We start from the raw sequence: 72,089 nt of genomic DNA on the forward strand, positions 1-72,089 counted from the left end.
ATTAACAATATTACTGGGTGGGTTGAGGGAACCATTGCTGTGGCCCCTTGTGGCATGTACTAGTTTAGATAGTTTAGTGTCCTTTTTCTTTTGTAGAGAAGCAAAGTGTGTTGTAAATGGCTTGTCTAGTTTTAGTAAAGTCCAGCCACGAGGAAGTTTGTGTGGAAGGTTGGTTTTTTTGAGAATATCCATTTTTGAGAGCTCTTTCTTAATCTTTCCCTGTTTGCTGTAGAGGATGTTGATCAGGTGATTCCGCAGTTTCTTTGAGAGCGTGTGGCACAAGCTGTCAGCATAGTCGGTGTGGTATGTAGATTGTAATGGATTTTTTACCTTCAGTCCTTTTGGTACGATGTCCATCTGTTTGCATTTGGAAAGGAAGATGATGTCTGTCTGTATCTGTACAAGTTTTTTCATGCAGTTGATAGATTTCCACTCCATACGGAAAACTTCAAATCCAGACTCCAGCGAGAAACTGTTGAATTGGAATTCATTTGCAAATTGGATACAATTAACTTAGGCTTGAATAGAGACTGGGAGTGGCTAAGTCATTATGCAAGGTAACCTATTTCCCCTTGTTTTTTCCTACCCCCCCCCCCCCGACGTTCTTGTTAAACCCTGGATTTGTGCTGGATATGGCCCACCTTGATTATCATACACATTGTAAGGAGAAAGAAAAGGATTACTTGTGGCACCTTAGAGACTAACCAATTTATTTGAGCATAAGCTTTCGTGAGCTACAACTCAAGGAGAGTGGTCACTTTAGATAAGCTATTACCAGCAGGAGAATGGGTTTGGGGGGGGGGGTGAGAAAACCTGGATTTGTGCTGGAAATGGCCCACCTTGATTATCATACACATTGTAAGGACAGTGATCACTTTAGATAAGCTATTACCAGCAGGAGAGTGGGGTGGGGGGAGGTATTTTTTCATGCTTTGTGTGTATAAAAAGATCTTCTACACTTTCCACAGTATGCATCCGATGAAGTGAGCTGTAGCTCACGAAAGCTTATGCTCAAATAAATTGGTTGGTCTCTAAGGTGCCCCAACTACTCCTTTTCTTTTTTCAATCTTCCTGGACATTCTATAATAGATTTAAAAGTAGCTATACTTGAACAAAAAAACTTCAGAAACACACTTCAAAGAGAAACAGCAGAACTAAAATTCATTTGCAAATTTAACACCATTAATTTGGGCTTGAGTAGGGACTGGTTGGCTCACTACAAAAGCAGCTTTGCCTCTCCTGGAATTGACACCTCCTAATCAATTATTGGGAGTGAACTACATCCACCCTGATCGAATTGGCCGTCAACACCGGTTCTCCACTTGTGAGGTAACGCCCTTCTCTTCATGTGTCATCATATAATGTCAGCATCTGTAATTTTCACTCCATGCATCTGAAGTGGTTTTTACCCATGAAAGCTGAAGCCCAAATAATTCTGTTAGCCTTTACGGTGCCACCGGACTCCTTGTTGTTTTTATAGAGCAACAGTGACACTGTGTGGCCAGTCATGATAATGTACAGAACATTTCCCTCATTGAGCAACAGTGACACTATGTGGCCACCTGGGGTAATCACAGAGTATTTCCTTAAGGAGGGACCATGACACCAGGCAGCCACTGGGGGGGAAATGGACAGAGCGTTTCCCACATGGAGCAACAGTGACACTATGTGGCCACCCGGGGTAATCACAGAGTATTTCCTTAAGGAGGGACCATGACACCAGGCAGCCACTGGGGGGGAAATGGACAGAGCGTTTCTCTCATGGAGCAACAGTGACACTATGTGGCCACCCGGGGTAATCACAGAGTATTTCCTTAAGGAGGGACCATGACACCAGAAATGGACAGAGCGTTTCTCTCATGGAGCAACAGTGACACTATGTGGCCACCCGGGGTAATCACAGAGTATTTCCTTAAGGAGGGACCATGACACCAGGCAGCCACTGGGGGGGAAATGGACAGAGCGTTTCCCACATGGAGCAACAGTGTCCCGGGGTGACCAGTTGGGGGGGAAATGGACAGAGCATTTCTCTCATGGAATAACAGTGATACTGGGGGGCCAGCCAGAGGAATGCACAAACCATTTCCCACATGGAGTAGCAGTGATGCCTGGTGGCCGAATTCACAAACCATTTCCCTCAAGGAACAACAGTGACACCAGGTGGCCAGTCAGGGGAATGCACAAAGCATTTCTCTCATGCAGCAACTGCACAGAACATTCACCTGATGAAGCAGCAGTGATGTCTGGGGGCAACTCGAGGTAATGCACAGATCATTTCCTCCATGGACCAGCAGTGACATCCGGTGGCCACTCAGGGGAGTGGCACAGAGCATTCTCCTCATGGAGTAAAAGTGACACCGGGTGGCCAGCCAGGGGAATGCACTAAGCAATTATTTCCCTCCTGGAGCAAGAGTGACACTGGGTGCCCCAACCAGGGAATACACAGACCATTTCCTTAAGGAGCCATGGTGACACCCGGCAGCCAATCAGGTAATGCACAGAGCATTTCTCTTGTGGAGCAACGGTGACACTGGGTGGCCACTCAGGGTAATGCACAAACCATTTCCCTCCATGGATCAACAGTGACACTGTGTTGCCAGTCGGGGTAATATACAGACTCTGTTTCCCCTGGAGCAGCAGTGACTCCTGATCACCAGTTAGGGTAATGAGTAGTCGGTGCATATGCCCTGGAGGAGCAGTGACAGCCTGTGGCAGCCCCAGCCTGCTCCCCGGGGGGGGGGGGGGGGGGGGGAGAAAGGGGGGGAGAGGGGCTGAGGTGGGGTAGACAGAAACTTGTGGCAGCTACATTCCCCCCACTCTCCATGAGGCCTTGGCCCTCTCTGTGGCTCTCCCTCACTCAGGGAAAAGTCTTGCCTCCTCCCCTCATAGGCTCCGGCCCTTCATCAGGTCAGAGGCCAGAAGCTTAAAGTCAGAGCCAGGCAGGATGGGGCAGCTGCTGCTCTAGGTGGTGCAATGACGCAGGCTGGCAAAATGTTCCCCCATCTTGTCCTTGTACTGGTTGGGGGTTCCGGGGCTGTGGCTGCTCCTTCGACAACTCACAGACCTTAAGAGCTGCTCAGGTGTGGATCCTGCTCCAGCTAGATTCAGAGGCCCTTCCTCAGGGGCCGACCCCATACTGACAAATTCTCTCCACCGACAAGAGTATTTGCAGCCCTCCCTCAATACTTAACTTAAGCAAATTTCCATTTGCTCTTACTCTGCAGATCACTGTCTGGCTTCGATCCCTAGGGATGGGCTCAGGGTGGCTGCTCCTTCTTAGGTCTCTGCCACAGGTTGGCCATTCTCTCATCTACCCAATCTCATCAGAAACTGAAAAGAGAAAGAGAGAACACTTGTAAGCTAGGCCACTGTTAGCCGACGGCCAAGGATGTTTGTTGAGGTGCTAGCTATGCCCGTTTATACCATCCGTGACTTTAACCGCTAGGACGCACTGTCCCTTTGCGGCGGGCAGCCCGGGCTAGGCTGACGGATGCCCCAAGGTCCTAACCACCCGTGACTTTAACTGCTAGAGCTCAGAGCTCCTTCGCAGTGGGCAGTCAATACTGACTGACAGGTGCCCCAATGGCAGCACTAAGAGCCTCTCCACACCCGTGACTTTAACTGCTAGAGCTCAGAGCTCCTTCGCAGCAGGCAGCCAGGATTGACTGACAGGTGCCCCAAGAGTTTGCCCCGTGGAGGCGGCACAAGTACTTAGTACTCTCACCTAATAGCCAGGCTTTAGAGCCAAAACGGCTGAGGTTCTTTAATTGTGTTGGCTGCTTTACAGTAAACCAGAGAAAACAAGTCAGGCTTATGCACAAATGGTTACCAAAATTTATTAAGCTAGATTCTAATCATGTGGTTACAAAATTGCTAGTGCCTACTTATTTAAATGTAGAGATGTTACACACACAAACAAGTTACAAAACTGAAGCCACAATCCCAAAGAAAGAAAACAAAGTACAGAGCTCTATTTCAAAATATGTGTACACTAAAGATAGGAGATCAGGTGTGGGTGCTTCTTACCGTCCTTGCATCTCTCAATTCCAGCAGTGCCAAGCCAGGATCGGTCACTCAATTCCGCGGAAAGACGAATAAGGGACAAGGCGTAGGGACCTTCTTAGCTGCAGAAGCCTTGGGAGGCTGTCACTTATCTGACCAGCAGATAGATAGTGAAAAGCACTCAAAAATCATGGTGCTGTAGGTCCCCTACTTATACCTCTGTACTCCTTTATTCTCTTTCTCCTTTCTTATGCCAAATTGAGGCTGGTCTGTCTGGGTGACGCCAGCTTTCGCAAGAGTAGTTTACACTTGCAAAGGAGAGAAACAATAAGTTTCGACTACTGGACATTTCTTTTATCAGGGTAAATATTTTCCCACCTAGGATGTTGGTGTGTGTGCATCACGCTATTTAGTAGGGGCTAAGAGCCATGTCTGTCACAGGGCCTCTGCCTGCTGTGAGCTTAATCGTTGTATCTGCTCCCAGAGGCACATTGTAGCAGCACACCTGTGCTTTCACAGCTTCAAAGGCTGTGCTGGAATATATGTTAAGTGCCCTGTTCCGGCTTCCTCCTGTGTTTCCAGCAATGCTGGTCTGAGGGGGGGGGGGGGGCTGGCTGTCTGGCTACAGCCACCACTGGTGCATGTGGCTTCTGCTCATTGGAGCCCCATTCTTTATTCCTCTCCAGCCCACCCAGGGCCTAAAACGCTCATCACTCCCAAGGAACTACAGACCTCCAGGAAAGGGACAATCCCAGACAATTACCAGCCACAGGCAGAGCTGTACCTTCCCCAGGACACATCCCATGGAAATGAGAAGCATCTCTCTGTTCTGAAGGAGGCACCTCACTATGCAGATACTGGAGAGAGATATTTCACAAACACACTCCTGCTCCTCCAACATCACAAGAGACCTCCTCAGCTCCATTGCCAAGTGAAATGTCTAGATTGTGCAGGTCCACTTCCTCCAGATGCTCCTCCTCTGTCTGGGGCTGCTGCACTGGCCTGGAGCAGGCCTCTGCAAGAACAGCAAACCACCTATGGAAGAGCCATTGCTGCCAGAAACGCTATAGGTGCATGAGTTCTTCCAATACCTGCCTCCCTCTCCAATCCGTACTACATCATCTCCATTGCAGTAAAAGACACGGACTAAACACTGATGGGTCAAATGGCCATTTACGCCCCCCTTCTGCCAGCTCTAACACCCTTTCCCGCCCCCATCCTGCTGGCTCTTGACTCCAAGACTGTGAGGACACAGAAACAGCACCCATGCCCAATTTCTGTGAAGGGAGACAGAACCAGAAGAGGCAAGAAGAGGGAGCATGCACGTCTGTGTTGGCCACAGAAGACAGAGAGAGAGAGAGAGAAACACGGGAGGAAGAAAAGCATCTCACTGTCTGGACTGACCTCCTGAATCCAACCTTCTGCTGGGGAGAACACTCCACTCCTGGTCAGAGAAAAAAGCAGCCCCTGAAAATAAGAGCCTTCTCTCCCTCGTAACCAGAGCTAGTCATGAACCTTTTCCTACACACCAAGCGCCAGCTAACGAAAAGTCCCAGCCTGGAGCCAGGTGGACCGTGAGCAGAGCCCTCACAGCTTGCCTTTGCTTTCCCTCGCATGAGGGGAGTGGACTCTGACCCGCCACTTTTCCCTCGGTACTAAACCCAGCACAAGGGGGGCAGGGGCGGGACAGTAAAATTAGCATCTCAGTCGGCAACACTGCTCTTCTTGCATCTCCCACACTCCAGGGTTGTGCCCTCAACCCCCCTTGCACTATGCCTTTATAACTACAAATAGAAAACACCTGTTGCAACGGCACCTGAAATAGTGACTCTGCAGAGGAGACTTGCCTCTTCCTCAGCCTTAATCCCACAGAGCCCCAAGCCCAATGAGGAAGCTCACGGCGTGTGAAGAAAACTAGAGTGAGTACAGAACGAGGAATTCAAAGCACTGACCGCTTACTCACAGTCAGTTATGCGGAAGGCAGAAAGTGAAGGACTGTTAATCTTCACTTACAAGAACGTCCAGGCTGCTCAGGTCCACCTCTGCCAGCTTCTCCTGCAGCTGCTGCTCGACAATTCCTCTGCAAGCACCACAATTAAGCCAAGCAGGAGCCATCACTCCACAAAACTCAATTGGTGCGCAAAACCTTGTCCTCATCCCTGCCTCCCTCTTCCATTCCATCTATATCGGCCCCACTTGATGAACAGAGACTCAGTCAATGCTGACAGTGACGCTCCACTCTCCAGCGCACTCCCCCACATGATTTTTGTCCCCTCCTACTTCTTCATGGCTCCCAAGACCTAGCCATCCCAAGACCTGCACACCGAGCACGCCTGCCCGTGTTCTATGAAGGGAGACCAAACAAGGAGAGACAAGCACAGACAAAGTGCGTCAGCCAACACAGTAGAGTAGAGAAGAGAGAGAGAAACGTGGAAGGAAGGCAAGAAACTCACCAGCTACAGTCATCCTCCTGGATCCAACCTTTTGCTGCAGTGGACACACCTCTCCTGGCCAGACAGATGAGCAGCCCCTGATAATGGGGGCCTTGTCTCCCCCGTAGCCACAGTTAGTCAGGAACCTTTTCTTACAAACACAGACCTAGCGAATGGCGCGTCCCTGCCTGGAGCCAGGTGCGCCATGACCAGACTCCTCACCAAACCAGACACTTATCTTACTGACAGTGATGGCTGCTCTGCTTCTAGCTAGATGGCATCACCATAGCCTGGCATCAACACAGCTCACTGTCTCATGGCTCTTGTACGCTTTCCATCTCACAACGGGGGTTGGCTCTTACCCTTGACACTAAGCACAACACAAGAGGGAAAAACAAAAGTTATCATCGGAATCTGCAATGTTGTGTCAGGTTTCAGAGGAACAGCCGTGTTAGTCTGTATTCGCAAAAAGAAAAGGAGTACTTGTGGCACCTTAGAGACTAACCAATTTATTTGAGCATGAGCTTTCGTGAGCTACAGCTCACTTCATCAGATGTTTACCGTGGAAACTGCAGCAGACTTTATATACACACAGAGAATATGAAACAATACCTCCTCCCACCCCACTGTCCTGCTGGTAATAGCTTATCTAAAGTGATCAACAGGTGGGCCATTTCCAGCACAAATCCAGGTTCTCTCACCCTCCACCCCCCCACACAAATTCACTCTCCTGCTGGTGCTAGCCCATCCAAAGTGACAACTCTTTACATAATCAAGTCGGGCTATTTCCTGCATAGATCCAGGTTTTCTCACATCCTCCCCACCCCCATACACACACAAACTCACTCTCCTGCTGGTAATAGCTCATCTAAACTGACCACTCTCCAAGTTTAAATCCAAGTTAAACCAGAACATTGGGGGGGGGGGGGAGGAAAAAACAAGAGGAAACAGGCTACCTTGCATAATGACTTAGCCACTCCCAGTCTCTATTTAAGCCTAAATTAATAGTATCCAATTTGCAAATGAATTCCAATTCAGCAGTTTCTCGCTGGAGTCTGGATTTGAAGTTTTTTTGCTTTAAGATAGCGACCTTCATGTCTGTGATTGCGTGACCAGAGAGATTGAAGTGTTCTCTGACTGGTTTATGAATGTTATAATTCTTGACATCTGATTTGTGTCCATTTATTCTTTTACGTAGAGACTGTCCAGTTTGACCAATGTACATGGCAGAGGGGCATTGCTGGCACATGATGGCATATATCACATTGGTGGATGTGCAGATGAATGAGCCTCTGATAGTGTGGCTGATGTTATTCGGCCCTGTGATGGTGTCCCCTGAATAGATATGTGGGCACAATTGGCAACGGGCTTTGTTGCAAGGGTAAGTTCCTGGGTTAGTGGTTCTGTTGTGTGGTATGTGGTTGTTGGTGAGTATTTGCTTCAGGTTGCGGGGCTGTCTGTAGGCAAGGACTGGCCTGTCTCCCAAGACTTGTGAGAGTGTTGGGTCATCCTTTAGGATAGGTTGTAGATCCTTAATAATGCGTTGGAGGGGTTTTAGTTGGGGGCTGAAGGTGACCGCTAGTGGCGTTCTGTTATTTTCTTTGTTAGGCCTGTCCTGTAGTAGGTAACTTCTGGGAACTCTTCTGGCTCTATCAATCTGTTTCTTTACTTCTGCAGGTGGGTATTGTAATTGTAAGAAAGCTTGACAGAGATCTTGTAGGTGTTTGTCTCTGTCTGAGGGGTTGGAGCAAATGCGGTTGTATCGCAGAGCTTGGCTGTAGACGATGGATCGTGTGGTGTGGTCAGGGTGAAAGCTGGAGGCATGCAGGTAGGAATAGCAGTCAGTAGGTTTCCGGTATAGGGTGGTGTTTATGTGGCCATTGTTTATTAGCACTGTAGTGTCCAGGAAGTGGATCTCTTGTGTGGACTGGACCAGGCTGAGGTTGGTGGTGGGATGGAAATTGTTGAAATCATGGTGGAATTCCTCAAGGGCTTCTTTTCCATGGGTCCAGATGATGAAGATGTCATCAATATAGCGCAAGTAGAGTAGGGGCGTTAGGGGACGAGAGCTGAGGAAGCGTTGTTCTAAATCAGCCATAAAAATGTTGGCATACTGTGGGGCCATGCGGGTACCCATAGCAGTGCCGCTGATCTGAAGGTATACATTGTCCCCAAATGTGAAATAGTTATGGGTAAGGACAAAGTCACAAAGTTCAGCCACCAGGTTGTGTCAGTTGTTGTGTCAGTTCTTCTTCTCCCTGTCCCATTATACCTTCACAGATACAATTAAAAAGCACACAACACACACTCAAACTGTGGAATTGCTGGCCAGAGAATGCTGTGAAAGCCAAGACTATAATAGGGTTCAAAAAAGAACTAGGTAAATTCATGGAGGATAGGTCCATCAATGGCTATTAGTCAGGATGGGCAGTGATGGTGTTCCTAGCCTCTGTTTGCCAGAAGCTGGGAATGGTGACACAGGATGGATCACTTCTCGATTACCTGTTCTATTCATTCCCTCTGAAGCACCTGGTATTAGCCAGTCGGAAGACAAGATAGTGGGCTAGATGGACCTTTGGTCTGACCCCGTATTGCCATTCTTACGTAAACCCCCACCTACTCACAAAATAGGAAAATTCTCCTCCCACACCCAGAACAAGGAGGAAAACTTTTATGAGAAACCAAGCCTCACCTAAAGGGAAGCAGCTGTCTGTACTCAGGCTCTACCATGCATTTATCTAAGCCCTGGTCTACATTGGGGCGTGGGGGGGGAGATCGACCTAAGATATGCAACTTCAGCTACAAGAATAGCGTAGCTGAAGTCGACGTATCTTAGGTCAACTTACCTCAGCGTCTTCACGACATGGGGTTGACTGCCACCGCTCCTCCGTCGACTCTGCTTGCACCTCTCGCCATCGATTTATCGCATCTAGACTAAAATTGACCCCGATAGATTGATCACTACCCGCTGATCTGGCAGGTAGTGTAGACATACCCTTAGGCTTCAGCCATGCTGCTAAAAGTCGTGAAGTGTAGCCGCTGTTTGTTGTCTCTCCTGCCAACAAAAAACTCCCACTCCCAACGAGCGGCATTTGCATTGTGAGCAGGAGAGCACTCCTGCCAACAATGTGTGGTTCACACTGGTACTTGTAGTGGCAAAACTTTTGTCTTTCGGGGGGGGGGGGGGGGGCGCTAACACCTCTGAAAGACAAAAGTTTTGTCCTTCAATGCCAGCATAGACATACCCTTACAGGCAACTCAGCCTGCAGCTGCCCTGGAACAACAGTAACACCAGGTGGAAGGGCGGGGTTATGCACAGAGGATTTTCCCCATAGAGCAACAGTGACACTGGGTGACCATGGAATAATCCACAAAACATTTCCCTCATGGAGAAACAGAGACACAGGATGGCCACATGGGTTAATGCACACAGCATTTATCTCATGGAGCAACAGTGACACTAGGTGGCTAATCCAGATAATGCACAAAGCATTTCCTTCATGGAAAAAGAAAAGGAGTACCTGTGGCACCTTAGAGACTAACCAATTTATTTGAGCATAAGCTTTCGTGAGCCACAGCTCATTTCATCGGATGGAGCAACTGTGGATTACCCTGAGTGACCACCCACTGTCACTGTTGCTCTATGAGGGAAATGCTGTGTGCATTACCTAGAGTGGCCACCTGGCGTCACTAAAATATTTCCCGCATGGAACAAGAGTGAAACCAGGTGGCCAATCCAGGTAATGCACAAACCATTTCCCTCATCAAGGTAGAGAGGCAACGAGGGGCCACTTGGGTTAATGCACAACGCACTTCCCCCATGGAGCAACAGTGACACTGGGTGGCCAGTTGCACAAATGCACAAAGCATTTCCCTTATGGAACAACAGTGACAATCATAGAATATCAGGGTTGGAAGGGACCTCAGGAGGTCATCTAGTCCAACCCCCTGCTCAAAGCAGGACCAATCCCCAACTAAATCATCCCAGCCAGGGCTTTGTCAAGCCCGACCTTAAAAACCTTTAAGGAAGGAGATTCCACCACCTCCCTAGGTAACGCATTCAAGTGTTTCACCACCCTCCTAGTGAAAAAGTTTTTCCTAATATCCAACCTAAACCTCTCCCACTGCAACTTGAGACCATTACTCCTCGTTCTGTCATCCGCTACCACTGAGAACAGTCTAGATCCATCCTCTTTGGAACCCCTTTTCAGGTAGTTGAAAGCAGCTTTCAAATCCCCCCTCATTCTTCTCTTCCACAGACTAAACAATCCCAGTTCCCTCAGCCTCTCCTCAAAACTCATGCGTTCCAGTCCCCTAATCATTTTTGTTGCCCTCCGCTGGACTCTTTCCAATTTTTCCACATCCTTCTTGTAGTGTGGGGCCCAAAACTGGACACAGTACTCCAGATGAGGCCTCACCCATGTTGAATAGAGGGGAACGATCACGTCCCTCGATCTGCTGGCAATGCCCCCACCTATACATGCCAAAATGCCATTGGCCTTCTTGGCAACAACGGCACACTGTTGACTCATATCCAGCTTCTCGTCCACTGTAAACCTTAGGTCCTTTTCTGCAGAACTGCTGCCTAGCCATTCGGTCCCTAGTCTGTAGCGGGTGCATGGGATTCTTCCTTCCTAAGTGCAGGACTCTGCACTTGTCCTTGTTGAACCTCATCAGATTTCTTTTGGCCCAGTCCTCTAATTTGTTTAGGGCCCTCTGTATCCTATCCCTACCCTTCAGTGTATCTACCTCTCCTCCCAGTTTAGTGTCATCTGCAAACTTGCTGAGGGTGCAATCCACACCATCCTCCAGATCATTTATGAAGATATTGAACAAAACCGGCCCGAGGACCGACCCTTGGGGCACTCCGCTTGATACCGGCTGCCAACTAGACATGGAGCCGTTGATCGCTACCCGTTGAGCCCGACGATCTAGTCAGCTTTCTATCGACCTTCTAATCCATTCATCCAGCCCATACTTCTTCAACTTGCTGGCAAGAATACTGTGGGAGACCGTAACAAAAGCTTTGCTAAAGTCAGGGAACAACACGTCCACTGCTTTCCCCGCATCCACAGAGCCAGTTACCTCGTCATAGAAGGCAATTAGATTAGTCAGGCATGACTTGCCCTTGGTGAATCCATGCTGACTGTTCCTGATCACTTTCCTATCCTTTAAGTGCTTCAGAACTGATTCCTTGAGGATCTGCTCCATGATTTTTCCAGAGACTGAGGTGAGGCTAACTGGCCTGTAGTTCCCAGGATCCTCCTTCTTTCCTTTTTTAAAGATGGGCACTACATTAGCCTTTTTCCAATCGTCCAGGATCTCCCCAGATCACCGTGAGTTTTCAAAGATAATGGCCAATGGCTCTGGAATCACATCCGCCAACTCCTTTAGCACTCTCGGATGCAGCGCATCTGGCCCCATGGACTTGTGCTCGTCCAGCTTTTCTAAATAGTCCCAAACCACTTCTTTCTCCACAGAGGGCTGGTCACCTCGTCCCCATGCTATGCTGCCCAGTGCAGCAGTCTGGGAGCTGACCTTGTTCGTGAAGACAGAGGCAAAAAAAGCATTGAGTACATTAGCTTTTTCCACATCCTCTGTCACTAGGTTGCCTCCCTCATTCAGTAAGGGGCCCACACTTTCCTTGACTTTCTTCTTGTTGCCAACATACCTGAAGAAACCCTTCTTGTTGCTCTTAACATCTCTTGCTAACTGCAACTCCAGGTGTGATTTGACCTTCCGGATTTCACTCCTGCATGCCCGAGCAATATCTTTATACTCTTCCCTGGTCATTTGTCCAATCTTCCACTTCTTGTAAGCTTCTTTTTTGTGTTTAAGATCAGCAAGGATTTCACTGTTAAGCCAAGCTGGTCGCCTGCCATATTTACTATTCTTTCTACGCATCGGGATGGTTTGTCCCTGTAACCTCAATAAGGATTCTTTAAAATACAGCCAGCTCTCCTGGACTCCTTTCCCCCTCATGTTATTCTCCCAGGGGATCCTGCCCATCAGTTCCCTGAGGGAGTCAAAGTCTGCTTTTCTGAAGTCCAGGGTCCGTATTCTGCTGCTCTCCTTTCTTCCTTGTGTCAGGATCCTGAACTTGACCATCTGATGGTCACTGCCTCCCAAGTTCCCATCCACTTTTGCTTCCCCTACTAATTCTTCCTGGTTTTTGAGCAGCAGGTCAAGAAGAGCTCTGCCCCTAGTTGGTTCCTCCAGCACTTGCACCAGGAAATTGTCCCGTACACTTCCTGGATTTTCTGTGCACTGCTGTATTGCTCTCCCAGCAGATATCAGGGTGATTGAAATCTCCCATGAGAACCAGGGCCTGCGATCTAGTAGCTTCTGCGAGCTGCCAGAAGAAAGCCTCGTCCACCTCATCCCCCTGGTCCGGTGGTCTATAGCAGACTCCCACCACGACATCACCCTTGTTGCTCACGCTTCTAAACTTAATTAGAGACTCTCAGGTTTTTCTGCCGTTTCATACTGGAGCTCTGAGCAGTCATACTGCTCTCTTACATACAATGCAAGTCCCCCACGTTTTCTGCCCTGCCTGTCCTTCCTGAACAGTTTATATCCTTCCATGACAGTACTCTAGTCATGTGAGTTATCCCACCAAGGGGCAGCCTCTTGGGAGAATGCACAAAGCATTTCCCTAATGGAACAACAGTGACACTGGGTGGCCACTTGGGGGAATGCTCAAAGCATTTCCCACATTGAGCAAGACTGACACTGGGTGGTCACTCGGGGTAATGCACAGAGGATTTCCTTCATGGAACAACTGTACATTACTTGAACAAAAAAATTTCAGAAACAGACTTCAAAGAGAAACAGCAGAACTAAAATTCATTTGCAAATTTAACACCATTAATTTGGGCTTGAGTAGGGACTGGCTGGCTCACTACAAAACCAGCTTTGCCTCTCCTGGAATTGACACCTCCTAATCAATTATTGGGAGTGGACTACATCCACCCTGATCGAATTGGCCATCAACACCGGTTCTCCACTTGTGAGGTAACTCCCTTCTCTTCATGTGTCAGTATATAATGCCTGCATCTGTAATTTTCACTCCATGCATCTGAAGAAGTGGTTTTTTACCCACGAAAGCTTATGCCCAAATAAATCTGTTCATCTTTAAGATACAACTGGACTCTGTTGTTTTTGTGGATACAGACTAACACGGCTACCCCCTGATACTTGATACCCAGTATCACTGTTCCTCCATGAGGGAAATGCTGTGTGCATTACCCCGAGTGGCCATTTGGTATCACGAAGAATTTTCCTCATGGAGCAAGATTGACACTGGGGTGGCCACTTGGGTTAATGCAGGAAGTATTTCCCTCATGGAAGAACAGTGACACCAGGTGGCCAGTTGGGGTAATGCACAAACCATTTTCCTTATGAAGGGACAGTGAAAATGTGTGGCCACTCTGAGTCATGCACAAAGCATTTCCCTCAGAGCAACGGTGACCTGTCAGAGTAATGCACAAAGCGTTTCTCCCACAGCATTACAATGACATCTGCTGGCCAGTTGGGGTAACGTACAGAGAGAGCCCTTGAGTAGCAGCGAGCACAGGGGTTAGGACTCAGGAGCCTGAGCTGGAGCAAGTCAGTCCAGAGTGCTGCGCATAGCCCTGGACCCTCCACATGCCCTGGGTGATGCAATCTGGTGAGTGGAGACACAGGCCGAGGGCTACTCTCAGACCCCTGCTCACATCCTCTACTGAATATGGCCTGCTTCAGAAAGGAGGACTAGACTGGCATGACCAGTGATGTAGAAGGAAGACACCTGAGGACTAAGCATCTCTTGTTACAGTCAAGTTGCTCTCCACGAAGTTACCGGACTTCAGGAAGATTCCATAGCACCTGACAACTCCTTGGGAGGCCACAAAGGATTCCCCCATGCTTATCGTGCCCCAGTTAGATGCAGAAGTCTTTTCTCAGGAGCCCACCCTGTGACGGGTTTGACCCCCATTCTGGGATTCCACCTGATGTACTGGGATTTCACTGAGCCTGCCTGCTGCACTAGCCTGGCCTCCCTCTCCCTGTTTTGTTAACTTAGGCTCTCCAGCCTCTGACAGCGCACACACACACACACACACACGCTGTAGAATCACAGAGTCTGTCAACAGCTCTCTACGAGAAGACTCAGCTAGGAAATCACCCTCTGGAAAGTACACCCAAAATAATATTGTCTTGGGCCGTAGAGAAATCTATACAACATAAGCTCATAAATTCACCCCCTCCCTCAATGTGGAGGAAGACATGCAGAACTTTCCCCCCCCCCCCCCAGTTAGAAGTTGCACAAACTGGGTTTAATAAACTTGTTTTTGTTTATTATTAACTATAAGAGACAATTTTAAGTGATTATAAGGGATAGCAAACAGAAGAAGACAGATTACTAAGCAAATAAAACAAACATACATACTAAGCCTAAAATCTTAAAGAGACTGGATTCAAGAAGTAATTTCTCACCCTAAATGTTGTTTTTAGGCAAGTTGCAGGGTTTCTGTAGCTGAGATTTCCAGTTATTTCTCTTTACAGACCAGACTCCTGTCTTAGTCTGGACTCAGCCCTGGACTTTCCCCCTGCTCAGTTCCTTTGTCCCTTCAGGTACTTTTAGCAGTCTTTCTACTTGGACAGGAAGGCAATGGAGAAGAGACCTGTTTGCATTACTCCCCAGCCTTAAGTAAGATTTACATAAGGCGGGAATCTTTTGTTTCCCATTCTTGACCTCCCCCTCCTTTTAGTGGAAAATTACTAGAAGTCCAAGATAGTGTTTAGTACCAGGTGACAGGACCACCTGACCTAGTAGCATCACAGCTACATCCCAGGACGCATCTCAGGAAGGAGAGAGATTAGTGTCTTCAAAGTCTTATTGTTTCTTCCTAATGGCCTAGCAAGGCTGATGGCGTGTTGTCTGGTGGGAGTTTCCCAAGTATACACCCGGTTTTAATTGTTACATAGTCAATATTTCCAACTTTAGATACAGAAATGATACATGCATCCAAATTGGATAATCACGTGCAGTAAATTATAACCTTTCCAATGATACCTTAAAAGACTATCTTGCATAAAATATATCACTTATCTCACTGACAGTGGCGGCTGCTCCACTCCCAAATGTATGGCTCCTGCCTCATTTCAACAAGGCTCACAGTCTCCCTGCTCTCGCTCGCTTTCCATCGTATGAGTGGAGTAAACTCTGTCATTTGACTTCTTTCCCCTTGGTACCAAACCCAGTACAAGGGAGAAAAACAAAGAAGTTAGCATCTCAGTCGACAATGTGGCATAAGCTCTTCTTCTTGCATCTAACACACCCCAGGGCTCTGCCCTCAACCCCCCTCCCATTACACTACAAGTAGAAAGCACCCCGGCAATGACACCCGAAATAGTCACTCTGCACAGCAGATTCTGGTCAAACACACCAAACCTGTGGGGAAAATGCAGACATTGGGCTTGTTTTTTGCTTAATTGGCTTGAGAATTGCTTCTTGGCGAGTTTTGGGCTGCTGGCTTGTTGCTTGTTTACCTTGCAGCTTGTTACTTCTTTTTTTTAATCGGCTCCTGGCAAGCAGGGACAAGCAAGGGCACGGGGCAAGGAGAGGCAAAGTGGGGGAGAGAGTCAGGGGTGCACAGTGGGCCCACCACACTCCCAGACTGCACGTGGGGGGGATCTAGTCACAGAGTGTTCGGGTTCTTACGGATTACCTTGTTTTGAAATGGGATTAGCTTGATTTTTGGTTTATTGTGAAAGTCGGGGTGCTTATTTACCCCGTGAAAGATGGCAACTGTGAGTGCGATACCTTCCCCAGCCTTAAATACCAGAGAGCCCCGTATCCAATAAGCAAGCACACTGCCTGTGACGAAAACAACTACAGAGGATGAATTCCAATCGCTGACAGCTTACATACAGCCAGTTATGCGGGAGGCAGAAAGGGGAGGACTGTTCATGTCTCCTTAGAAGGATGCCCAAGCTGCTCAGCTACACCTCTGCACCTTCTCCTCTGGCTGGGCTCCTGGACAATTCCTCTGCAAGAGCAGCTGCAAAAGCCAAGCATTAGCCATCAGTACACAAAGCTCTACCGGTGCTTGAAATCTTGCCCTCATCCCTGCCTCCCTCTCCAAACCCATCTACACTGGCCCCACTCGATGACCGAGTCAACACCGACTGCCACGCATGATTTTCATCTGCTCCAACTTCTCCAGGGCTCCCGAGACCTCACCTGTAAGGATGCAAACCTTGTACCCCTGCCTGCGTCCTAAGAAGGGAGACAGCACAAGGAGAGGAGAGAGAGAGTTGGCCAACACACGAGAGTAGAGAGAAAGAAAGACAAAAACATGGGAGGAAGGCAAGCAACTCAACACCTGAAGTCATCCTCCTAGATGCAACATTCTGCTGCGGAGGACACACTGCTCCTGGCCAGAGAAATGAGCAGCCCCTGAAAATGGGGACCTTGTCTCCCTCATAACCACAGCTAGTCAGGAACATTTTCTTACAAACCCAGCCTTAGCTAAAGGAGCGTCCATACCTGGAACCATGTGGGCCATGAGTAGAGCAATCACCAAAACAGACACTTATCTCACAGAGTGGCAGCGGTTCTGCTCTCAGTTGGACGGCTTTTGGGTGGCATCAACAATACTCGCGGTCTTGTCACTGTCGCTCGCTTTCCATCGCATGAGGGCAGTAGACTCCGGCACGTGACTTCTTTTCCCTTGGGACTAAACCCAGCACAAGGGAGAAAAACAAATCAGTTACCATCTCAGTCGGCCACGTCTCGTTGGCCCTTCTTTTCCCCTCTCCTGCATGGGGGGGCTCCGCCTTCAACCCTCTTCCCATTACACCTTTAGCATTACAACCAAAAAGCACCCCTTGCAAAGGCACCCCACATAGTCACTCTGCACAGCAGACGTGGCCCCTCCTCAGCCTTAATACCACAGAGCCCTGTACTCAACAAGGAAGCACACGGCCTGTGAAGAGTACCACAGCGAGTACAGATGAGGAATTCCAAGCACTGACCACTCACTCACAGCCAGTTAAGCGGGAGGCAGAAAGCGGAGGACTGTTCACTTCTGCTTAGAACAATGTCCAAACTGCTCAGGTCCATCTCCGCCACTTTCTCCTCCAGCTAGGGCTCCTCAGCAATTCCTCTGCAAGAGCAGCAGCAGAAGCCATCGCTACACAAAGGTCTATTGGTGCCTGAAATCTTCCCCTCATTCCTGCCTCCCTCTTCCATTCCATCTACATTGGCCCCACCTGATGAACAGAGACCAAGTTAATACCGACAGTCACCGCTCCATTCTCGCACCCACTGCCCTGCATGATTTTCGTCCCCTCCCACTTCTTCATGGCTCCCAAGACACAGCCTGTGGGGATGCACACCTAACACGCCTCCCAGTATCCTATGAAGGGAGAAGGCACAAGGAAAGGTAAGGACAGAAAGGTAAGGGGGAGGGTGTGTGTTGGCCAACATATTAGAGAAGAGAGAGAGACAGAGAGAAAAAACATGGAAGGAAGGCAAGTGACTCACCACCTGGAGTCATCCTCCTGGATCGAACCTTCTGCTGCAGAGGACACACCACTCCTGGCCAGAGAAATGACCAGCCTCTGAAAATGGGGACCTTGTCTCCCTCGTAACCACAGCTAGTCAAGAACATTTTCTTACAAACCCAGCCCCAGCTAAAGGGGCGTCCCTACCAGGAGCGAGGTGGGCCGTGAGCAAAGCAATCACCAAAACAGACACTTTACTTCACCGAGGGTGGCGGCTGTTCCGCTCCCACTTGGATGACTTTTCCATGGCATCAACAACGCTCACAGTCTCGTCGCTCTCTTTCCATCGCATAAGGGCAGTAGACTCCGACGCTTGACTTCTTTTCCCTTGGGACTAAACCCAGCAGAAGAGGGAACAACAACAAAAATTAGCATCTCTGTCTGCAATGTCGCGTTGTCTCTTCATTCCATGTCTCCCGTATTCCAGGGCTCCGCCTTAACTCATCTCCCATTACTACTTTACAATTGCAACTGGAAGATACCCATTGTAAAGGCACCTAAAATAGTCACTTTGCTCAGGAGACTCTTGTCCCTTACCCAGCCTTAATCCCAGAGCCTCGTACCCAACAAAGAAGCACACGGCCTGTGAAGAAAACTACAGCGAGTACAGATGAGGAATTCAAAGCACTGACCTCTTACTCACAGCCAGTTATGCAGAAGGCAGAAACATGAGGACTGTTCATGTCTCCTTAGAAGGATGTCCAGGCTGCTCAGGTCCACTTCTGCCACCTTCTTTTCCGGCTAGGGCTTCTGGACTATTCCTCTGCAAACTAATAAAGCCAAGCAAGAACCATCACTACACAGAGCTCTAACGGTGAGTTTAATCTTGCCCTCATCCCTGCCTCCCTCTCCCATCCCATCTACATTGGCCCCACTCAATGTACATAGACCGAGTCAACATAGACAGTCACCGCTCCATTCTCACACCCACTGCCCTGCATGATTTTCATCCTCTCCTACTTCTTCATGGCTCCCAAGACCTAGCCTGTGGGGATGCACACCTAGCACGCCTGCCCATGTCCTATGAAGGGAAACGACACAAGGAGAGGAAAGGAGAGAGTCAGTTCATGGGGCTGATCGATGAACAAGTTCAGAAGGCAATTTGAGGTACGCGCATCAGTGGCTTAGTCATATGAATAACTGTCTATCATAGAATATCAGGGTTGAAAGGGACCTCAGGAGGTCATCCAGTCCAACCCCCTGCTCAAAGCAGGACCAATCCCCAACTAAATCATCCCAGCCAGGGCTTTGTCAAGCCTGACCTTAAAAACTTCTAAGGAAGGAGATTCCACCACCTCCCTAGGTAACACATTCCAGTGTTTCGCCACCCTTCTAGTGAAATAGTATTTCGTAATATCCAACCTAAACCTCCCCCACTGCAACTTCAGACCATTACTCCTCGTTCTGTCATCAGCTACCACTGAGAACAGTCTAGATCCATCCTCTTTGGAACCCCCTTTCAGGTAGTTGAAAGCAGCTATCAAATCCCCCCTCATTCTTCTCTTCTGCAGACTAAACATAGAATCATAGAATCATAGAATATCAGGGTTGGAAGGGACCCCTGAAGGTCATCTAGTCCAACCCCCTGCTCGAAGCAGGACCAATTCCCAGTTAAATCATCCCAGCCAGGGCTTTGTCAAGCCTGACCTTAAAAACCTCTAAGGAAGGAGATTCTACCACCTCCCTAGGTAACGCATTCCAGTGTTTCACCACCCTCTTAGTGAAAAAGTTTTTCCTAATATCCAATCTAAACCTCCCCCACTGCAACTTGAGACCATTGCTCCTCGTTCTGTCATCTGCTACCATTGAGAACAGTCTAGAGCCATCCTCTTTGGAACCCCCTTTCAGGTAGTTGAAAGCAGCTATCAAATCCCCCCTCATTCTTCTCTTCTGCAGGCTAAACAATCCCAGCTCCCTCAGCCTCTCCTCATAACTCATGCGTTCCAGTCCCCTAATCATTTTTGTTGCCCTTCGCTGGACTCTTTCCAATTTTTCCACATCCTTCTTGTAGTGTGGAGCCCAAAACTGGACACAGTACTCTAGATGAGGCCTCACCGATGTCCAATAGAGGGGAACCATCACGTCCCTCGATCTGCTCGCTATGCCCCTACATATACATCCCAAAATGCCATTGGCCTTCTTGGCAACAAGGGCACACTGCTGACTCATATCCAGCTTCTCGTCCACTGTCACCCCTAGGTCCTTTTCCGCAGAACTGCTGCCTAGCCATTCGGTCCCTAGTCTGTAGCGGTGCATGGGGTTCTTCCGTCCTAAGTGCAGAACTCTGCACTTGTCCTTGTTGAACCTCATCACATTTCTTTTGGCCCAATCCTCTAATTTGTCGAGGGCCCTCTGTATCCTATCCCTGCCCTCCAGCGTATCTACCTCTCCTCCCAGTTTAGTGTCATCTGCAAACTTGCTGAGAGTGCAATCCACACCATCCTCCAGATCATTTATGAAGATATTGAACAAAACCAGCCTGAGGACCGACCCTTGGGGCACTCCACTTGATACCGGCTGCCAACTAGACATGGAGCCATTGATCACTACCCGTTGAGGAAAAATGGGGGTGAGGGCTGCACTGTGGGGTAGAGGAGTGTAGGGTTCCCAAGGTGTACTGAAGCAATGTGGGATTCAGAAGCCCCAGAGAGGAAGGCAGGGGAGGGCAAACTTTTTGGCCTGAGGGCCACATTGGGTTTCCAAAATTGTATGGAGGGCTGGTTAGGGGAGGCTGTGTCTCCCCAAACAGCCAGGCGTGGCCCGGTCCCTGCCTCCTGTCCGACCCCCCACCTTCTTGCCCCCTGACGCCCGCCTCCCAGGACTCCTGCCCCATCCAACCCCCCCATCCCGTGACCACCCCTGAACCCCATCCAACCCTCCCGTCCCCTGAACCGCACACCCCTGACTGCCGCCTGCCGCCCTATCCAACACCCCTCCCATTCCTGACTTGCCCCCCAGGACCCCGATCCCCGACCCGACTGCCCCCTGCCGCCCCATCCAACCCCCCCCTCCTTCCTGACTGGCCCTCCAGGACCCCTGCCCCCATTCACCCCCCCCATTCCCCACCCCTGCCCCTGACCACCACCCCCAAATCCCCTGCCCTCTGTCGAGGCCCCCCCGCTCCCTGCCCCCTTACCGCACTGCCTGGAGCACCGGTGGCTGGTGGCACTACAGCTGCGTGGCCCAGAGCACCGGGTCAGGCCGCGGCTCTGCAACTGCTCTGCCTCTCCGCACAGTGTCACGCCGGCGGCGCGGCACACTGAGGCTGCAGGGAAGGGGCCGGGGACTAGCCTCCCAGGCCAGGAGCCAGGCAGGAGGGTCCCTTGGGCCCGATGTGGCTCACAGGCCGTAATTTGTCCACCTCTGGAGTAAGGGCAGGGTGGCCGGGGGTTGGAGGTCCCCAGGGTGGCTGGGAAGGGGAACCCGGCAGATTCGAGAGGGAACAGGAATTGGAGAGGGAAACCTGGCAGGCTGTGGATGGCGTGGTGGAGTGCGGAGCTGGGAAAGTGGGGCCCAGCAATGGAGAACTAGGTTGGAGGGGTTTGGGGTGTAGGGATGGGGTGTCATGGAGGATGTTGGGGTGCCCTGAGATGGGGAAGCAGATGGGGTGGATCAGGAGGGCCAAGGGAAAGTCCAGGTAAAGGGGGCAGCTTGAGGTGGGGTGAGCGGAGTGTTGGCAAGCCTGGGGATGCGGGAGCAGGTTGGAGGATGTGGAATGGGTCCTTGTGGGGAGCACTGAAGGAGATGCTGTGTGTATTACCTCGAGTGGCCACCTGGGGTCACTAAGCATTTCCCACATGGAGCAAGAGTGAAACCACGTGGCCAATCCAGGTAATGCACAAACCATTTCCCTCATCAAGGGACAGTGAAACCAGGTGGCCACTTGCTGTAGTGCACAAAGCATTTCCCGTATGGAGCAACAGTGACACTGGGTGGCCACTCCGGGGAATGCACAAAGCGTTTCCCTCATGTTGCAAGAGCGACACTGGGAGAGGCGAGTGAGGGAGTTGGCCAACACATTACAGGAGAGAGAGGGAGGGAGGCAGTAAAACATTGGAGGAAGGTAAGTCGTCCTACTAGATCCAACCTTCTGCTGCGGAGGACACACGACTCCTGGCCAGAGAAATGAGCAACCCCTGAAGTTGGGGACCTCGTCTCCCTCGTAACCACAGCTCGTCAGGATCCTTTTCTTACAAACCCAGCCCCAGTCAATGGGGCTTCCCTACCTGGAGCCAGACTGGTTTGGTGATTGCTCTGCTCACAGCCTGACACTTATCTCACAGAGTGGCGGCTGTTCCGCTCCCAGATGGACAGCTTTTGCCCGGCATCAACAATTCTTGCGCTCTTGTCGCTCTGGCTCCCTTCCCATCGCATGAGGGCAGTAGACTCTGATGCGTGACTTCTTCTCCCTAAACCCAGCACATGGGAAAAAACATCTAAGTTACCATCTTGGCAACTGGGGTTGGGGTGTAGGGATGGAGTGGCACCCTGTCACGGAGTCCCTGGGCGATGCTCTGGAACTGCTCCCCATGAAGCCAGGCAGGACTCTGGGGCAGTCGCCTTTCTGTGAGCAGCCTGTCTTCAGGACACACAGCTCACACAGCTTCCACCTTCCTGGGTCTGACCTCAGAGCATTGAGCATCCTCTGCCCCTCCGTGCGCTTCCCCCAGCGAGTCCGCTCAGGCGGGGTCCTGGGGAAGCCAGAGGGTCCTGCCCCCCAACTCCGCAGTCAGACGGGACTCTCAGCCAGCCAGTAAAACAGAAGGTTTATTAGATGACAGGAACATGGTCTAAAACAGAGCTTGCAGGTGCAGAGAACGGGACCCCTCAGCTGGGTCCATTTTGGGGGGCAGTGAGCCAGACAACCACGTCTGCACTTCACTCCATGTCCCAGCCAGCCCCAAACTGAAAACCCCCTCCAGCCCCTCCTCCCCTGGGCTTTGTTCCTTTCCCGGGCCAGGAGGTCACTGGATCCCTTTGTTCTCCAACCCTTCAGCTCTCACCTTGCAGGGGGGGAAGGGCCCAGGCCATCAGTTGCCAGGAAACAGGGTGTTGGCCATTCTCTGTGTCCAGACTCCTGCACACACCTGCCCTCTAAGGCTCTGCAATGATCATACACCCTTACTCCACCCCCTAGATACTTAAGAACTGCCTAGGGGAAACTGAGGCACCCTCCCACTATTCAGAGGAAACATTAAGAACAGTCCCACTTCGTCACACACCCCCAGCGGCCTCAGCTGGGCACAAGGCAATGGGTGTGCTGTGGCTTGGGGGGGAAGGGGACCGGGGGACGAGCAGAGGGATTGGGGCTCCCTGCACTGCTGGGAGGGGGAGTTGGGGTGAGGCCCAGCTGGGGTGAAGTGGGGGCAGGTCGGTTTAGGACCCGCTGAGGAGATCTGGGCAGGAGGGTTGCAGGGGCAAGGGTAGATGAGGGGATTTTGGATGAGGAGGATGGAGGGTGCAAGATGGAGGGTCCAGGTGTCCCGGGGGGAGGGAATGAGAGGGGTCAGGGGTCTTTATCTAGTGTCTGGGGGGGTAGGAGCAGGAGGTGAAGTGGTTTCAGAGGAGGAAACTGAGACACATAAGCCAAGGGGGAGAATGGCTAAGGCTGCCCCCCTGTAAACGACTGTCCCCAGTCCTGGGGGGAGGGTCACCCATCCCCCTCACCGAGAGGTTGGCTGCACCCCTGGGCAGCACAGCTCAGGGATGCTCCCTCGGTGACGTGCTGTTGCACACACTGGGGGCACTTTTCAGTGCAGCTTGTGCTTCCCCTCACCCCCGGGCAGCTAGAAATTTCTGGCTCCTCACTCCACGGTGGAAAACAGCACAAAACGCTCCATCTCCACACCACCTCCAAAGTCCAATAAGCGAGGTAGGCAAAGACACCCTACATCTCTCACAGTGCACCCCTGTACCCCTTTCCCCTCGATCCAACCCCCTGCTTAGTGCCTTGCCCCTGCTGTGACATCTCAGTAAAGAGCTAGGGCAAAAGGGGACCTGCAGAAGTCCTGGGCTATCTCCCCTCCAGCACGGTACAGGTGGTTCAGAGTGAAGGGAAAGGGGAGGAACTTGCCCCCTCTTCCCACATGTTTAGTAGTTTGTGATGTAACAATCCTGCTGTGAAGGTACACATGGAGAAACAGATCTTTCTATACATGATCACAGAGATTCAATGCCCATGACCTGTCCATGACTTTTATTAAAATAACCATGACAAAATCTTAGCTTAACAATGATGGGTCAATTTGCCACCCCTTCCCCAACACTTTAGTCCCCTGTAGCAAACATGAACCTACCCCTCCCTAGGGTGCTACTTACACTAAAATGACCTAAAAACCCCTACTTATAAATCACTATTGGTTGGCACTCCATTGCCACCCGCACTTCTATGCTGCTGCTGGCCAAACCCTCCCCCCAAAATACAAACCCCAACTCCACCCCCTACCCGGAACCCAACTTGAACCAAACTGGAACCCTTACCCTATAACCTGGTCCCTAAACCCCTTAACCAAAACCATAGCCCAATGCTCACCCCAACCCTAAACTCTACCTCTGAACCCAGCCCCTCTAAGCCTGACACCGCTTTAAGCCAGAGCCCAGTTGCCCAGGGTGGGAATGGGGAACAACAGTGCAAACACCCCAGGAATCCTGCTTCTTACGACCACTGGTTTTGAAATGAACCTTTTCTTCCTTTGCATTCCAAAAACCTTCATTGGCGTTAGATGGGTTATTTAGTGACAGGGGTTTACACAATGTAACTGTTTGCTATTAACTTACTGTATCCTGTTACAGTGTTTCAGGACATTTAAGCACCCAATACATTTGGGCATTTAATAATCACTTTGATCTATACTAATACACACATCCATTGGCCTGAATACACTCTGACATAACCTGCCCTGCCAGCGTCACACCTTGTACAAACATTACTGCAATAGTGTGTAGGGCAGTGTGACCCCCAGGGGTCTGTGAGCTGGTTTCAGGAGGTCTTCAGGGCCTTGCAGCTGAAGCCCAGAGCCCCCAAGCCTCCCGCAGGAAAGAAGCCTGGAGCCCCAATGCTCTCCACTCCACAGGGCAAAAGCCCCGAGCCTCCACGACCCAGCAGCTGTAGCCCAGAGCTGTCCCCCACCCAGCAGCTGTAGCCCAGAGACCCGAGCTGCCCGCCTACCCCAGCTGGGCCTTGGAGTTTTTATAGCATGTTGGGGGGGAGGCCTCAGAAAGAAAAAGGTTGAGAACCCCTGGTGTAGGATGTGAACATGGGTGTTAGTCTGTCACAAGAGCCTCTTTCAAAACTACCTTGGGAAACAAATACATGGGCCTTTTGCCCAGTTCTTCGTTACTTACTGTGGAATTCTCTCCCCGATCATGAGACAATATTGACCTAAAACAATCGAGCAGCAGTGTGATTGTGTGCAGTCGCTTCAGTTAGTTGCACAAGTTGGGGTGTGCTCTAGTTCGCCATTTCAGACTGGAGATTTAAAACCAATTGGTAGCACGTCCAATAGCTTGGAGTCGTCTCTCCTGTTGACTGAACTGCACTTGAAGTTTCTCCATGTCACCATGGAGGGAGCAGAGAAAAAGCAAAAATAAAATAAGAAATGACTATTTCAGTAAATAGTCACTTTCTCAAAGTCCCCAGGAAATCTGAGCTACAGTCTGGCAAATAAAATAAATATCTGATTTTATGACCAAATGTCCCGGAAGAGGAAAAACCCACATCACACAAGATACATCCAGTTTCATATAACTAGAAATTCCAGGGCAGGTTAAACATGATGACTGTAGCCTGATTTAGGGTATGCTAATATAAAATAAATTAATGTTATTTTATTTTATTAATTAATAATATTAACAGTATTGGTTTTAGGCTTGCCAATTTGTTTGAAGAGAAGATAAAAGTTTTTGTTCCAAATTAGGCTTCATGGAATTTAGTAAGGACACTTGGGGGTATGACAGACAGCTCACACTGAGACAGATATAGGCTTAAAGAGTTTTTATTAAAATTTATAATAGTAAGTAAATGGTAAAATACCCAGAGTTACAAAGTTACAATTGCATTACTGCTATTCAAAAGATACATATGATAATATAGTATTATATGCTACAAAGCTTTGGTCAATACACTCACACCCTTCCTTGATAACCTGGGGGTAAGATACACAGGACCAGCCTTGCAGTTCAGGTTTCTCAATTCGTGATGCAGAGCTTAGAAAAACTAATGCTAAGAGCTAACTTAGGGTTTACTTGACTAACTTAAACTTAAAACCTAATAAAACAAAACTCAGAATAAAAGAAACCAAGCTGAGCCTAGTTCCCTTGAAACTTAAAGTTTAAGAAGAACAAGTATAGCCTACCAATAGTAGTAGCCATTGTAGATAGAATAGATAGAGTGAGTGTAAGACAGAGTAAGTGAAAATGACAGAGCGGAGTGAAGTGAAGTACTCTAGCGAGGTGGGTCACCTCTTTTATAGGGCACAAGTGCTGGAAATCCTCCCTCCTATGCCCAAATTTTATTCCTCACCCACAAACGTTAGGGTACACTTACCCCATAGGCAGTAGGTTTGTGCGTATTGATGACGCATATATTCGCACGTTAAGTTTCCTTGTGATGTACCTGTTAAGTCTGTGGGTACCACATTAAAAAAAAACCCTCTATGCCATTCTTCATTATCTGTTGGTCTAGACAGAAGGTTATAGACATGTGTGTAAATACTTATTTATTTAGGTAACAAGATATAGGTTAACTTTACTTTTCTGGGTAAATGGCCTTAATATAGATGTGTTAACTTCCCTAAGCTTAACATACAGGATATGGCCTTTAGGTCTCTTTCGTTACAGCCAAGCTTACTTTAATATAAATCTCTAAACCTATTACAATAAACCAAATACTTAAACGTATACGAAAAAAATATATCTATGCAAGCAAGCAGGTTAGTCCTACTGGCTACACGACTCAGAATCAGGACAAGAGATTCTCCCATTGCATTCTCCTCTGAGCCATTCAAACCTCCTTCACTCATTAGTATTGAGTCATACTATTTACAAAACTTCTAGCATCGTCATAATTGAAAAAAACAAAAAACAAACCAACCAACCAGCCTCCCCATCTGCAAACAATCCCATCTCAGTAGGAGAAGTCCTACAACAGGCTTTGCCAGCAGTTGGAAACTGGGATTTAAACTCCAAATGATCTCACTGTATTTCAGATCCATTCAAATTCCCCATCCAGGTCTGAATGCATCCGATGAAGTGAGCTGTAGCTCACGAAAGCTTCTGCTCGAATAAATTTGTTCGTCTCTAAGGTGCCACAAGTACTCCTTTTCTTTTTGCGAATACAGATTAACCCGGCTGCTACTCCATCCAGGTCTGTGATACTTCCATCTCAGGCCCTAAATTACTGTTTTAGGAGCAAAGAAAACAAACTGTGATCCATAAACAGAGGGCTGAGAACTCTGAATCATAGGACACATTGAGCAGTGGAACTGTAGAAAGTGGAGAAGATCAATTCTACATGGCTCAACAAGAGGAAACACTGCTGGGGTAATTCAGCAGGTGAGAATCCCTCCGACTCACCACTTCAGGTGTCACAGAGGTTGAAAACACACACTCTTCCCCCCCTCCCCCCAAGTCACAGAGTCACCAGGCAATGCTCTGGAACTACTCCATGTGAAGCAAGTCAGGACTCTGTGGGGAGCATGTCTCCTCTCTCTCAGCACACTGTCACCAGGGCAAGAAGCTTACACAACTTCGATCTTCCTGGGTCTGACCTCGAAGTATTCAGCATCCCCTTCCACACCGTGTGCTTCCCGCAGCGAGTCCACCCGGATGGGGCTCCTGGGGAACCCAGAGTGCCCTGCCCCCCAGCTCCGCACTGACTCTCAGCCAGCCAGTAAAAACAAGGTTTATTATTCGACAGGAGCACGGCATACAACAGAACTTGTTAGCACAGAAATCAGTGACTTTCGGCCAAGTCCATCTTGGGGAGTCGTGGGCCAGATGCCCTGGACTCCCTCTCTTCCAGTTCCCCCAAGCAGACTGCCAGCTTCCAGCGACCCGAAGTCAGACACCCCCATTGCTCCTCCTCCTTGTCTTTATCTTGCTTCCTGGGCAAAGAGTCACCTGGTCGCACCCCATTCCTGGGTCTCAGGTTATGAAGGGCACCGTGTCACAGGTTCCGTCACAGAGACCCCCTTGGGACTGTCATGTGATGTGCTGCAATGACCTCTGAGCCCATTTTACCTGCCAGCCTGGGACTTCCAGAATCCTGTCTTGTTGAGCCAGACATGCTAGCCTGCTGCAACACAGACCCAGGGTCTGAACCACGCCCCAAAAGCTGCAGGCTTTAAGTGAAAACAGCTCAGCAGCTTACTTGTCTCCAGCACCAAGACACCAAGTTCCCAATGGGATCCAAACCCCCAAATAAATCCATTTTACTCTGTATAAAGCTTATACAGAGTAAATTCATAAATTGTCTACCCTCTATAACACTGATAGAGAGATCATAGAATATCAGAGTTGGAAGGGACCTCAGGAGAGCATATAATCCAACCCACTGCTCAAAGCAGGAGCTATCCCCAATTTTTTTTGCCCCAGATCCCTAAATGGCCCCCTCAAGGATTGAACTCACAACCCTGGGTTTAGCAGGCCAATGCTCAAACCACTGAGCTATCCCTTCCCCAGATATGCACAGCTGTTTGCTCCCCCAGGTATTCATCACTTACTCTGGGTTTATTAATAAACAAAAATGATGTTAAGTATAAAAATCAGGATTTAAGTGGTTTCAAGTAATAACAGACAGAACAAAGTAAGTCACACAGCAAAATAAAGCAAAAACACGCAAGTCTAAGCCTAATACATTAAGAAATTGATTACAGGTAATATCTCACCCTCAGAGATGTTCCAATAAACTTCTTTCACAGATTAGACTCATTCCTAGTCTGGGCCCGATCCTTTCACCAGGTAGTGTTAGTTCCAGCAGACATCTCAGGTGGTAAGCCGGGGATTTCTCATGACTGGCCCCCTTTGTCCTGCTCCACCCCCTTTTATAGCTTTGGCACAAGGCAGGAATCTTTTGTCTCTCTGCGTCCCCACCCCTCCTTCCAAATGGAAAAGTACTAGATTTAAGATGGATTTCATCATCGGGTTACATGGTCACATGTCACTGTAAGACCCCTAGTCTCCATTCCCCATGGGCTGGCCCACACGTACACAGGAAGGTTTTCAAGTAACTTAGGCCACTTACAACTGATTGTTTCTGGAGCACCCTTAATGGCCTCCACTTAATATGTTTACATCAGTGATACAAGTTTATAGCTTATTCTCCTATCTCAAGATAATACATGCAAACAAATAGGATGAACACTTCATAGATTACGAGCTTTCTAATGACACCACACAAGGGGTATTTAGTGTAAAGCAAATTCCAGTTCTGTCATAAACATAAGCATATTTCCATAAAGCATACAGACTGCAACGTCACACAGCCTCACCAGCCCCAGACGTCTCAGCCAAAGTCATACACCCCTATTCCCACCACCGAGGTATGGGTGCAGCACACAGGAAAACTGAAGCACACACAGTATTCATGCAAAACAGTAAAACTCACATAGGCTTGACAGCAAGAATCACAAACATCATAAGGGAAAATCCCCACTTAGTCACACCCTCTATCCCTGCAACTTCTCTGTTACATTTACATTGAGACAAATGGTACAAAACCCAATTGCTATTGAGCAGAACCCAGGGCAATGTGGGAACAACTGGGAATGAGGCAATCTGTCCCTAATGGGGGAACCTGAAGACTAACAATCACTTTGTAGTAGGAGGAAAAGTATAAACGTGATGCTCCAAATTTGGTTAGACTAGGAAAAGTGCTGGAATTTGTGTCCAGTGGTGAGGAAATTTGCTACGTTACCCTGGCCGCTACATGGGCTATTTTCTTTCTTGAAAAAATAGTTGTGTTTTTACATCAGGATCACTAATTCAATCTAGCTAACTCCATGGAAAAGCCTAGTGGAGTCAAGACCCAGGTAGATTTAACCTCCATGTACCTAGTAAAGGTCACTCCTGGTTTCCCCACCTGGGACTGATGGGCATTCTTGTTGGAGGGACGCACACTTCCATGACACAGAACAAAGGAGCTGATGAAAAACACTGTGGGCTTCACTCCAAGGAAGGGTGAGCTGCAAAAGGGAAAAGCAGACAACTCACCTGAAGGAGCTGAGACGCCACAAGTGCTGCCTTAAAGTTCACTACTTGGGAATTAGGAAAAAGAAAAAAACATCTTTTCTGAGCCCTAGACAAGATTTTCATGGTGTTTATCTCCCTTGCAGCTTCTCTGGTGATAAATAAGAGAAAAGCTGTGATGGAAGAATTTCCCGCACTCACAGCATTCATCGGGTTTTCTCTCCTGTGTGGATCCTCTGATGCGTAATAAGGCCTGAGCTCTGAGCAAAGGTTTTCCCGCACTCACAGCATTTATAGGGTTTCTCTCCTGTGTGCTTCCTCTGATGTGTAATAAGCTCTGGTCTCCCAGCGAAGGTTTTCCCGCACTCACAGCATTCATAGGGTTTCTCTCCTGTGTGGATCCTCTGATGTACGATAAGGCCTGAGCTCTGAGAGAAGGTTTTCCCACACTCACAGCATTCATAAGGTTTCTGCCCTGTGTGGATCCTCTGATGGCGAATAAGGTGTGAGCTCTGAATGAAGGTTTTCCCGCACTCACAGCATACATAGGGTTTCTCTCCTGTATGGATTCTCTGATGGCGAATAAGGTGTGAGCTCCGAGTGAAGGTTTTGCCGCACTCACAGCATTCATAGGGTTTCTCCCCTGTGTGGATCCTCTGATGTGTAATAAGGCCTGAGCTCCAAGCGAAGGTTTTCCCGCATTCACAGCATTCATAGGGTTTCTCCCCTGTGTGGATCCTCTGATGCCCAGTAAGGCCTGAGCTCCAAGCGAAGGTTTTCCCACACTCACAGCATTCATAAGGTTTTTCTCTTGTGTGGCTCCTCTGATGTGTAATAAGGCCTGAGCTCCGAGCGAAGCTTTTCCCACACTCACAGCATTCATACGGTTTCTCCCCTGTGTGGATCCTCTGATGGCGAATAAGGTGTGAGTGTTGAGTGAAGGTTTTCCCACACTCACAGCATCTCACTCTGGTGTGGATTCTCTGATGGGTAATAAGGTGTGAGCGCCTCCTGAACTTTTTCCCACACTCAAAGCCCGTGTTATTTCTCTCTCCCGTCAGGATTCTCTGCGGGGACGTGGTTTCCTTGAGACCTTTGTGAGTTCCCCGATAATTAACAGCTATTCCAACTGTCTGCACTGGCTGGTTTCCCTGCCCCTTCTCTGGCCTGTGCTGCCCCTGAGAGCCTTTTCCCTGCTCACAACTCCTGGACACACTCCCTGTGCATCTTTGCAATAACGTCCCCTGTGGCTCCACTCGCTCCTCTTCCTGCTGAGGATTCTGCTCCACGGTCTCTCTCACCATCCCATCACCTGCTGGGACAGAGAAAGAAAAACCTCAGAAACCAGAAGAGAAAAGGGGGGAACAAACCAAGAGAATAGCTGGAGATGGAGAAAAACCAGGGACTGAATTTCCCCCAACTCTTCCCCAAAGGGCCGAGAGGAGGGGATCAATTCTGCATCCAGTTCCCATCCAAACACTCCCCAGGGAGAAGGGAGTTTAGGGAGGGAACTACTGCCAGGAGTTAGCATGGGTAGGGAGCCATGAACAGTATCTGCCCTGAGGATATGACACCTGCTGGGGACCATCCTGAACCCAGAGACCTCACAAGGTCTTTGTTGGGAATCCTAGCTGTTTCCTTCAATCACTGAGTAAGTTTAATCATCCCTCACCCACGCGGCTGCGTCTCAGGATCTCGCTTTCCTCTGAGCCCCAGAGATCTGGGGCCCACGGCTCTTCCCCTCGTTCCAGCTGAGAGATGACATCGGGTTTGGAAACTGGAAACCCTGCTCAGGGGAAAGACGACCAGTGAGATCAGATAACAGCAAAAGAAGAAGTTACTCAACTTGTGCATCAACGATGGTTCTTTGAGATGTGCCTCCCTGTGGGTGCTCCACTGTAGGTGCTAGCCCATTAAAAACAGCTGTGTAGACCGGTGGCTTTCCACACTACTGTGCCCCTTCCAGGAGTCTGATTTGTCTTGCAAATTACACCAAGTTACACCTCATTTAAAAACTACTTGCTTATAAAATCAGATATAAAAATACAAAAGTGCCATTGCACACCATGAATTGCTGACTTGCTCATTTTTACCATATAATTATAAAATAAATAATCGAAATATAAATATAGTACTTACATTTCAGTGTATATGTCAAGGTTCCTTCCCCACTCTGTACTCTAGGGTACAGATGTGGGAACCTGCATAAAAGACCCCCTAAGCTTATTCTTACCAGCTTAGGTAAAAAACTTCCCCAAGGTATAAACTTTGCCTTGTCCTTGAACGCTATGCTGCCACCATCAAGCGTGTTAAACAAAGAACAAGGAAAGAGCCCACTTAGAGACATCTTCCCCCAAAATATCCCCCCAAGCCCTATACCCCCTTTCCTGGGGAAGGCTTGATAAAAATCCTCACCAATTTGTACAGGGGAACACAGACCCAAACCCTTTGATCTTAAGAATAATGAAAAAGCAATCAGGTTCTTAAAAGAAGAATTTTTATTAAAGAAAAGGTAAAAGAATCACCTCTGTAAAATCAGGATAGTAAATACCTTACAGGGTAATGAGATTCAAAACATAGAGAATCCCTCTAGGCAAAACCTTAAGTTACAAAAAGACACAAAAACAGGAACATACATTCCATTCAGCACAGCTTATTTTACCAGCCATTAAACAAAAGGAAATCTAACGCATTTCTAGCTAGATTACTTACTAACAGAAGTTCTGAGACTGCATTTCTGATCCGTTCCCGGCAAAAGCATCACACAGACAGAGAGACCTTTTGTTTCCCCCCCCTCCAGCTTTGAAAGTATCTTGTCTCCTCAATGGTCATTTTGGTCAGGTGCCCGCGAGGTTATTTTAGCTTAACAACCCTTTACAGGTGAAAGGGTTTTGCCTCTGGTCAGGAGGGATTTTATAGCACTGTATACAGAAAGGTGGTTACCCTTCCCTTTATTCTTATGACAGCATAGTATATAGATCAGCATAAGCAAGTCATTGTATGAAATTTTACTTTGTACTGACTTAGCTAGTGATTTTTCCATAGCAACTCTGGAAGACCTCTGCGTACCCCAGGGGTACACAGACCACTGGTGTAGACACTGCAGCTCAGGCTTAAGAGACTGAGCTCCAGACCAATCTGCAACCTCTCTCTCTCTCTCTCTGTGTTGCCTTGTTTTTTTGCCCTGGATAGCAGCAAACTTAAGCCCAGTCTGTTTGTACCCTAATACCTGTGTCCCAAAGTGCAGTGCAGTTGTGTTCCCGTGTTCTGCTTCCCTTGGACCCAGTCATTACACATTAACCTCCAGGAGACTTCCATTGTCCAGTGTGCTTCATACATATGTGGATAGTCCTTGATAGTGTTTCCATGTAAATGGAGACAGGCCTATGATACTTCAACAGGAATCACATCCCCATCCCAGAAGAGGAATTCACTCCTTCACACCCAGTGGCTAACAAAGCAGATTGAGAGGGAAGCTGACCCATGCATATTTTTCATTAAAAAAAACTACTAAATAAAGCTGCCATTCTCCAGAGGGAGACAAGGTCAAAGTGAAGGGCTAGGATAATGAACCGTAAAATCACAGAAACACATGGGGTAAAAGGACCTCAAGATGTTAGCTAGTTCATCCTCCAGCCCTGAGACAGGACCAAGTATACACAGACCATCGGTCTAACCTCTTCTTAAAAACCTCCAGTGACCAAGATTCCACAACCTCTCTTGGTAATGTATTCCTGTACTTATCTATATGCACAGCTGGAAAGTTTTTCCTAATATCCAACCTAAACATCCCATGCTGCAGAACAAGCCAGTTTCTACTTCTCCCTACCCTAACCCTAAGCAGGAGAGGATAAGGGAAGATCAGATTTCAAGAAGACGACCATGGTCAGTGGTGTCAGACAGCTGACAGGTCAAGGAGGAGGATGGAGTGCTGGTTCTGAGCTTCGCCTAGGGACCGGTCATTAGAGACTTCAGCAAAAACAGCCTCGGTGAAGAGCTACAATCTCCGACTCCCTGAATCCTTCCCTTCCTACCCCTCACCAGACCCCCCTGTGATGGGTTGGGTCACAGAGACCCTCTGGTCACCGAAGGTGCTGGAACTACCTCTGAGCCCATTGCTCTGTCAGTTAGCGATGTCAAAAATTGCATCCCCACCTGACATAAATTGCAGCAAAAACTGTAGTGTCAACATAGTTACAGTGGCTAAAAAGTCCATTAAACAGAAAACCAAGGAAATTAAAGGCCCATAAAGTACATTAAGCAGAGTTAAGGATGCCTAGTGCTGCCTCGTGCCCTTCCAGCATGTGGATGGTGGTGAAAAATAAAACCTCTGAAAATCAGGAAATGAAGAATTAAACTACACACCACCCCTGCAATGTAACCTTAACTTCGCCCCTACCCCCTAGCCCTGGAGCTGGAAAATATCATTGGGAATAGGTCAGGAAGGGTGGTGCCAAGGTTACCAAACTACCCAAGGAAGGGGAAAATTTTCCATCTCTTGAAGTCTTCAAGTCAGGACAGGATGCCTTTCTGGAAGATGTTTTCGTCAAACACAAGGAATTCAGCGCACTACAATGGTAACTGGATGAAACTCCATGGCCTGTATTACACAGGAGGTCAGACTAGATGACCTAATAGTCTCCCCCAGCCTTAAAATTTATTGATCAACAGAAGGAAGGACTAAGAACATGCCGCTGTGTGTTTTACATTCCTCAGATTTGAATACCAGCATTTCTCCCCATTCACCCCAGCAGTGTGCACCGTGCCAGCTGCAGCTTTAACTGAACGGTGGAGGGACTAGTTGGAGCAGCTGGGCAGAGCTGTGCCATGGACAGAGGTGCACGTGAAACTGTAAGGAACAGGTATTCCTCATTTCAATGCTGAGCGGCGTAGGCAGCGTCAATAAAGGCGCACAAGGGCATGTTCTTGCCACAAGGATTGTCAGCAGGCTGGTGCCGTACATGCTAGGGGTCTCCAGGGCTCAGTAAGGGGTAAGTGAAGGCAACGACTCAGAAGGAATCCTCATTGGAAGGGTAAAGGGTTGGTGACATTATGGAAGTCTGAGATGGACTGTGCGCAGTAGGCTCAGTGTCTGAGTGCAGGCCAGGGGTAGGCAGCTTCCGTTCCCTACATCGGACCGAATCCCAAGTTTTGCCCTAGCAAAGAGACGGTGTTAGCATTTGTGCTGTCCTGCGCCTGTGCTCTGCTCCCAAAAATCGCATCCCCACCTGACATAAATTGCCTCAAAAACTGTAGTGTCAACATAGATACAGTGGCTAAAAAGTCCATTAAACAGAAAAACAAGGAAATTAAAGGCCCATAAAGTACATTAAGCAGAGTTAAGGATGCCTAGTGCTGCCTCGTGCCCTTCCAGCATGTGGAAAGAGACGGTGTTAGCGTTTGTGCTGTCCTGCGCCTGTGCTCTGCTCCCAAAGCGTTCTGTAGCGGGGAGGGTCGAGTGCTAAGTCTGTGTGTCATTGGCCTGTCAGGGGGTTACTGAAACAGGGGAAAACTGAGGGTGCAATGTGAACCTTAACTCTTCATTTCTCCTTCTAAGAACCGAGGGGACAGGAATCCTTACCCAGCGAGGTCACATTCTTATAGTTCTCCTGCATGACATCTCCGTAGAGGGCTCTCTGAGCGGGGTCCAGCAGAGCCCACTCTTCCTCAGTGAAATACACAGCCACCTCCTCGAAAGTCACCGGCCCCTGAAAGAGCAAGAGCCCCCCACTCTGCACCTGCTGCCCAGTGACAACCCCACCGTTCACAGGGGAGGAGGGCCAATCACATGGAAGCTCTGGGAGGCAGGCAGGCAGGCTCCGACCCCCTCTCCATCAGAGCAGCCAGGAGGCATCAGGGTGAGGGGAGAAAGAGAGAGAGCCAGACAGAGATGGCCAGGGTCTTCACAGTCAACACTCACCTACCAGTCAGAAGTGGATACAAGAGATAGAGCCCCCAGGAGAGTCCAGGGACAGCCAGTCCCCTGGTAGGAATCCCAACTCCCGTCCCCGTGCCAGCAGTTGGATGGAAAGGGATGGGGTGTCTTCCCTGGGCCTCACTGGAGGTTACCCTCTGGCTATTAAGTTCAGACTCCAGTATTGGAGTCTGGTACATTTCCCCAGCCCAGTCCAGGGGGGTATTTCCTGCTTGACAAATTAGGGAATTTCCACCCACAAACCCCATGGGTCTGTTGCTAGAATCTAGGCCCCAATGTAAACAAATCCCAGCAAGTTTGTCACACCCTGTCCCCCTCCCTTTCTCCAGCCTGTGTATTTCCTGCCCCCTCCCACCTGCCGACCACCCACAGAAGCACCCACCTCCTATGTCTTTACTGCCCTTCTCCTGCCAACAGGAGCCCACCAGCAACTCCCCGATAATCCCTACCTGAACTGGCCCCACGGCAGCCATTTCCCTTCCCTGGTCCCTGGAAGGATGGGACGTAACGTTGCAGCCTGTCAGGGCAAGAAGGGGACGTGTCAGAACAGGACAGTAACGTCACATCACAATTCCCCGTGGCTCTTTCCCTGCAGACTGATGTTCTCGACTCTGTCATGCAAATAAGAGAAATATTCAAAACACAATTAGTAATGGGGAGGGATGGGGGAAAGACATGGGACTTTAACTACCCAGACATCCGTAGAAAAGGTATTCAAACAAACACAAAGTGTCCAATAAGTTCTTGGAATGTGTTGGGGACACCTGTTTGCTTCAGAAGATGGACGTAATAACCAGGGGGATGGGCATTTTAGGGTTGATTCAGACTAAAAGGCGGGAGTTAGTTAGGAAATGGAAGGTATCTGGCCGGTGAATCTTGCCCACATGCTCAAGGTTCAGCTGATGGCCATATTTCGGGTCGGGAAGGAATTTTCCTCCAGGGCAGATTGGAAGAGGTCCTGGGGGTTTTTCACCTTCCTCTGTAGCATGGAGCACGGGTCACTTGCTGAAGGATTCTCTGCACTTTGAAGTCTTTAAAGCATGATTTGAGGACTTCAATAGCTCAGACATAGGTGAGAGGTATATTGCAGGAGTGGGTGGGTGAGATTCTGTGGCCTGCATTGTGCAGGAGGTCAGACTAGATGATCATAATGGTCCCTTCTGACCTTAATATCTATGAATCTATATGGGCGAAAGTGTTCATGAAATGATGATTTTGTGATTCTAAGAGAAGGAAGGTGTTAGAGCAGGAAAATAAGGACAACGGACTTCAAAAAAGCAGACTTCAACAAACTGTGAAAACTGGTATGTGAGTGTGACATTTCCCTCCATATTCTTTATGAAAATATGCTTATGAAATGAATAGGCGATAACGGAGATGTACTCTGTGCAAGATAGGTCTTGTAAGATATCATTGGAAAGGTTATAATTTACTGACTACGATTATCCAATTTGTGTGCACGTATCATTTCTGTATCTGAAGTTGGGAATATTGACTACGCATCTGTATTTCAACTATGCTACTTTGGGTGACGCCCACTGCTCACACTTCAGGTACAACAGTGGAAAAGCCAGACAGGGCGGATGGGCCATCAGCAAGAACAATGGACTGTGAAAAGGCTCCATACTGCCACTGACTCCTGGACGCTGTGATACTACAGAGTCAGGTGGTCTTGTCACCGGATACTCAACATTACCTGGGACTTCTTGTAACTTTCCACTGGAAGGGAAGGGGGATCAAGTTTGGGAAACAAAGGATTCCCACCTTATGTAAATCCTATTTAAGGCTGGGGAGGTAGGCAAATAAAACGACTCCTCTCCAAGGCCTGTCTACCCAAGAAGAAAGACTGCTAAAGCCACCTGAAGAGAAGGCGGGGGGGGGGGGGAGGGAGCGGGGGCGGAGAGAAGGGGGGAGTCCAGACTGAGACGGTCCAGTCTGAAAAGAAATATAACTGGAACTCTGAAACACAGAAACATTGGAACCTGCCTAAAATAACATTTCGGGAAATTACATGGTGTAACCTGTTTTTTAAGTATATTGAGCTTAGCTTGCGTATTTTGCTTTATTCAGTCAGTAATCTGATTTGTTCTGTCTGTTAACGCTTATATTCACCTTTTGTAGTTAATAAACGTATTTCTTGTTTATAATTTAACCCAGTTTATATAATTTCTACCTGCGGGAGGCAAGAAGTTGTGCATATATCCCTCCACATTGAGGGAGGGGGCAAATTTCATAAAATCCTTTGAGTCTGTACCACTTAAAGGGAGTCGGCACCAGAGTGCTGGGGCAAGTCCCTAAGGCTGAGTATTTCCAGAGCGGATCTCTCTCTTTCTGTGCAGCTGAGCAGGGCCCTGCCCGTGTGCTTGGCTGGAACAGGCTTGTGAGCCTAACACAGCCAGGTAAAGGGTACCGAGGCTGGTAGAATAGGCTGCCTCACTGGCACCCCAGCACATCAGGTGACACCCCAAAGGACCCAAACCTGTCACAGTGAAGTCCCACGGGAATAAGATTCTAAGGAGACTAAAGCTCAGGAGAGCTGGCCGTTGCTCCGTTAATGCTGTCTCTGAGAAACAGCAAACTATCCCAATGGGAAGGAAAGACAGAAAGAATAGTAAACTGCGAATATGGCTCCGATAGGAGCTCTTTCATGACCAGACAATAAAAAGGAATCCTACAAAAACTTGAATCATGGACAAATTGCTGTGGAAGAGTTACACATGTTAGATATGTTAAAGTCAGCCATAAAATTCATCTTAGGGCGCTCAAGTAATTAGCTGAAGCAATCTCGGAACCATTAGCAATTATCTTTGAGAACGCCTGGAGAACAGTGAAGACTGGAGAAGGGCAAACAGAGTACCAATCTTTTAAAAGGGGAACAAAGAGGACTGGGGAATAAAGCCAAGTCTCACTTAAATGCCTGGAATGAACAAATTATTAAACCATCAATTTGTAAGCACCTAGAGGCCAGTAAGGTGATAAGTTATAGCCAGCATGGATTTGCAAAAACAAATAATGCCAAGTCAATCTAATTTCCTACTTTCACAGGGGTACTGGACTTATAGATCCAGGGGACACTGTAGATAGGACATATCTTGATTTTAGTCAGGCTTTTGACACAGGCCCCCATGACATTCTCACCGTGAACTAGGGAAATGTGGTGTACATGCAAGTGCTATAAAATGGGTGAAAATGTTGTTGAAAGGCTGTACTCAGACAGGAATCATTACTGGTTCACTGTCCAACTGAGAGGATGTATACAATGGGGTGCCCAGGGGCCAGTCCTGGATCTGATATATTCAATATTTTCACTAATTACTTGGATAATGGACTGGAGAGCATGCTGTCTAAATATGCAGATAATAGCAGTTGCGAGGGGTTGCAAGCACATTGGAGGACAGGATTAGAATTCAAGGTAACATTTACAAATTGGACAAGTGGGCTGAAGGAATGAGATGAAATTCAATAAAGACGACTGCAAAGTACTAGACTTAGGGAAGGAAAACCAAATGCACAACTACGAAGCGTTAGTTACGAGGTAGTACTACTGAAAACGATCGGCGGTTAGAGTGGATCACAAATTGAATCTGAGTCAACCACGTGACTCAATTGTGAAAAAACCTAATAAAGCACTGGAATAGACTAGCAAGAGAGGTGGTGGAATCCCCATCATTAGAGGTTTTTAAGGACAGGTTGGACAAACATCGTAGTGCTGGGGGCTGGTCTAGATGCCCTCTCGTGGTTCATTCCAGCCCTACAGTTCTACGATTCTATGCTGGGGAAACGTCTGGCCACTTGATTACAGCACTAACCAGCCCCTCCCACTAGCACTAAACCACCGAGACATTTTGAAACCCTCGCAGTAACAAAGTCTTGAAACCGAATGGGAGAGAAGAGCAGAACAAAAGGAGTGACACTGGGGGATTCCCCCTGACATTGTCCCCAGGGCAGCACACTCCTACAGCAGGGGGTACAGGGAGAGTCAGGAGCTGGCTTTTCCTCCCCCTGTACCTCATCTTGTTCGTAGCAAAGTGAATCTGCCCAGGGATGCGGCAATAAACGTGCGTGGGCCGGTCAGAAATCTGGGAATCTCTCTCCCCAATTATTTCTCCCACTGCCCTTTTCAGTCTCTCTCTCTCTCCTTTTTCTCCTTGTGTCTCCCTTCCCCTGTCTCTGGCTGGCAGCCAATCCTGGGGGTTCGCTCTCCTATGACTGGATCGGCTCCTGAAATTGCTGAAGGGAGGAGAGACATGGGGTGAGGAGGGGCTGTTTGTACAGAGTCACTTTCATGCCCAGGCCCTGCACGTTCCCTGAGGTCTCGATCAATCACCTGGAGTCTCTGGCTCAGACGTTGGAGTGGGCAGAGCCTTGAGTTGATGTATGGGGCTAATTACAGCTGGAGAAAATCCTCACCTTGGCTGGGCACAGAGGAAGCTTTACTCACAGTCACTCCCCAGCCCCGATCCCGCTGGGGGAGCAGCAGCTGCTCAGCCTGGGCTCCCAGATCACAATCGAGGCAGCAGCGCCTGAACCAGGAAGCTCAACCCCAATATCCTGAGGCAGAGAAAGAGATGGAGAGAAAGTGAGTAACTTTCCCCCTTTAGCAACAACTGAAACCCCCTCCTCACAGGGACACACCCTGATCGTATCTGCCCCCCATGTTAATTTGGAGTCACTCCCTGTTCTGCCTTGCAGTGACTCCGGATTAACACGCCTCTCAGAGAGACCAGAAACCTGGCTCAGGCTGGAGGAGGCCAGACTCCTTTGAAACGGATCATTGCGGCGGGGGATCGAACCTGCTCCCGCCCCCCTCGCTGAGAGGGATTCACAGCTACAGTTTTCCATCCCCCCCCGCCTGACCCTCCCCTTCACACCCTCTGCCCCCCCGCCTGACCCTCCCCTTCACACCCTCTGCCCCCCCCGCCTGACCCTCCCCTTCACATCCTCTGCCCCCCCCGCCTGACCCCCCCTTCACACCCTCTGCCCCCCCCGCCTGACCCTCCCCTTCACATCCTCTGCCCCCCCCGCCTGACCCCCCCTTCACACCCTCTGCCCCCCCCGCCTGACCCCCCCCTTCACACCCTCTGCCCCCCCCGCCTGACCCTCCCCTTCACATCCTCTGCCCCCCCCGCCTGACCCCCCCTTCACACCCTCTGCCCCTCCCCCACCCCTGGCTCCGGGAGTCTCTGTCCGCGCGGCTGCCCCCGGGGCCTCTCCGCCAATCAGCGAGCGGAGCGCCCTCACGCGCGCCGTTAACGGCCTCCGCCCGTCGGTTGGGAAACGTCATTTCCGGCCTGAGGTGCGTCAGAAACTACATCTCCCAGCCTGCCCTGGGGAGCTGCCGAACTCTCGGGCCAGGCCCGCACCCATCCCCCCGTTCATACAGACCCTCCCGCCCCGCCTGGCCGGTCAGACGCGGTGTTGTGTGTATGTGACATGCTGTGTGTTGTGGGTCGTTGTGTGTGTGCCATTTTGTGTGTCATGTGACGTGTCGTGTGGGTGTGTGACGTGTTGTGTGTCATTTTGTGTGTCATGTTCTGTGTGTAGTGTGTGTGTGTGACGTGTTGTGTGTCGTGCTCTGTGTGTGTGTTTCGGTGTCATATGTTGTGTGTGTGGAGTGTTGTGTATCATGTTCTGTGTGTGTGTGATGTTTTGTGAGTCGTGTTGTGTGTGTGTTGTCTTGTGTGTTTGTGTGTGTGTCTCATGTGTTGTGTGTGTGTTTGTGAGACTGGTTCTGTGTAGTGTTGTGTGTGTGACGTGTTGTGTGTCGTGCTCTGTGTGTGTGTTTCGGTGTCATATGTTGTGTGTGTGGAGTGTTGTGTATCGTGTTCTGTGTGTGTGTGATGTTTTGTGAGTCGTGTTGTGTGTGTGTTGTCTTGTGTGCCCTTTTGTGTGTCCTGTTGTGTGTGTTTGTGAGACTGGTTGTGTGTAGTGTTGTGTGTGTGATGTGTTGTGTGTTGTCTTGAGTGTGTGTTATGTGTCGTCTTGAGTGTTGTGTGGAGTGTGTGTGTGTCATCTTTTCCGTGTGTTGTGTCGTCTAGTGTGTGTGTGTGTGTGTGTCGTATTGTTTGTCTCTGTGTGAGATGGGTTGTGTGTCATGTTCAATGTGTCTGTGTGAGACGGGTTGTGTGTGGTGTTCTCTGTGTGTTGACGTGCTGTGTATGCATGCGCGTGTGCGACATTTTGTGCGTGTGCCTGTACAAAGTGTGACGTGTTGTGCGTGATGTGCTACGTGCGAAGTACATGCGACGCACGACGTGCGAAGTGCTCTGTGTGCCATGTGTGACGTGTGATGTGTGGTGCGTGTATGTTGTGTGTGTTTGTCGGTGTTGTGGGTGTGATGTTTTGGGTGTGTCATGTTGTGGGTGTGTTGTGTTGTGTGCCGTTTTGTTTGTCGTGAGGTGTGTGTTTGTTGGTGTCGTGTTGTGGGTATGATGTTTTGTGTGTCGTGTTGTGTGTGTTGTGTTGTGTGCCATTTTGTTTGTTGTGAGGTGTTGTGTGGGTGTCGGTGTCATGTTCTGTGTAATGTTTTGTGTGTGATATTGTGTGTTGTGTGTGTCATGTGTTGTGTGCCGTTTTGTGTCTCGTGTTCTGTGTTTGTGTGTCAGTGTCAGGTGTTGTGTGTGATTTGTGTGTCGTGTTGTGTGCCGCTTTGTGTTGTGTGACGTGTTGTGTGTGTCATCTTCTGTTTATTGTGTTTCAGAGGAACAGCCGTGTTAGTCTGTATTCGCAAAAAGAAAAGGAGTACTTGTGGCACCTTAGAGACTCACCAATTTATTTGAGCATGAGCTTTCGTGAGCCACAGCTCACTTCATCAGATGTGTACCGTGGAAACTGCAGCAGACTTTATATACACACAGAGAATATGAAACAATACCTCCTCCCACCCCACTGTCCTGCTGGTAATAGCTTATCTAAAGTGATCAACAGGTGGGCCATTTCCAGCACAAATCCAGGTTCTCTCACCCTCCACCCCCCCACACAAATTCACTCTCCTGCTGGTGCTAGCCCATCCAAAGTGACAACTCTTTACATAATCAAGTCGGGCTATTTCCTGCATAGATCCAGGTTTTCTCACATCCCCCCCACCCCCATACACACACAAACTCACTCTCCTGCTGGTAATAGCTCATCTAAACTGACCACTCTCCAAGTTTAAATCCAAGTTAAACCAGAACATCTGGGGGGGGGGGGAAGGAAAAAACAAGGGGAAACAGGCTACCTTGCATAATGACTTAGCCACTCCCAGTCTCTATTTAAGCCTAAATTAATAGTATCCAATTTGCAAATGAATTCCAATTCAGCAGTTTCTCGCTGGAGTCTGGATTTGAAGTTTTTTTGTTTTAAGATATCGACCTTGTGCCCACATATCTATAGAGGGGACACCATCACAGGGCCTAATCACATCAGCCACACTATCAGAGGCTCGTTCACCTGCACATCCACCAATGTGATATATGCCATCATGTGCCAGCAATGCCCCTCTGCCATGTACATTGGTCAAACTGGACAGTCTCTACGTAAAAGAATAAATGGACACAAATCAGATGTCAAGAATTATAACATTCATAAACCAGTCGGAGAACACTTCAATCTCTCTGGTCACGCAATCACAGACATGAAGGTCGCTATCTTAAAACAAAAAAACTTCAAATCCAGACTCCAGCGAGAAACTGCTGAATTGGAATTCATTTGCAAATTGGATACTATTAATTTAGGCTTAAATAGAGACTGGGAGTGGCTAAGTCATTATGCAAGGTAGCCTGTTTCCTCTTGTTTTTTCCTACCCCCCCCCCCCCAGATGTTCTGGTTTAACTTGGATTTAAACTGGGAGAGTGGTCAGTTTAGATGAGCTATTACCAGCAGGAGAGTGAGTTTGTGTGTGTATGGGGGTGGGGGGGAAGTGAGAAAACCTGGATCTATGCAGGAAATAGCCCGACTTGATTATGTAAAGAGTTGTCACTTTGGATGGGCTAGCACCAGCAGGAGAGTGAATTTGTGTGGGGGGGTGGAGGGTGAGAAAACCTGGGTTTGTGCTGGAAATGGCCCACCTGTTGATCACTTTAGATAAGCTATTACCAGCAGGACAGTGGGGTGGGAGGAGGTATTGTTTCATATTCTCTGTGTGTATATAAAGTCTGCTGCAGTTTCCACGGGATGCATCCGATGAAGTGAGCTGTAGCTCACGAAAGCTCATGCTCAAATAAATTGGTTAGTCTCTAAGGTGCCACAAGTACTCCTTTTCTGTTTATTGTGTGTTTCCTTGAGTGTTGTGTGTGTCGGTGTCCTGTGTTGTGTGTATGTGAGAAGTGTTGGTGTGTGTGAGACATGTTGTGTGTCGTGTTGTGCATTGTCATAAGTGTTGTGTTGAGTATGCATGTGACGTGTGGTGTGTTTGTGTCAGTATCGTGGGTTTTGTGTGTGATGTTTTGTATGTGTTGTGTTCCATTTTGTGTGTCGTGTTGTGAGTTTGTGTCTCAGTGTCGTGTGTTGTGTGTGATGATTTGTGTGTCTGTTGTGTGCCCTTGTGTCTCATGTGACGTGTTGTGCGTGTGTGACTTGTGTGACTTGTGTGTTGTGTTGTCTTTTGAGTGTTTTGTGTCATGTTGTGTGTGTGAGACGTTTGTGTATCTGTGACATGTTGTGTGTCATGTGTGTGAGGTGTTGTATGTCGTGCTGGGTGTGTGTGTGTCATTTTGTGTGCCGTTTTGTGTATCGTGCGACATGTGCGTGTGTCGTGTTGTGTGTGTGACTTGTAGTGCATTGTGTGTCATGTGTGTCAGTGTCGTGTTGTGTGTGTGAGACATTTTTGTGTGTGTGACGTGTTGTGTCGTGTTCTGTATGTGTGTGACACGTGTTGTGTCATCTTGTGTGTGATGTGTGCGTGTGGTGTGTCATGTGTGCCATTTTGTGTGTCGTATGACGTTTGTGGTGTTGTGTGTGAGCTGTTATGTGTTGTGTGTTTCCTTGAGTGTTCTGTGTCATGTGTGTCGGTGTCAGGTGTTCTGTGTGTATGACATGTGTGTCATGTTGTGTCATCGTGTGTGTTGTCGAGTGTTGTGTTGAGTGTGTTTGTGTAAATTGTTGTGTGTCGTATTCTGTGTGTGATGTTTTGTGTGATGTGTGTGGTGTGTTTGTGTGTCGGTCGTGTGTGATTTGTGTGTCGTGTTGTGTGCCGCTTTGTGTGTCATCTGACATGTTGTGTGTGTTTGGGTTGTGTGTTGTGTTGTGTGTATCCTATGCATGTGATGTGCTGTACGTGTGAGTGTGCAAAGTGCGACTTTTTGTGCGTGACTTGCAAATTGTGACGTGCAACGTGCTGTTTGTGCGACATGTTGTATATGTGACATGCAATGTGTGACTTTTGTGCGTGACGTGCGACATGCGATTTTTGTGTGTGATGTTTTGTCTGTGCGACGTGCAATGCGTGTGAGCGACGCGTGAGCGAAACGCAACGTACGATGTGCGACGTGCGAGCGATGTGCGACACGTGCGAGCGACCTGCAAAGCACAATTTTTTGTGTGTGATTTTGTGGGTGTGGTGTTTTCTGTGTCGAGTTGCGTGAGTTCTGTGCGTTTTGTGTGTCGTGTGTCGGTGTTGTGTGTGATTTTTTGTGTGGTGTTGTGTGTCTTTTTGTGTGTGTGTTTTTGTCATTTTTGGGTCATTTTTTGTGCATGACGTGGGATGTGCACGTGTGAAGTGTGTTGTGTGTGTGATCTTGTGTGAGTCGTGTTTTGTGTCTTTTTTTGTGTCGATTTTTTTTGTGTGGTGTTTTGTGTGTCATTTTTTTGTGTACTTGTGACACCTTAGAGACTAACCAATTTATTTGAGTATAAGCTTTTGTGAGCTACAGCTCACTTCATCAGATGCATTCCGTGGAAATGAAGCTCATGCTCAAATAAATGGGTTAGTCTCTAAGGTGCCACAAGTCCTCCTTTTCTTTTTGCCAATACAGACTAACATGGCTGCTACTCTGAAAGCTTTTTTTTGTGTGTAATTTTTTTGTTTTTTGTCATTTTATTGCCGAGACGTGCGACGTGCGATGCGCAACGTGCCTGCGACGCCCTATTTTTTGTGTGTGATGTTTTGTGTGTGTGTTGTGTGCGTTGTCAGCTATGTGCAACGTGCAATATTTTGTGTGTGTGATGTTGTGTCGGTGTCGTGTGTTGTGAGTGTCTTTTTGTGTGTGGTGTTTTCTGTCTCTTTTTTGTGTGTCGATTTTTGTGTGTGGTGTTGTGTGTCATGTGTGTGCGATGTGCAAAGTGCAATGTGCGACGTGCAACATGCATGCGATGCGTGACATGCGACACATGATTTTTGTGTGTGATGTTTTGTGTGTGTTGTGTTGTGTGCGTTGTAAGCGGCATGACGCACGATGTGACAGCGACGTGCAAGTGACGTGAGTGCGACGTGCAAGCGACGTGTGGGGACACGTCATGCGAGCGAAGTGCAACGTGCGTGCGACGTACGTGCGATTTTTGTGTGTGATGGTTTGTGTGTGTCTTGTGTGTGTTGTGAGCGACGTGCGAGCGACACGCAACATACGATGTGCAACATGCGTGCGACGAGTGACGTGTGAGCGACGTGCGACAAGCGTGCGACGCGTGATTTTTTGTGTAGTGTTTTGTGTGTGGTGTTTTGTGCACGGTGTTGTATGGGTTGTGTGCGTTGTGTCTTGTGTGAGGTGTTGTTTGTGTGTCGGTGTCGTGTTTTGTGTCGATGTTTTGTGTGTGTCGATTTTGTGGTTTTGTTCTTTTGTTTTTTGTTCTGTGTGTCGTTTTCTGTGGTGTTTTGTGTATCATGTTTTGTGTGCGATGCACGATGTGTGAGTGACGTGCGACGCGTGTGCAACACGCGACGTGCAATGTGTGTGCGAAGCGCGATTTTTTTGTATGTATGATTTTTTGGTGTGTCATGTTGTGTGTGGTTTTTTTGTGTATGGTGTTTGTCAATTTTTTGTGTGAGATTTTTTGTGTTTGGTGTTTTGTGTGTCGAGTTGTGTGTGTTGTGTGCATTGTGTGTTTGTGTTTCGGTGTCGTGTTGTGTGTGCTTTTTTGTGTCGTGTGTTGTGTTGCATGCATTGTGTGTCGTGTGAAGTGTTGTGTGTTTGCCGGTGTGATTTTTGTGTATTTTGTGTCTTTTGTCTGGTCTTGTGTCAATTTTTTTGTGTGTGACACATGCGACGCGCAACGTGCATGTGATGCGCGCCATACAACACTCCACGTGCAACATGCATGCAATGCGCGAGGTGCGACGTGTGTGCAACGCACAACGTGCGATTTTTTGTATGTCTTCTTTTGCGTGTGATTTTTGTGTGTGGTGTTTTGTGTCATGTTGTGTGTGTTCTGTGCGATTCATGTGTCGTGTGAGGTGTGGTGTGTTTGTGTGTTGGTGTTGTGTGTTGTGTGTGGTGTTGTGTCATGTGTGTCGACTTTGTGTGTGCTGTTGTGTGTCGAGTTGTGTGTGTTATGTGCATTTCATGTGTCGTGTGAGGTGTTGTGTTTGTGCATCTGTGTTGTGTGATTTTGTGTGTCGTGTTTTGTGTGTGTGTTGCGTGTTCTGTTGCATGCGTTGTCGTGTTTTGTGTGCGTGTTGCGTGTGTTGTGTTACATACATTTTGTGTTGTGAGGTGTCATGTGTTTGTGTGTTGGTGTCGTGTGTGTGATTTTTGTGTTTTGTGTGTCTTTGTTTTTGTATTGTCTTTTTGTGTCAATTTTTTGTGTGTGACATGCAACATGCAAGTGATGTGCATGTGCGACACGCGAGTGACGTGCGACTGCGGTGCGCAATTTTTTTGTGTGTGATTTTTTTGTGTGATGTGTTGTAAGGCCGTTTTGTTTGTCATGTTAGGTGTTTTCTGTTTGTGTGTCGGTGCGTGTTGTGTGTGATTGTGTGGTGTTTTGTGTGTCAAGTTGTGTGTGTGTGCATTTCATGTGTCGTGTGAGGTGTTGTGTGTTTGTGCATTGGTGTAGTGTGTTGTGTGTGTGATTTTTTGTGTCGTGTTTTGTGTGTAGTGTTGCGTGTGTTGTGTTGCATGCGTTTTGTGTGTCATGTGAGGTGTCGTGTGTTTGTGTGTTGGTGTCGTGTGTTCTGTTGCATGCGTTTTGTGTGTCGTGTTTTGTGTGTGTGTTGCGTATGTTGTGTTTCATGCGTTTTGTGTGTCGTGAGGTGTTGTGTGTTTGTGTGTCGGTGTCTGTGTGTGTGATGTGTTGTGTCTTTGTTTTTGTATTGTCGATTTTGTGTGACATGCAACATGCGAGTGATGTGCGTGTGCGACACGCGAGCGACGTGCGACTGCGGTGCGCAATTTTTTTGTGTGTAATTTTTTCTGTGTGGTGTGTTGTGTGCCATTTTGTGTGTTGTGTGAGGTGTTTTGTGTTTGTGTGTCACGTGTTGTGTGTGATTGTGTGGTGTTTTGTGTGTCATGTTGCGTGTTGTGGTATGTGCGTTTTGTGTGTGAGATTTTTTGTGTGTGGTGTTTTGTGTGTCGTTTTTGTGTGGTGTTTTGTGTCTTGTGTCTTTTTTGTTTGGTGTGTCTTTTTTGTTTTGTTTTGTGTCGATTTTTTTGTATACCGTTTTGTGTGTCGTGTGATGTGTTTTGTGTTTCTGTGTCGGTGTCATGTGTGTGATTTTTTGTGTGTGATGTTTTGTGTGTCGGTGTCGTGTGTGTCATGTTGTGTGCTACGTGCAACGCGCTTGTGACGTGTAGCCCAGAGCTGCCCCACCAAGTCTCTGTTATTCCAATCACATCATAATTCCTTGACTGTGCCAAGACTTCCAGTTCTCCCTGCTTGTTTCCCAGGCTTCTTGTATTTGTGTATAGGCACTTGAGATAACTCGCAGATTGTCCCTCTTTCTCAGTATGAGGCAGGAGCCCTCCCCCTCGCGCTCTCCTGCTCATGCTTCCTCCCAGTATCCCACTTCCCCACTGACCTCAGGGCTTTGGTCTCCTTCCCCCGGTGAACCTACTTTAAAGCCCTCCTCACTAGGTTAGCCACTAGGTTAGGGTATGACAGGAAGCTCATATTGAGACAGATATAGCCTTACAGACTTTTTATTAAAATTTATAATAGTAAGTAAATGGTAAAATACCCAGAATTACAATGTTACAGTTGCATTACTGCTATTCAAAAGATACATATGATAATATAGTATTATATGCTACAAAGCTTTGGTCAATACACTCACACCCTTCCTTGAAAACCTGGGGGTAAGAGACACAGGACCAGCCTTGCAGTTCAGGTTTCTCAATTCGTGATGCAGAGCTTAGAAAAACTAATGCTAAGAGCTAACTTAGGGTTTACTTGACTAACTTAAACTTAAAACCTAATAAAACAAAACTCAGAATAAAAGAAACCAAGCTGAGCCTAGTTCCCTTGAAACTTAAAGTTTAAGAAGAACAAGTATAGCCTACCAATAGAAGTAGCCATTGTAGATAGAAAAGATAGAGTGAGTGTAAGACAGAGTAAGTGAAAATGACAGAGCGGAGTGAAGTGAAGTGCTCTAGTGAGGTGCGTCACCTCTTTTATAGGGCACAAGTGCTGGAAATCCTTCCTCCTATGCCCAAATTTTATTCCTCACCCACAAATGTTAGGGTACACTTACCCCATAAGCTAGAAGGTTTGTGCGTATTGCTGACACATATACAGTATACGCATATTAAGTTTCCTTGTGATGTACCTGTTAAGTCTGTGGGTACCACACTGAAAAACCCTCTATGCCATTCTTCATTATCTATTGGTCTAGGTAGAAGGTTATAGACATATGCGTGGAAACTTATTTATTTAGGTAACAAGATATAGGTTAACTTTACTTTTCTGGGTAAATGGTCTTAATATAGATGTGTTAACTTCCCTAAGCTTAACACACAGGATATGGCCTTTAGGTCTCTTGCGTTACAGCCAAGCTTACTTTAATATAAATCTATAAACCTATTACAAAAAACCCAAATACTTAAACTTAAACGAAAAGATACATCTATGCAAGCAAGCCAGTTAGTCCTATAGGCTACACCTGTGGACTCCCAAGTGGGGTGCGCGCAACACAGCGGGTGCGCAAGACCATCCGTGGGGGTGCGCGGCAGGAGGGTCACCGCTGAAGGAGCTGCCGCCTTTGATTCTTTGGCAGCATGCCTGCGGCAGCTCTTCCACATTTTTTTCTTTTGTTTTTTGCTTTGCTAGAGCTGGCCCTGGGGGTGTGCGATCAAAAAAGTTTGTAGACCACTGGGCTACACGACTCAGAATCAGGACAAGAAATTCTCCCATTGCATTGTCCTCTGAGCCATTGAAACCTCCTTCACTCATTAGTTTTGAGTCATATTATTTACAAAAGTTCCAGTATTGTCATAATGGAAAAACCAAAAAACAAACAAACCAGCCAGCCTCCCCATCTGCAAACAATCCCATCTCAGTAGGAGAAGTCCTACAACAGGCTTTGCCAGCAGTTGGAAACTGGGATTTAAACTCCAAATGATCTCACTGTATTTCAGATCCATTCAAATTCCCCATCCAGGTCTGTGACACTTTCATCTCAGGCCCTAAATTACTGTTTTAGGAGCAAAGAAAACAAACTGTGATCCACAAACAGAGGGCTGAGAACCCTGAATCATAGGACACATTGAGCGGTGGAACTGCAGAAAGTGGAGAAGATCAATTCTACATGGCTTAAAAAGAGGAAACACTGCTGGGGTAATTCAGAAGGTGGGAATCCCGCCGACTAAGCACTTCTTCAGGCGTCACAGAGGTTGAAAAAAACCCACTTTTTTCCCCCTCAGTCACAGAGTCACCAGGCAATGCTCTGGAACTACTCCATGTGAAGCAAGTCAGGACTCTGTGGGGAGCATGTCTCCTCTCTCTCAGCACACTGTCACCAGGGCAAGAAGCTGACACAACTTCGACCTTCCTGGGTCTGACATCGAAGCATTCAGCATCCCCTTCCACACCGTGCGCTTCCCGCAGCGAGTCCACCCAGACGAGGCTCCCAGGGAAGCCAGAGGGCCCTGCCCCCCAGCTCCGCATTCAGCAGTGACTCTCAGCCAGCCGGTAAAACAGAAGGTTTATTATTCGACAGGAACACGGCGTAGAACAGAACCTGTTAGACAGAAATCACTGACTTTTGGCCAAGTCCATTTTGGGGAGTCGAGGGCCAGATGCCCTGGACTCCCCCTCTTCCAGTCCCCCCAAGCAGACTGCCAGCTTCCAGCGACCCAAAGTCAGACACCCCCATTGCTCCTCCTCCTTGTCTTTGTCTCTCTTTCTGAGCAAAGAGTCACCTGGTTGCATCCCATTCCTGGGTCTCAGGGTACAAAGGGCACCATGTGACGTGTGTCAGACACAGACACCCCCTTGGGACTGTCACCCGATGTGCTGAAATTACCTTGGAGCCCATTTTCCCTGCCAGCTTGGGACTTCCAGAACCCTGACTTGTTGAGCCAGACACGCTAGCCTGCTGCAACACAGACCCAGGGTCTGGACCATGCCCCCAAAGCTGCAGGCTTTAAGTGAAAACAGCTCAGCAGCTTACTTGTCTCCAGCACCCAGACACCAAGTTCCCAATGGGATCCAAACCCCAAATAAATCCATTTTACTCTGTATAAAGCTTATACAGAGTAAATTCATAAATTGTCCGCCCTCTGTAACACTGATAGAGAGATATGCACAGCTGTTTGCTCCCCCAGGTATTCATCACTTACTCTGGGTTTATTAATAAACAAAAATGATGTCAAGTATAAAAATCAGGATTTAAGTGGTTTCAAGTAATAACAGACAGAACAAAGTAAGTCACACAGCAAAATAAAGCAAAAACAGGAAAGTCTAAGCCTAATACATGAAGAAACTGATTACAGGTAATAGCTCACCCTCAGAGATGTTCCAATAAACTTCTTTCACAGATTAGACTCCTTCCTATGTCTGGGCCCAATCCTTTCCCCAGGTAGTGTTAGTTCCAGCAGACATCTCAGGTGGTAAGCCGGGGATTTCTCATGACTGGCCCCCTTTGTCCTGCTCCACCCCCTTTTATAGCTTTGACACAAAGCAGGAATCCTTTGTCTCTCTGGGTCCCCACCCCTCCTTCCAAATGGAAAAGTACTAGATTTAAGATGGATTTCATCATCGGGTTACATGGTCACATGTCACTGTAAGACCCCTAGTCTCCATTCCCCATGGGCTGGCCCACACATACACAGGAAGGCTTTCAAGTAACTTAGCCATTTAACTGATTGTTTCTGGAACACCCTTAATGGCCTCCACTTAATATATTTACATCAGTGATACAAGTTTATAGCTTATTCTCCTACCTCAAGATAATACATAATACATGCAAACAAATAGGATGGACATTTCGTTGATTACAAGCTTTCTAACGACACCATACAAGGGGTATTTAGTGTAAAGCATATTCCAGTTCTGTCATATTCAAAAGCATATTTCCATAAAGCATAGAGACTGCAACGTCACACAGCCTCACCAGCCCCAGACGTCTCAGCCAAAGTCACACACCCCTATTCCCACCACCGAGGTATTGGTGCAGCACACAGGAAAACTGAGGCACACGCAGTATTAATGCAAAACAGTAAAACTCACATAGGCCCAACAGTAAGGCTCACAAACAACATAAGGGAAAATCCCCACTTAGTCACACCCTCTATCCCTGCACCTTCTCTGTTATATTTACTTTGAGAAAAATGGTACAAAACCCAACTGCTATTCAGCAGAACCCAGTGCAACGTGGGAACAACTGGGAATGAGGCAATCTGTCCCTAATGGGGGAACCTGATGACTAACAATCACTTTGCAGTGGGAGGAAAAGTATAAACCTGATGCTCCAAATTTGGTTAGACTAGGAAAAGTGCTGGAGCTTGTGTCCAGTGATGAGGAAATTTGCTATGTTACCCTGGCCGCTATATGGGCTATTTTCTTTCTTGAAAAAATAGTTGTGTCACTCCTGGTTCCCCCACCTGGGACTGATGGTCATTCCTGTTGGAGGGATGCACACTTCCATCACTGTCATAAATATACAGGGAAGGGTCACCACCTTTCTGTATACAGTGCTGGAAAATCCCTCCTGGCCAGAGGCAACATCCTGTTACCTGTGAAGGGTTAAGAAGCTCAGCTAACCTGGCTGGCACCTGACCAAAAGGACCAATAAGGGGACAAGATACTTTCAAATCTTGGGGGGGGGCTTTTGTTTTGTGCTCTTTGTTCACATGTTTGTTCTCTCTTGGGACTGAGAGAGGCCAGACAGAAATCCATCTTCTCCAACCCATCCTAATCCAAGTCTCCAATATTGCTACCAGCAGAGGTAAGCCATGCAAGGCAGATTAGTTTATTTTTTGTTTCATGTGAATTTTCCCTGTGTTAAGAGGGAGGTTTATTCCTGTTTTCTGTAACTATAAGGTTTTGCCCAGAGGCGGATGCTCTGTGTTTTGAATCTGAATACCCTGTAAAGTATTTTCCATCCTGATTTTACAGAGATGATTTTTACCTTTCTTTTTTTTTTAAATGAAATCCTTCCTTTAAGAACCTGACTGATTTTTCCATTGTTCCAAGATCCAGGGGTTTGGGTCTTTGATGATTTTGTAACCAATTGGTTAGGATATTATTCTCAAGCCTCCCCCGAAAAGGGGGTATGTAGGGCTTGGGGGGATATTTTGGGGGACGACGTCTCCAAGTGGTCTCTTTCCCTCTTCTTTGTTTAACACGCTTGGTGGTGGCAGCATAGGGTTCAAGGACAAGGCAAAGTTTGTACCTTGAGGAAATTTTTAACCTAAGCTGGTAAGAATAAGCTTAGGGGGTCTTTCATGCAGGTCCCCACATCTGTACCCTGGAGTTCAGAGTGGGGAGGGAACCCTGACAATGACACAGGACAAAGGAGTTGATGAAAAACACTGTGGGCTTCACTCCAAGGAAGGGTGAGCTGCAAAAGGGAAAAGCAGACAACTCACCTGAAGGAGCTGAGACACCACAAGTGCTGCCTTAAAGTTCACTACTTGGGAATTAGGAAAAGGAAAAAAACATCTTTTCTGAGCCCTAGACAAGATTTTCATGGTGTTTATCTCCCTTGCAGCTTCTCTGGTGATAAATAAGAGAAGACCTGTGATGGAAGGTTTTCCCACACTCACAGCATTTATAGAGTTTCTCTCCTGTGTGACTCCTCTGATGTATAATAAGGCCTGATCTCCCAGCAAAGGTTTTCCCGCACTCACAGCATTCATAGGATTTTCTCTCCTGTGTGGCTCCTCTGATGTGTAATAAGGCCTGATCTCCCAGCGAAGGTTTTCCCGCACTCACAGCATTCATAGGGTTTCTCTCCTGTGTGACTCCTCTGATGTGTAATAAGGCCTGATCTCCCAGCGAATGTTTTCCCGCACTCACAGCATTTATAGGGTTTCTCTCCTGTGTGGATCCTCTGATGTATAATAAGGCCTGATCTCCCAGCAAAGGTTTTCCCGCACTCACAGCATTCATAGGGTTTCTCTCCTGTGTGGATCCTCTGATGTGTAATAAGGCCTGAGCTCTGAGCGAAGGTTTTCCCACACTCACAGCATTTATAGGGTTTCTCTCCTGTGTGCCTCCTCTGATGTGTAATAAGGCCTGAGCTCTGAGTGAAGGTTTTCCCGCACTCACAGCATTTATAGGGTTTCTCTCCTGTGTGGATCCTCTGGTGGCGAATAAGGTGTGAGCGATCAATGAAGGTTTTCCCGCACTCACAGCATTTATAGGGTTTCTCTCCTGTGTGGATTCTCTGATGTGTAATAAGCTCTGAGCTCCCACCAAAGGTTTTCCCGCACTCACAGCATTTATAGGGTTTCTCTCCTGTGTGGCTCCTCTGATGCGTAATAAGGCCTGAGCTCTGAGCGAAGGTTTTCCCGCACTCACAGCATTCATAAGGTTTCTCCCCTGTGTGGATCCTCTGATGGCGAATAAGGTGTGAGCTCCGAGTGAAGGTTTTCCCGCACTCACAGCATTCATAGGGTTTCTCCCCTGTATGGATCCTCTGATGGCGAATAAGGTGTGAGCTCCGAGCAAAGGTTTTCCCGCACTCACAGCATTTATAGGGTTTCTCCCCTGTGTGGATGCTCTGATGGCGAATAAGGTTTGAGCTCTCAGCAAAGGCTTTCCCGCACTCACAGCATTCATAGGGTCTCACTCCGGTGTGGATGCTCTGATGGCGAATAAGGGTTGAGCGCTCAGTGAAGGTTTTCCCACACTCACAGCATCCATAGGGTCTCATTCTGATGTGGATTCTCTGATGGGTAATAAGGTGTGAGCGCCTCCTGAACTTTTTCCCACACTCAAAGCCCGTGTTATTTCTCTCTCCCATCAGGATTCTCTGCGGGGACGTGGTTTCCTTGAGACCTTTGTGAGTTCCCCGATAATTAACAGCTATTCCAACTGTCTGCACTGGCTGGTTTCCCTGCCCCTTCTCTGGCCTGTGCTGCCCCTGAGAGCCTTTTCCCTGCTCACAACTCCTGGACACACTCCCTTTGCATCTTTGCAATAACGTCCCCTGTGGCTCCACTCGCTCCTCTTCCTGCTGAGGATTCTGCTCCACGGTCTCTCTCACCATCCCATCACCTGCTGGGACAGAGAAAGAAAAACCTCAGAAACCAGAAGAGAAAAGGGGGGAACAAACCAAGAGAATAGCTGGAGATGGAGAAAAACCAGGGACTGAATTTCCCCCAACTCTTCCCCAAAGGGGCGAGAGGAGGGGATCAATTCTGCATCCAGTTCCCATACAAACACTCCCCAGGGAGAAGGGAGTTTGGGGAGGGAACTACTGCCAGGAGTTAGGATGGGTAGGGAGCCATGAACAGTATCTGCCCTGAGGATATGACACCTGCTGGGAACCATCCTGAACCCAGAAACCTCACAAGGTCTTTGTTGGGAATCCCAGCTGTTTCCTTCAAGCACTGAGTAGGTTTAATCATCCCTCACCCACTCGGCTGCCTCTCAGGATCTCTCTTTCCTTTGAGTTCCGGCGATCTGGGGCCCACGGCTCTTCCCCTCGTTCCAGCTGGGAGATGACATCGGGTTTGGAAACTGGAAACCCTGCTCAGGGGAAAGACGACCAGTGAGATCAGATAACAGCAAAAGAAGAAGTTACTCAACTTGTGCATCAACGATGGTTCTTTGAGATGTGTCTCCCTATGGGTGCTCCACTGTAGGTGCTAGCCCATTAAAAACAGCTGTGTAGACTGGTGCCTCAGTGAAGTGCTACAATCTCTGACTCCCGGAAACCTTCCCTCACCAGACCACCCTGTGATGGGTTGGGTCACAGAGACCCCCTTGGGACTTTCACCGGAGGTGCTGGAACTACCTCTAAGCCCACTGCTCTGTCAGTTAGCAATGTCAAAAATCGCATCCCCACCTGACATAAATTGCCTCAAAAACTGTAGTGTCAACATAGATACAGTGGCTAAAAAGTCCATTAAACAGAAAAACAAGGAAATTAAAGGCCCATAAAGTACATTAAGCAGAGTTAAGGATGCCTAGTGCTGCCTCGTGCCCTTCCAGCATGTGGAAAGAGACGGTGTTAGCGTTTGTGCTGTCCTGCGCCTGTGCTCTGCTCCCAAAGCGTTCTGTAGCGGGGAGTGTCGAGTGCTAAGTCTGTGTGTCATTGGCCTGTCAGGGGGTTGCTGAAACAGGGAAAAACTGAGGGTGCAATGTGAACCTTAACTCTTCATTTCTCCTTCTAAGAACCGAGGGGACAGGAATCCTTACCCAGCGAGGTCACATTCTTATAGTTCTCCTGCATGACATCTCCGTAGAGGGCTCTCTGAGCGGGGTCCAGCAGAGCCCACTCTTCCTCAGTGAAATACACAGCCACCTCCTCGAAAGTCACCGGCCCCTGAAAGAGCAAGAGCCCCCCACTCTGCACCTGCTGCCCAGTGACAACCCCACCGTTCACAGGGGAGGAGGGCCAATCACATGGAAGCTCTGGGAGGCAGGCAGGCAGGCAGGCTCCGACCCCCTCTCCATCAGAGCAGCCAGGAGGCATCAGGGTGAGGGGAGAAAGAGAGAGAGCCAGACAGAGATGGCCAGGGTCTTCACAGTCAACACTCACCTACCAGTCAGAAGTGGATACAAGAGATAGAGCCCCCAGGAGAGTCCAGGGACAGCCAGTCCCCTGGTAGGAATCCCAACTCCCGTCCCCGTGCCAGCAGTTGGATGGAAAGGGATGGGGTGTCTTCCCTGGGCCTCACTGGAGGTTACCCTCTGGCTATTAAGTTCAGACTCCAGTATTGGAGTCTGGTACATTTCCCCAGCCCAGTCCAGGGGGGTATTTCCTGCTTGACAAATTAGGGAATTTCCACCCACAAACCCCATGGGTCTGTTGCTAGAATCTAGGCCCCACCGTAAACAAATCCCAGCAGGTTTGTCACACCCTGTCCCCCTCCCTTTCTCCAGGCTGTGTATTTCCTGCCCCCTCCCACCTGCCGACCACCCACAGAAGCACCCACCTCCTATATCTTTACTGCCCTTCTCCTGCCAACAGGAGCCCACCAGCAACTCCCCGATAATCCCTACCTGAACTTGCCCCACGGCAGCCATTTCCCTTCCCTGGTCCCTGGAAGGATGGGACGTAACGTTGCAGCCTGTCAGGGCAAGAAGGGGACATGTCAGAACAGGACAGTAACGTCACATCACAATTCCCCGCGGCTCTTTCCCTGCAGACTGATGTTCTCGACTCTGTCATGCAAATAAAAGAAATATTCAAAACACAATTAGTAATGGGGGGGACGGGGGAAAGACATGGGACTTTAACTACCCAGTCATCCGTAGAAAAGGTATTCAAACAAACACAAAGTGTCCAATAAGTTCTTGGAATGTGTTGGGGACACCTGTTTGATTCAGAAGATGGACGTAGTAACCAGGGGGACAGGCATTTTAGGGTTGATTCCGACTAACAGGCAGGAGTTAGTTAAGAAACGGAAGGTGGAAAGCAATATTGGCGAAAGTGTTCATGAAATGATGATTTCGTGATTCTAAGAGAAGGAAGGCATTAGAGCAGGAAAATAAGGACAATGGACTTCAAAAAACAGGTGATATCAAATGCCCAGCTAGGAAGCAGGGAGGCTCGGGACTGGAAAGAGAGAGACCAGGCAGAGTCCACCTGGAAGCAGGGGAGACTTGGATGTGCTGTGCTGAGGAAGGCCAGGCCTGAGGGCCCTAAGAGTTTCCTATGGTGTGTTCAGGCATTCAATAAACCCTTCTGGCTGAGAGTTGCTCCGGTCTAGAGAACAGGGTTGCATCATTCCCTCTGGGCGTAGAGGCCCCGGGGCTCTAGAGCAAGTGGACTCCCTGAGGGGGCCCACGGCGAGAAACAGGTGTGCTAAGGTTCAGAGAGGTGCGGCTTCAGGAGGTAACCCCCAAGAGAGAGTGGACCCCTGAGAAGTGCTGTCTCACTGAAGGGGGTTTCCCCCAGAGACCGCATGGGGCCAAGAGTGGGCATGACCTGTGAGTCCGTGACACCTGGGACTTCTTGTAACTTTCCACTGGAAGGGAAAGGGGGGGTCAAATTTGAGAAATAAAAGATTCCCGCTTTATGTAAATCTTATTTAAGGGTGGGGAGGAAGGCAAACGAGACACCTCCTCTCCATGGCCTGTCTCCCCAAGAAGAAAGACTGCTAAAGCCATCTGAAGGGAAGACAGGGGGGAGTCCACACTGAGACAGGGGTCCAGTCTGAAAAGAAATATAACTGGAACTCTGAACCACAGAAACTTTGCAACCTGCCTAAAATAACATTCAGGGTAAGAAATTACATTCTGTAACCTGTTTAAGTATATTGAGCTTAGCTTGCGTATTTTGCTTTATTTGGTCAGTAAGCTCTTTAATGACCAGACAATAAAAAGGAATCCTACAAAAATTTGAATCATGGACAGATTGCTTTGGATGAGAACAAAAGAACAGCACAAGCATAGAATCATAGGACTGGAAGGGACCTCACGAGGTCATCTAGTCCCATCCCCTGCACTCATGGCAGGATTAAGTATTTTCTAGACCAGAGATTCTCAAACTTTGGTACTGGTGACCCCTTTCACATAGCAAGCCTCTGAGTGCGACCCCCCTTATAAATTAAAAACATAGAATCATAGAATATCAGGGTTGGAAGGGACCCCTGAAGGTCATCTAGTCCAACCCCCTGCTCGAAGCAGGACCAATTCCCAGTTAAATCATCCCAGCCAGGGCTTTGTCAAGCCTGACCTTAAAAACCTCTAAGGAAGGAGATTCTACCACCTCCCTAGGTAACGCATTCCAGTGTTTCACCACCCTCTTAGTGAAAAAGTTTTTCCTAATATCCAACCTAAACCTCCCCCACTGCAACTTGAGACCATTACTCCTCGTTCTGTCATCTGCTACCATTGAGAACAGTCTAGAGCCATCCTCTTTGGAACCCCCTTTCAGGTAGTTGAAAGCAGCTATCAAATCCCCCCTCATTCTTCTCTTCTGCAGGCTAAACAATCCCAGCTCCCTCAGCCTCTCCTCATAACTCATGTGTTCCAGACCCCTAATCATTTTTGTTGCCCTTCGCTGGACTCTCTCCAATTTATCCACATCCTTCTTGTAGTGTGGGGCCCAAAACTGGACACAGTACTCCAGATGAGGCCTCACCAATGTCGAATAGAGGGGAACGATCACGTCCCTCGATCTGCTCGCTATGCCCCTACTTATACATCCCAAAATGCCATTGGCCTTCTTGGCAACAAGGGCACACTGCTGACTCATATCCAGCTTCTCGTCCACTGTCACCCCTAGGTCCTTTTCCGCAGAACTGCTGCCTAGCCATTCGGACCCTAGTCTGTAGCGGTGCATTGGATTCTTCCATCCTAAGTGCAGGACCCTGCACTTATCCTTATTGAACCTCATCAGATTTCTTTTGGCCCAATCCTCCAATTTGTCTAGGTCCTTCTGTATCCTATCCCTCCCCTCCAGCGTATCTACCACTCCTCCCAGTTTAGTATCATCCGCAAATTTGCTGAGAGTGCAATCCACACCATCCTCCAGATCATTTATGAAGATATTGAACAAAACCGGCCCCAGGACCGACCCTTGGGGCACTCCACTTGATACCGGCTGCCAACTAGACATGGAGCCATTGATCACTACCCGTTGAGCCCGACATTCTAGCCAGCTTTCTACCCACCTTATAGTGCATTCATCCAGCCCATACTTCCTTAACTTGCTGACAAGAATACTGTGGGAGACCGTGTCAAAAGCTTTGCTAAAGTCAAGAAACAATACATCCACTGCTTTCCCTTCATCCACAGAACCAGTAATCTCATCATAAAAGGCGATTAGATTAGTCAGGCATGACCTTCCCTTGGTGAATCCATGCTGGCTGTTCCTGATCACTTCCTCTCATGCAAGTGCATCAGGATTGATTCTTTGAGGACCTGCTCCATGATTTTTCCAGGGACTGAGGTGAGGCTGACTGGCCTGTAGTTCCCAGGATCCTCCTTCTTCCCTTTTTAAAAGATTGGCACTACATTAGCCTTTTTCCAGTCATCCGGGACTTCCCCGGTTCGCCACGAGTTTTCAAAGATAATGGCCAATGGCTCTGCAATCACAGCCGCCAATTCCTTCAGCACTCTCGGATGCAACTCGTCTGGCCCCATGGACTTGTGCACGTCCAGCTTTTCTAAACAGTCCCTAACCACCTCTATCTCCACAGAGGGCTGGCCATCTCTTCCCCATTTTGTGATGCCCAGCGCAGCAGTCTGGGAGCTGACCTTGTTAGTGAAGACAGAGGCAAAAAAAGCATTGAGTACATTAGCTTTTTCCACATCCTCTGTCACTAGGTTGCCTCCCTCATTCAGTAAGGGGCCCACACTTTCCTTGACTTTCTTCTTGTTCCCAACATACCTGAAGAAACCCTTCTTGTTACTCTTGACATCTCTTGCTAGCTGCAGCTCCAGGTGCGATTTGGCCCTCCTGATATCATTCCTACATGCCCGAGCAATATTTTTATACTCTTCCCTGGTCATATGTCCAACCTTACACTTCTTGTAAGCTTTTTTATGTTTAAGATCCGCTAGGATTTCACTATTAAGCCAAGCTGGTCGCCTGCCATATTTACTATTCTATCGACTCATCGGGCTGGTTTGTCCCTGTAACCTCAATAGGGATTCCTTGAAATACAGCCAGCTCTCTTGGACTCCTTTCCCCTTCAAGTTAGTCCCCCAGGGGATCCTGGCCATCCGTTCCCTGAGGGAGTCGAAGTCTGCTTTCCTGAAGTCCAGGGTCCGTATCCTGCTGCTTACCTTTCTTCCCTGCGTCAGGATGCTGAACTCAACCAACTCATGGTCACTGCCTCCCAGATTCCCATCCACTTTTGCTTCCCCCACTAATTCTAACATTATATATTTAACACCATTATAAATGCTGGAGGCAAAGTGGGGTTTGGGGTGGAGGCGGACAGCTCACGACCCCCCCAACATAATAACTTCACAGCCCCCTGAGGGGTCCCGACCCCCAGTTTGAGAACCCCTGATCTAGACCATCCCTGTCAGGTGTCTTATCCAACCTGCTTTTAAAAATCTCCAATGACAGATATTTCACAACCTCCCTAGACAATTTGTTCCAGTGCTTAACCACCCTGACAGTTAGGAAGTTTTTCCTGATGTCCAACCTAAACCACCATTGCTGCAATTTAAGCCCATTGCCTCTTGTCCTAGCCTCAGAGGTTAATTAGAACAATTTTTCTCCCTCCTCCTTGTAACAACTTTTCATGTACTTGAAAACCGTTATCATGTCCTGTCACGGAGTTCCTGGGCGATGCTCTGGAACTGCTCCCCATGAAGTCAGTCAGGACTCTGGGGTAGTCGCCTTTCTGTGAGCAGCCTGTCTTCAGGACACACAGCTCACACAGCTTCCACCTTCCTGGGTCTGACCTCGGAGCATTCAGCATCCTCTGCCTCTCCGTGCGCTTCCCACAGCGAGTCCGCTCAGGCGGTGCTCCTGGGGAAGCCAGAGGGTCCTGCACCCCAACTTCGCAGTCAGACGTGACTCTCAGCCAGCCAGTAAAACAGAAGGTTTATTAGACGACAGGAACATGGTCTAAAACAGAGCTTGCAGGTGCAGAGAACGGGACCCCTCAGCTGGGTCCATTCTGGGGGGCAGTGAGCCAGACAACCACGTCTGCACTTCACTCCATGTCCCAGCCAGCCCCAAACTGAAAAACCCTCCAGCCCCTCCTCCTCTGGGCTTTGTTCCTTTCCCGGGCCAGTAGGTCACCTGATTCCTTTGTTCTCCAACCCTTCAGCTCTCACCTTGCAGGGGGGGAAGGGCCCAGGCCATCAGTTGCCAGGAAACAGGGTGTCGGCCATTCTCTGTGTCCAGACTCCTGCACACACATGCCCTCTAGGGCACTGCAATGATCATACACCCTTACCCCACCACCTAGATACTTAAGAACTGCCTAGGGGAAACTGAGGCACCCCCACACTATTCAGAGGAAACATTAAGAACAGTCCCACTTCGTCACATGTCCCCACTCAGTCTTCTCTTCTCCAGACTAAACAAACCCAAGTTTCTCAATCTTCCCTCACAGGTCATGTTTGCTAGACCTTTCATAATTTTTGTTGCTCTTCTCTGAACTTTCTCCAAATCTTTCCTGAAATGTGGCACCCAGAACTGGACACAATCCTCCAGATGAGGCCTAATCAGCACAGAGTAGAGCGGAAGAATTACTTATTGTGTCTTGTTTACAACACTCCTGCTAATATACCCCAGAAAGTTGTTCGCTTCTTTTACAACAGTGTTACACTGTTGACTCTCGTTTAGCTTGTGATCCACTATGACCCCCAGATCTCTTTCCACAGTACTCCTCACTAGGCAGTCATTTCCCATTTTGTGTGTGTGCAACTGATTGTTCCTTCCTAAGTGGAGTACTTTGCATTTGTCCTTATTAAATTTCATCCTATTTACTTCAGACCATTTTGTCCTGATCATTTTGAATTTTAATCCTATCTTTGATGAAGATATTGAACAGAACCAGACCCAGAACTGATCCCAGTGGGATCACACTCGATATGCCCTTCCAGCTTGACTGTGAACCACTGATAACTACTCTCTGGGGACAGTTTTCCAACCAGCTATGCACCCACCTAATGGTAGTTCCATCTCAGTTGTATTTTTCTAGTTTGTTTATGAGAAGGTCATGCAAGACAGTATCAAAAGCCTTACTAAAGTCAAGATATACCATGTCTACCGCTTCCCCTCTATCCAAAAGCTTGTTACCCCGTCAAAAAAAAGCTATTAGGGTGGTTTGACACAATTTGTTCTTGACAAATCCATGCTGACTGTTACTTATCACCTTATCATCATCTAGGTGTTTGCTAACTGATTGCTTAATTATTTGTTCCATTATCTTTCCAGGGAATTAAAAGAAGCTGATTGGTCTGAAATTCCCTGGGTTGTCCTTACTCCTCTTTTTATAGATGGGCACTAGATTTGCCCTTTTCCAGTCCTCTGGAATCTCTCCCGTCTTCCATGACTTTTAGAAGATAATCACTAATGGCTCAGATATCTCCTCAGTCAGCTCCTTCTGCATTCTAGGGTGCATTGCATCAGGCCCTGGTGACTTGAAGACGTCTAACCTAAGTAAATTTTTAACTTGTTCTTTCCCTATTTTAGCCTCTGACCCTACCTCATTTTTATTGGCATTCATTAAGTTAGATGTCCAATTGCTACTAAACTTTTTGGTGAAAACTGAAACAAAAGTCGTTTAGCACTTCTGCCATTTCCACATTTTCTGTTATTGGTTTTCCCCCCGCTCAGTGAGTACCATGACATGTGGGGACAAAATCAGAAAGATTAACTCCCAAAATAAGTTACACCTAGCAAGGGACATAGAAGGCAATAAGTCGGGTACTACTTAAATCACGGGGCGGGAAGGGGGAAACATACAATTTTTAAGGGTTGGTCATGGTAGAAATAGTGAACTTTGTGGATGTGTTATACACCCGCAAAATTTGCTATTTATGTAGTGAGTAACCCACGAAAAAGTGTGATTTCTCCACAGCGTTTCTCAAACTAGGGGCCCAGACCCAAAAGGGGGTTGCAAGCCTACTCGGGGGGTGCGGTATTCCCACCCTTACTCCTGAGTTGATGCTGGCAGCGGTGCTGCCTGGAGCTGGGTGGCGAGAGAGCGGTGGATGCTGGCCGGTGCCCAGCTCTGAAGGCAGAGAAGTAGGGGTGGCTTAGAATTGCCATCCTTACTTCTGTACTGTGGGGGCACTGCCTTCAGAGCTAGCCACCCAGCCGGCAGCTGCCGCTTTCCACTCTGCCTTCAGAACTGGGCAGCCGGAGACCAGATTTCATGATCCGTGACGCAAATTTCCGCCCTCATTTTTCTGCCCCATTTTTCTACTCCCCAGCCCTGCTTTGTGCCCTTGGCGGCCGCCCCACTCACCCCACCCTAGTTATGGCCCTGTAGCTGCACCAGATTGTTTGGTTACCAAAAAAATTCACAGGCGTAATGTAATAATTGAGTGTTTATATTATTCCAGCAGATTTTTATTAAACAAATAGATCTGCTGTGGCCTTTCCAAATTATGGCAATTAGTAAAGGTCCATTATTACTTTTCTGCGATTTTCCAAGCCTTCTTTGCAACTCAGCTGCAATTATTTGAAGATCATCCTGCGATTCAGGTAGGGTCTTAATTATTATTAACCAAGAGGAGGAAGAAACAGAAACCACAATATGGAAAGAACAGGTTAAAAATATGTAGATACATTATATATATTAATGTCAGCCATGAAATTCATTTTAGGGTGCTCAAGGAATTAGCTGAGGCAATCTGGGAACCATTAGCAGTTATCTTTGAGAACACCTGGAGAACAGTGAAGACTGGAGAAGGGCAAACAGAGTACCGATCTTTTAAAAGGGGAACAAAGAGAACCGGGAAATAAAGTCAAGCCTTCCTTAGATACCTTGAATGAACAAATTATTATACAATCAATTTGTAAGCACCTAGAGGCCAGTAAGGTGATAAGTTATAGCCAGCATGGATTTGCAAAAACAAATAATGCCAAGTCAATCTAATTTCCTACTTTCACAGGGGTACTGGACTTATAGATCCAGGGGACACTGTAGATAGGACATATCTTGATTTTAGTCAGGCTTTTGACACAGGCCCCCATGACATTCTCACCGTGAACTAGGGAAATGTGGTGTACATGCAAGTGCTATAAAATGGGTGAAAATGTTGTTGAAAGGCTGTACTCAGACAGGAATCATTACTGGTTCACTGTCCAACTGAGAGGATGTATACAATGGGGTGCCCAGGGGCCAGTCCTGGATCTGATATATTCAATATTTTCACTAATTACTTGGATAATGGACTGGAGAGCATGCTGTCTAAATATGCAGATAACAGCAGCTGCGAGGGGTTGCAAGCACATTGGAGGACAGGATTAGAATTCAAGGTAACATTTACAAACTGGAGAAGTAGGCTGAATGAACGAGATGAAATTCAATAAAGACAAGTGAAAGACAAATAGAAAAAGCACCCATGCCTACGTTTAAGACCTTTACCCAGACCAATGGACAACGCAGAATGGCATAGCGGGTTTTTCAAAGTTGTACCCACAGATTTAACAAGTACACTACAAGTGCGTACATACCTGTCATCAATACTGTTGTGGAAAATTAACCAAGCGTTGTATTTAGTTCAGAACAGCCTGAGGCCCACTTTATTACAAGCATGCAGGGGACCACAGCCAGCCTAGCTGCCGAACCCGAAACAGGGAACACAGAAGCTTATATAGATCAAAACCACAATCAATTGCACACAGTTCCTTATTAATTTTTTGCCTTATTAGGAATACATTTTCCTTATTAGGAATACAGCAAAAACAAGCTTTGTCCTGTTATTCACAGTTTGTTCTTTTGCCGTTATGAGCTTTCCTAACACTAGCTGTGGCTGTTATATTTCTCAAGATTGGCTATTACAAATTGTTCTGCTTGGAACTTTCCACTCTCTTCTCCTGCCCTCTGACCATGTACACAATTAGCTTGACCAGAGTTTTAGGCCTACTCACTTTTCTCTTACAATACGCACGTACATATTAGCCTATGGGGTAAGTGTACCCTAACATTTCTGTGGGGGAGGAATGAAATTTGGGCATAAGAGGAAGGATTTCCGGCACTTGTGTCATATAAAAGAGCTTCATTCATCATCTATTCTAGATCTCTTCATCTTCAACTAGCCAGGAGACTCAATGAGTGTGTGACAGGAATTTTCAGGAATTCCAGGCATCCTTAGACCCCTAGAAATCTCACCTGAGGCATAAGTAAATGGTTAAAATTACAGAGACTTACAAATTGTGTGTCTCCCCCACTCTCTTAAGAAAACAGAAACCTAATTTCCTGTGACTGCAGCTTGGCAGCAGTCCCAGTATTTCTGGTTTTGTGTTGTGGTTTTGACTTAGAAGTTTAATTTTAAGGTTTTTGAATATAATACTGCAAGATAAAAAGTAATATTATAAAGTAATTGTGTTATTGTTAAAATAATATTATTTAAAGTGATACGATCGTCTAAGGGGGGGGAGGAGGTTTAGAACAGCTGAGAAATAGCGAGAGGATTTCTGAGCATGGTAACCCATGGGGTTTTGTAAGTGAGGTATTTGATGTAGAAACAGAGCAGAAAAAGAAAAGGGCTAAACTGGTAAAGGGAATGGCTGTTGAATGCCTGCTCGTGACTTGTAGTTCGCTGGGAAAGAAATGGAATAAAAAAGTAGGGCTACTCAGGGAAGCCCAGCAAAATTTGGATGCCAGCTTAAAGTCGCTGAAGGGCTATAGGGACCGTGATCAGCTGTTGGAAAGAATCGGAAAAGAGAGAAGATGTGTCAGAGGAGGATAAAGAATCGATTCCCATCCCTGTCAGCATGATGGAACCAACAGAGGTAGACAAACCTGCAGCGCCAACTCCTAGAAGTAGGGCAAGAGAATTCGCTCAGGCTGATACGGTACCTTTAGGAGCGGGATTGGAGATGGAGTCTGAGAGCCACGGGGAGAGTCAGAAGAGGAAGTTAGCTGTGCAGGAGCTACCGGCAGTCTGCAGATAGGAAAAGGAAGTCCCAGGGTGGCACCACAGGAAGCGGAGCTGAGTGCCACAGAAAAGGCAGCTGGTGATGTAAAGGAGGAGTTGAGCAAAGCAAAACGGGAGGAAATATCCTCTCCTCTGTCGGTGAATAACCGGGGGCACGGCCTCACTTAGCCAGCAGGGGTCACTGCCCAAATAGTGGAGACACACACGGCCCCACCTGGCCTTGAACACGCCTCTCAGTGAGACCAGAAACCTGGCTCGGGCAGGAGGAGGCCAGACTCCTTTGAAACGGATCATTGCGGCGGGGGATCGAACCTGCTCCCGCCCCCCTCGCTCCCCATGTCCTGAGAGGGATTCACAGCTGCAGTTTTCCATCCCCCCCCCGACCCCCCCTTTCACATCATCTGCCCCCCCTGGCTGATTTTCCGTCCCCCCCCGCCTGACCCCCCCCATTTCACACTGTCTCCCCTCCCCCACCCCTGGCTGATTTTCCATCCCCCCCCGCCTGACCCCCCCATTTAACGCAGTCTGCCCCTCCCCCACCCCTGGCTGATTTTCCATCCCCCCCGCCTGACCCCCCCATTTCACGCCATCTCCCCTCCCCCACCCCTGGCTGGTTTTCCATCCCCCCCCCGCCTGAGCCCCCCCATTTCACGCCGTCTCCCCTCCCCCACCCCTGGCTGATATTCCGTCCCCCCCGCCTGACCCCCCCCATTTCACACCGTCTCCCCTCCCCCACCCCTGGCTGATATTCCGTCCCCCCCGCCTGAGCCCCCCCATTTCACGCCGTCTGCCCCTCCCCCACCCCTGGCTGGTTTTCCATCCCCCCCGCCTGACCCCCCCCCATTTCACGCCGTCTGCCCCTCCCCCACCCCTGGCTGATTTTCCACCCCCCCCCGCCTGATCCCCCCCTTTCACGCCGTCTGCCCTCCCCCACCCCTGGCTGATTTTCCATCCCCCCCGCCTGACCCCCCCCTTTCACGCCGTCTGCCCTCCCCCACCCCTGGCTGATTTTCCATCCCCCCCGCCTGACCCCCCCCCTTTCACGCCGTCTGCCCTCCCCCACCCCTGGCTGATTTTCCATCCCCCCCCGCCTGACCCCCCCCTTTCACGCAGTCTGCCCCTCCCCCACCCCTGGCTGGTTTTCCATCCCCCCCGCCTGACCCCCCCCCATTTCACGCCGTCTCCCCTCCCCCACCCCTGGCTGATATTCCGTCCCCCCCGCCTGACCCCCCCCATTTCACACCGTCTCCCCTCCCCCACCCCTGGCTGATATTCCGTCCCCCCCGCCTGAGCCCCCCCATTTCACGCCGTCTGCCCCTCCCCCACCCCTGGCTGGTTTTCCATCCCCCCCGCCTGACCCCCCCCCATTTCACGCCGTCTGCCCCTCCCCCACCCCTGGCTGATTTTCCATCCCCCCCCGCCTGATCCCCCCCTTTCACGCCGTCTGCCCTCCCCCACCCCTGGCTGATTTTCCATCCCCCCCGCCTGACCCCCCCCTTTCACGCCGTCTGCCCTCCCCCACCCCTGGCTGATTTTCCATCCCCCCCGCCTGACCCCCCCCCTTTCACGCCGTCTGCCCCTCCCCCACCCCTGGCTGATTTTCCATCCCCCCCCGCCTGACCCCCCCCTTTCACGCAGTCTGCCCCTCCCCCACCCCTGGCTGGTTTTCCATCCCCCCCGCCTGACCCCCCCCCATTTCACGCCGTCTGCCCCTCCCCCACCCCTGGCTGATTTTCCATCCCCCCCCGCCTGATCCCCCCCTTTCACGCCGTCTGCCCTCCCCCACCCCTGGCTGATTTTCCATCCCCCCCGCCTGACCCCCCCCTTTCACGCCGTCTGCCCTCCCCCACCCCTGGCTGATTTTCCATCCCCCCCGCCTGACCCCCCCCCTTTCACGCCGTCTGCCCCTCCCCCACCCCTGGCTGATTTTCCATCCCCCCCCGCCTGACCCCCCCCTTTCACGCAGTCTGCCCCTCCCCCACCCCTGGCTGATTTTCCATCCCCCCCGCCTGACCCCCCCCTTTCACGCAGTCTGCCCCTCCCCCACCCCTGGCTGATTTTCCATCCCCCCCGCCTGACCCCCCCCTTTCACGCCGTCTGCCCCTCCCCCACCCCTGGCTGATTTTCCATCCCCCCCCGCCTGACCCCCCCCTTTCACGCCGTCTGCCCCTCCCCCACCCCTGGCTGATTTTCCATCCCCCCCGCCTGACCCCCCCCTTTCACGCCGTCTGCCCTCCCCCACCCCTGGCTGGTTTTCCATCCCCCCCCGCCTGACCCCCCCCTTTCACGCCGTCTGCCCCTCCCCCACCCCTGGCTGATTTTCCATCCCCCCCGCCTGACCCCCCCCTTTCACGCCGTCTGCCCTCCCCCACCCCTGGCTGGTTTTCCATCCCCCCCCGCCTGACCCCCCCCTTTCACGCCGTCTGCCCCTCCCCCACCCCTGGCTGATTTTCCATCCCCCCCGCCTGACCCCCCCCTTTCACGCCGTCTGCCCCTCCCCCACCCCTGGCTCCAGGAGTCTCGGCCCGACCGGCTCCGCGCGCCCCCCTGCCCCCAGGAGCTCTCCGCCAATCAGCGAGAGGGGAGGGGGAGGTGCCCTCACGCGCCTCCCTAACAGCCTCCGCCCGGCGGTTGGGCCAACATCATTTCCGGCTCGAGGTGCGTCAGGAACTACATCTCCCAGCCTGCCCCGGGGCACGGCCGTCCGCTCGGGCCCAGCCTGACCCGAGGCGGGTTCGGCAGCTCTGAGCCCGCGCGCGCGCGCGCGCTGCCTTGGGTGGGACTGAGCATGCGCATGGAGCACGGATGGCGCATGCTCAATTGCACCCGCTGAAGCCGCAGTGCCCTCACTCTGCCCTGACTTGGCCCTAAACGCCTGGGCGGGGCCGGGGGAGGGGCGGAGTCTGGGCAGGGGGCGGACACTGACTGTGCGGGGGGGGGGGCTCAAACAGCTGGAGGCGGGGAGAGGGGAGGGGCCAAATCAGGGGTTGGGGCGGGGGGAGCTGGGGCTAAGCGGGGGAGGGGCAGAACCCCGGGTGGAGGAGGGGCGAGGGGGGTTTTTTTTATCCCCCCCCCAAGCACAGCCCCCGCTTCCCAGGGCCCGGGGCTTAAAGGCCACCAGGGGTCACTGCCTCGGTGTCGGGGGGGGGTGCCCCACTTAGCCAGCAAGGGTCACTGCCCAAATCGTGGACACCCCCCCCCCGGCCAGCAGGGGTCACTGCAGGAGATGGGGTGCTATACCCAGGATAGTGCCCCATGTGGAGGCCAGAGATCATCCCCCCCATGCCCCCCGCCCATGTGTGGGGCTGGGGCTGGGGGATACACACAGGGCACTGGCCCATGGGGCTACAGTGGGTGAGGGGCTTACAGGGCACTGGCCCATGGGGTTACCAGCGTCATTATCCTTTGCGGGAGGAAGGGGGGGCAGGGAGGAATACATGCAGGACACTGTCCCTCCTGGCCCCAGGAGTCATTGCATCAATGTGGAGGGGGGTGGGGGGGACACCCAGGGCATCGGATCTGGGGTCTGGTCCCAGCAAGGCTGCAGGGCACGGCCCTGCAACTCCCCCTCAACTGCCCGGCTGGGGGTGAAGAAGCTCAGGGCTGCCCTGTGCTCCCCCCCTCATATGTCCATCGAGGTTGGCCCAGGATTGGCGCAGCACCAGACAGGGTGCTGGCCTTCTCACTTCCTGCCGCTCAGGGGTTTCCCAGTATGGGGGACGCCAGCGGGTGATTTACTGCCCTCATCGGCCCCGGCCGTTAACATCCAGCCTCCGCTGCTCCCTGCCCAGGGCCGGCTCTACCTTGTTTGCTGCCCCAAGCAGCGAAGATAAAAAAAAAGCTGCCACCCGCTTTCCACCGAAGAGGGAACCGGAGGAGCCACCGCAGTGACCCGCTCAGACCGCCCAGGAAGCCGCCCTTTCCCCTTTGCTACCCCAGGTACCTGCTTGCTAGGCTGGTGCCTAGAGCCGGCCCTGTCCCCGCCACAGGCTCTCTCCACTGCATTTTCTATCCAGGTTCCTTAATGGGCCCCATCCCCCTGGTAGCCGGGAGCAGCCATCTCCCCCCTTGGCTTTTCAGCCCTGAAACCCTCCAGGTCCCTCTCACAACATACGATCCTTTTTCTCGTTCACCCCACTCAGTCACTGGGCCAGCACCCGGAGCACGTCCAAGGAGAGGTGGAGACGACACCCGACACCCGTTCAGCTCATGCTCAAATAAATTGGTTAGTCTCTAAGGTGCCACAAGTACTCCTTTTCTTTTTGCGAATACAGACTAACACGGCTGTTACTCTGAAACCTAGAATTAGTGTGTTACCCTTTTTCTAGTCACTTACAATAGCATCACTAATTAATTAACAGTGTCTGGCTTTTACCAGATCTATCTTTCGGCTACCTTAAATTGAAATACCTTCTACACCCTCATTGGCTATTTAAAATTTTCACTAAAGTTAATGTTTAAAAATCACATTTACACAAGTGAAGAAGGAAGGTACTGTACCTCTGGGGTCAGGCTTGGGTTATGAGGGATTACAGGTGTTGGTTACAAGGTTCATAAGATGCATACATAGCACATAACCAGCAGAGACCCAGATTGGGGTGCGGGAGTTTTTAAAACATCAGTGACAGGTTTCAGAGGAACAGCCGTGTTAGTCTGTATTCGCAAAAAGAAAAGGAGTACTTGTGGCACCTTAGAGACTAACCAATTTATTTGAGCATGAGCTTTCGTGAGCTACAGCTCATGCTCAAATAAATTGGTTAGTCTCTAAGGTGCCACAATTACTCCTTTTCTTAAAACATCAGTGGATAAGTGATGTAGGGTACGCCACCCATAGACTCTATTCAGAGTCCAAGTCAGTGTTGGTGTAGTGAATCAGTACATGGGTGGGGTGCGTCCCTTGGTTCATCAGGGAAGGAAGTGGGTTGTTTCCC

At 49.1% G+C, this 72,089-nt stretch overlaps 1 protein-coding gene across 1 annotated transcript; it reads right to left on the reverse strand.

Moving 5' to 3' along the window:
• Positions 1 to 27,869: 27,869 nt before the first annotated feature.
• LOC125629666 (uncharacterized) lies at positions 27,870 to 57,518 on the reverse strand. The gene is given in 5 exon segments (XM_075123859.1): positions 27,870 to 30,387; positions 30,389 to 31,191; positions 54,328 to 55,680; positions 56,038 to 56,151; positions 56,824 to 57,518. Coding segments are annotated over 5 exon segments (2,655 nt in total). The 5' UTR covers positions 57,101 to 57,518; the 3' UTR covers positions 27,870 to 30,279.
• Positions 57,519 to 72,089: the final 14,571 nt, after the last annotated feature.

This window comes from Caretta caretta, chromosome 28 (assembly GCF_965140235.1).
Source record: "Caretta caretta isolate rCarCar2 chromosome 28, rCarCar1.hap1, whole genome shotgun sequence".
Taxonomy (NCBI): domain Eukaryota; kingdom Metazoa; phylum Chordata; order Testudines; family Cheloniidae; genus Caretta; species Caretta caretta.